Source organism: Panicum hallii, chromosome 6 (assembly GCF_002211085.1).
Source record: "Panicum hallii strain FIL2 chromosome 6, PHallii_v3.1, whole genome shotgun sequence".
Taxonomy (NCBI): domain Eukaryota; kingdom Viridiplantae; phylum Streptophyta; class Magnoliopsida; order Poales; family Poaceae; genus Panicum; species Panicum hallii.
In genome coordinates this window covers 7,685,105-7,757,193 of record NC_038047.1, presented here as the reverse complement: position 1 = coordinate 7,757,193, position 72,089 = coordinate 7,685,105, and the positions used below count along the sequence as shown (strand labels likewise).

At 46.2% G+C, this 72,089-nt stretch overlaps 1 protein-coding gene and 1 non-coding gene across 2 annotated transcripts; one reads left to right on the top strand and one right to left on the bottom strand.

Moving 5' to 3' along the window:
* The first annotated feature begins 16,181 nt into the window (after positions 1-16,181).
* LOC112898631 lies at positions 16,182-16,288 on the top strand. The gene has a single exon (XR_003229893.1). It is a non-coding gene; the product is annotated as a small nucleolar RNA R71 (small nucleolar RNA).
* Positions 16,289-32,027: 15,739 nt separating this feature from the next.
* On the bottom strand, positions 32,028-58,728 carry LOC112896381 (probable monogalactosyldiacylglycerol synthase 2, chloroplastic). Its single transcript, XM_025964325.1, has 8 exons — positions 58,278-58,728; positions 57,953-58,125; positions 57,583-57,744; positions 57,352-57,493; positions 57,040-57,264; positions 56,837-56,899; positions 56,675-56,749; positions 32,028-32,702 (listed from the first exon to the last, which is right to left on the bottom strand). Exons 1-8 carry the CDS (start codon positions 58,587-58,589, stop codon positions 32,442-32,444), a joined length of 1,413 nt encoding a protein of 470 aa, XP_025820110.1. The 5' UTR covers positions 58,590-58,728; the 3' UTR covers positions 32,028-32,441.
* Positions 58,729-72,089: the final 13,361 nt, after the last annotated feature.

Below are 72,089 nucleotides of genomic sequence, written 5' to 3'. Positions count from 1 at the left end.
CTGTTCCGTAATGGAAAGCGTGTGTTCTCGATGATCAAGGATGTGAAGGTAGTATTTGGAAAGGGTCCCGGTAGCCAACCTGTTCCGAAGGATGACCAAGGACATGTTCCAATGTGGAAGAAGAAGTCTATATTGTGGAACCTACCTTATTGGCAAGTCTTACAGGTTCGCAACGCAATTGATGTGATGCATCTGTCGAAGAATCTTTGCGTCAACCTACTAGGCTTTCTGGGAGTGTATGGTAAGTCAAAAGACACATTGGAAGCAAGGCGCGACATGTGGATGCTAGCTGGACGACAAAGCTTGCAACCCGAGAAGAGAGACAAAGAACGCCACTATTTAAAACCTGCCAGCTATAATCTGAGTAAAGAGGAGAAGGAATGCATGTTCGATTGCTTGAACAGTATCAAGGTCCCGTCTGGGTACTCCTCAAATATACAGGGCATAATAAATGTGAAAGAGAAGAAAATCCAAAACTTGAAGTCCCATGACTACCACGTTCTGATGACACAATTACTTCCGATTATACTGAGGGGTGTTCTACCAAAAAATATGAGATTGGCAGTTGTAAAGCTTTGTGCATTCATGAATGAAATTTCACAGAAAGCAATTAATCCAAATAATCTAATAAAGCTGCAGAAAGACATTGTCGAATGTCTTGTCAGCTTTGAGATGGTCTTCCCACCTTCCTTCTTCAATATTATGACACACCTTCTAATTCATATTGTGACAGAAATAACTATTCTGGGTCCTATTTTTCTACACAATATGTTCCCTTTCGAGAGGTTCATGGCAGTATTGAAGAAGTACGTGCGTAAACGTTCTCGCCCAGAAGGATGCATTGCTAAGGGCTATGAAACTGAGGAGGTCATTGAGTTTTGCGTTGACTATCTTCCTGATCTCAATCCGATTGGGCTCCCCGTGTCACACCATGAGGGGCGACTAAAGGGAAAAGGCACACTAGGAAAGAAATGTAATGTGCACATCCCTTGTAGTGAATTCAGCAAGTAAACTTCACGGTTCTTCAGAATTCATCCAAGGTGGCTCCATATATTGATGAGCACATGAATATTATACAGTCTGAAAATCCACAAAAGAATCTTTCTTGGATTACACGCCAACATATAAAAACTTTTGACGGCTGGTTCAGACGAAAATTATTGGGCAACAACACAGTTGATCAAGAAATTCAATGGCTGGCTAGGGGACCATCAATCACTGTCTAGCAATACCAAGGGTACGAAATCAATGGGTATACATTTTATGCGAGAGCTCAAGACAAAAAAAGCACAAACCAAAATAGTGGTGTCCGTATGTGTATAGTAAATAGTAATGGAGAAAAGAACAACTACTATGGTGTCATAGAGGAGATATGGGAACTTGAATATGGACCCATAGTTGTCCCTTTATTTCGTTGCGAATGGGTGGCTGGAGGAGGCGTAACGAAGGACCGGTATGGGATGACCATAGTTGACTTTAAAAAGATTGGATATAAAGATGAACCATTTGTTCTAGCCAAGGATGTGACACAAGTGTTCTATGTGAAGGACATGTCGAGCAAACTGAAGAAGAAGTCAGATAAGATGTCTGAAGCAGACAAGGCTGGAAATGAGCCGAAACGGCACATAGTTCTTCCAGGAAAAAGAAAAGTTGTTGGAGTTGAGGATATTTCGGACAATTCGGAAGATTATGACCAGATTGATGACCTTCCTCCATTCTCAGTTGACGTTGACCCTAGCATCCTCCTATCCAAAAAGGACACACCTTACTTACGCTGTGATCACGCTCAAGGCACTTTCGTCAAAAGGAAGATTATCAATTTTCTAGTACATAATGATAATGAGTAGTAGTTTTATATAAATTATGTATTGAATTCTCTCAATCAGTGATGTAATGTAACGCACCGCATCGTATTTATCTTAATTCTTGATACTATTTCTCCAATTATGACATAATATCATCTTCAGATAATATTATATTTTTGCATGGTATAAATATTATTTACATTCACTAATTTTGCATTACTAGAAGCATTGAAACATTAAATTACAAACAAATAATCAAGTAATATGCGAATTGATTACATCATTGTATAGGCTACTATTGAAAAGTTTTTTGAAGAATTTTGCATGGATCAAAATGAAATGTTTTCGATTTATTATCAATAACAGAAACATATACACATATAAACCCTTTACGCTATACATAATTGATAATGGTTGCATATTCGTTAATTTACTTCAATTACTATTATTATTGTGTACATATAATTACTATAATTATTGTGTAGCTAAAAATAAGATATAAATTTTTGTTATATTATTCTAATTATTAAGCCTATTATGAATAAATTTATGAATACTACAAATTTAGTGTAAATGGGAACTGGCGTGGCCAGTTCCCGCGCGCCAATTCACGCGCCCCTTGGTACACGTTAGTGCCGGCTGGTAACACCAGCCGGCACTAACTTGTCCATCTGACGTCACCTGGGCGTGTTAGTGCTGGCTGGTGTTACCAGCCGGCACTAACTTGAGCACGTTAGTGCCGGCTGGTGTTACCAGCCGGCACTAACTTGTCCATCTGACGTCACGTGGGCGCATTAGTACCGGCTGGTAATGTTAGCCGGCACTAACCGCGCCATCCCCCCAACAAATTAGCCCCTTCGCCCATTCAGATCGACGTCACCCCCAACTTACCCGCCGCCCCGACCCTCGCGCCATTGCTGCCGCTACCCGAAGCTCCGTCCGCCGCTCACCTCGTCGTCCTCGCGCCATTGCTGCCGCCGCCCGAAGCTCCGGCCGCCGCGCACCTCGTCGTCCTCGCGCCATTGCTGCCGCCACCCGAAGCTCCGGCCGCGGCGCACCTCGTCGTCCTCGCGCGCGGCCCGATCCGCGCAGCCCGGCCGCCCGGCTGCCCCTGCCGCCTCGAGGTCCTCGCGCCACTGCTCGGCGTCCTCGCGCCATTGCTGCGGCGCCCGAAGCTCCGGCCCCCACCGTCGACCCCTCCCTCCGGACCTCCTCCTCGCCCTCCGATCGAAGAATCTGCTGAATCCCTGGCTTTTTGAGAAGAAGGTTTATATCTGCATTTGCTTGATCTTCTCAACTTTGATCATTAGTAGATGAGTTATATTCTTCGGTAATTGGATCTTCTCAACTTTGATCATTAGTAGATGAGTTATATTCTTAGCGTCCCAGAGCTTCTGCATGTCTTTCTCCTGCCATGAAAAGGAAACAAATGAATATAAGAAACTGAAACAATAGGATACACTGATGGAGCTTATGGGATTTTAAAATGTTCCTCACGAAACAATTGGTCTCAACACAATTAAGAGCATGAAGCTGACAGTTAAGGTAGGATAACTAAACTAGTTTGGATTACATATAAAGGATGTTCCACCTTATGACAATTTATGTTTGCTTATCACTGAAATAAATCATTACAAAAGGAAGTATATAAAAATCCTTTGTACCTTGAACATTCCTGAAAGAACATCTAAAATATAAACAGGGCTAAAAAAAAATCCAAAGGCACACAGATCATATACCCCAGCTGGCGCATAAGCAAGTGATTGGTCATTTTTCATAGCACACTTTGTTTGATTTTGTTTGATTCGCTATTTGATTCTAAGATTTTGTTTGATTCGCTATTTGATTCTAACTGATACAATGTCAGAAGAATGATCTAGTTAATGCATAGGAGGAAAGTTAAGTCCCAGTTAACCAAGTGTAAAATGAGACACTAGATCAATAGAGTGTGTAAACTGGTTGCCAAGAGACACAACAGTGAAAAGATCAAAGGAAGATAAAATTAACTTTGCACAAGAACAAGCAGGGACATGACTAGGAAGCCGAAATAGTGCCATCTCTATTTACCAGCTTTATTTTTTCCGCAACCTTTTTATCTATCTGTTACATTTGAAGGGACTTTGTCAAGCACATAATAAAGATCAAGTTTTATAGAATCTAACATGCATAGTGAGTCAATTAAAACCACTGTAAACCTTAGTAAAATCTAAAGTTCTGCTGAAGCCATTAAGAATTAGCCACAGTAGTAACAAGTCAATAGCATTATGCCTCCTTCCCACGGGTATACACTTCTATTAAATCAAAGGAAGAAACTTTTATCAGTATGTTATATTGCACATGAATAGTCAAAATGAAAACTGAAAAGGTGTATAAACAACAGCTTTACTGTTTTGTAAGTATGTGATAGATGTTTACTTAGGTAGGGACATACAAGTGTGGAGCGCCCTAGCGATTACACATATATCAAACACAGTTGCATGTTGACCAGAAGTAGATACTCATCAGTATATCAAGATTAAATAATTTACACAAGAGCAGTGAATCCAATGAAGCATCGAAGTTTTTTAGCACACAGTTCAGACCGGTACAGTTATGTCCATTAGAATAGAAACCCATCAGTGCCCCTTCTGAACTAATACTAATAATGTGGCACGTAATCTTCATGCCTAAAGTAGCTCAATATAATTTTAGCTAATAAACAGCAGATGTGAATATATCATGACTAAATAACAGTTATCTACAGTTTACACACACTGAACTTAATCTAAACAACTTCATAGTTGGATAAGCATTTTCGAAATGTATATACCGATTTCATACTTCATAGTAATACCTTTCCAACAGCAACACAGATAATTTTTGTCAACGTGGGAGGGGAATTGATATTTTTGTCTCTAAGTCCTCTTTGATTTTTGTTAGTCTAAGTTTTTATATTATGTCTGATATCATATTCATAAGTCCACTTTGAATTATTGTCAAAGTTTTAGACAAGAGGCTAATATTTGAAACATTCTTCACAGATAATTTTGTTTAGATGAAACTGCTTGTAACTTGCACATTGTTGCTATCATGTGGCTAAAGAATTAACCTTGGAACTTGAAGGTAAACTATATATTTGAGGCTTTCAGTGGTAAGTAATTAACCTTGGAATTATTATGGAAGGAAAATGGAAGGTCAAGAATCTGCCAGGCGCCACGAGAAATTAAATATGGCTATGTGTTACCAATACTGCAATGAGCGTTGAAGTAATGCATTGCATTGCACCTTTTACATTTGTATTATAAAGTAATGTTCTGGTGTATGTACTTGTTCATCATGCTACTCAATAAACTGATTTATTATGGTAGCTCTTTATAATACTGCTTCTTAAATTGATGTACGTACTTGTTCATCTTGCTACTCAATAAACTGATTTATTATGGTAGCTCTTTATAATACTGCTGCTTCTTAAATTGATGTTTAAATAATATGTTATTTAAATGGTTTGGTTGAACCAGTTTGCTTGCTGAGGTTTCCATAAACCTCACACATGTTTTCTCCTCTTCAGGTTCTTGAGCTAGAGGGTGCTTCATTGGATGGTAATAACAGCACGTGTGCACACTTTTCGATATGCATACGTTCTGGATGGATGAGTTGTAATAAAAATGTTTGGATGTGAAGTCTTGCCTTTTGTTTTAACTAGATGGTTTATATGTTGCTTCCGCTTGCTCTTTTGTTTAGTTCCTTCTTGTTACTAGTGCCGCGTGAAGAATATCCTGATGAGTCAACATATCTATGTCATATTATATTAGTCAAATACAGTCATATCCACATAATCTATTCATTCGTCATCAAATTCCAGGGTATGTGCACATGAGCACTTCTGTGTAAGTGGCACATGTATATCTGCCCTATGTAGTCCAGTGTGTAAGGGCCCACGTAGTTTAGTCCAGAATTATTTGTGAAAGCTATTCAGTCTGAGACGCACTGGCCCCGATTCGCACACGGGAGGCCCGAGCATGGAGGCGGGGCAGGCCGGGGCGTCAACCTCGCGCGGAGAGGCGTCTGTTAATTGTTACTAAATAATTCTTTTCTGTATATATAAATTCAGGAATTTATTTTGTTCAGTTGTAAAAGATATTAACTTATTCTGGATCTAAATAACCATGTGAGCATTTATGAATATAAACGTGTGTACAATATTTTTGCAAATACATACATTTTATTAGTACTAGAAAATACTTAATGTTTTTTATTATTTCGGGTAGTGGAAATGGATCCTACGGACAACCAAGACGAGTTAATGCACGAGCTCATTTGTGGTAGTACTGGGCACATAGCTCCAGAGTTTCACGAGGACGAGAACGATGGCAGCCAATTTTTAAACTTGCATTATCATGGCGACGAGGAGCAAGATATTAGTGGGGAGGAAGAAGAAAATGTCAAGGAAGCCGAGGTATGAAATTTAGTGATTCTTTCAGGCATCAGGATAAACGTTTTGTCAATACCTGCCGCGACGTCCACTAGTTGCTAGCAACCCGCTTGATAAATTTGCGATTCTTTCAGGCATCAGGATCGACGAAGCCTAAACGGAAACGTGGCTCCAAGAGGAAGATGGTAGGATGTACGACCATCACGGAGATCAACGAAGCAACCGGCGAGCCACTAGCCCCTGGTCAAATTAAGACGACCTTTGTAAATCAATTGGGATATCTTGTTAGGGAGAACGTCCCCATAAATTACAAGCTTTGGAAGAGAAACAAAGTCTCTGATCGACCTGAAGATATCGTGCCAGATTCAGAGAAAGATTTGCTATGGAAAGAGGTGTCGTTGCACTTCAACTTTCCCCCAGGCAAAGCTGACAAAGTAAAGGGATGGGCATTTAAGAAGATGGCAATTCAGTTCGGCTCGTTCAAGAAAAAATTGGTGGCAAACTTTGTCAACAAGGGCCTCACACCAGATTTTGATAAAGTCTAGAAGAAGCAACGAGAGTGGTGGAATGAATTCGTGAATTACAAGCACAGTGCTGACAGCATGACAGCCTCGATTCAAGGCAAAATGAATGCTAGCAAAAAGAGAAACTTCCATAGACTTGGGCCTGGAGGTTATAAGCTTGCTGTTCCGAAATGGGAAAAGATGGAAAATAATTTAATTGCAAAAGGAATCGTACTGCAGACCTTGAGTTGGCCCAAACGAGCAAGGTATTACTTCTATGCTCATGGAGGCACACTAGACCCCGACACTGGAATGTTTGTGACTAGCGACGTACTAAGAGAGGCTGCCCAAAGGCTTGACGACACAATGAGGCGTACAAAAGAAGGAACCTTCCAGCCCAACAGAGAGAATGACGAGCTGACTTACGCTCTTGGGAATGCGGAACACACTTGACGGACCCGAGGCGTGGGCGTAGTTCCATGGAAATATGGCTTTTCCGGAGATCTCGAAACCTACCGAAGCCGATGCAGAAGCAAGGCAGTAGTGGCAGAGAAGATCTGTAGCCTAGAAAACCGGATAATGTCACTTGAGGCAGCAGTTGGGCAACGCTCGGACCAACCAGCTGCCAATGTGGAGTTCAGCACCCCTTCTCAGCATCGTAGCAGTGTTGCTTCCACAGAGCACCCTACTTTGGGTGCCGATAGGACGAGGGACCCCATCGACGACATCCCCGTTAGGACCCAATGTGAGCTTCTGGTTCTTTATGGGAAAAAGCTCAAAGTTTGTGCTGAGGGTTATGCGGAAGTCCAAGAAGAAGGCAGGACAATACATTGCCAGCCAATTCCTGAAGGATTCGCTAAAGTCTTTGTTGACCGAATTACTGAAGAACGCTGGGAAGACTTGGACCTCCCGATCCCTATAGGTCCTGAAGAAACAGAACTACAACATGCCGTACACACATGGATTGCGTGGCCAAAGCGCGACATAAGATTGGTGCAAGCAGCTACAGACTCCGCTCGGTGCTCAAGGCAAAGATCACCAACGCCAGCTGATGACAGGAATCCTAGTGTTGGCCCACCTTCTCCACCGCCTGCACGGGACCCCAGCATGGATCCGCCATCACCAGCCGCACAAAGCGAGCCAATTTCGGCATCATCACCAGCTGCACAACAGAATCAGAGTCAGCAACAGAAGGCATACACGGTACCTTCGGTCTAGCCATCTCATAAGTAGCAAAGAAAGAAGAAAGCGAAGGCTCCAGAAGAGAAAGAGGCAGAAGAATCGTTTGAAACCTTCTTGCTGAAGCGCAAGCTACTGAGGGAGGCTGCGAACAAGAAGCCAGAAATAGATCCAGTTGCGAAGGCACACTTCATTAAACACTTCATTAAAGATCCCACCAAGGAGAAAGAAAGGGAGTCGGATTATGATCGACAGATCAGAAAGTGCTACAACAACCCCAAGAATCGACGGATCAATGCAAAGACCGTTCCCCAGCTCGGAGAGCAGTCCAAACAATCGATCCCTCCGTTGATAGTGCTGCGTGAAGAATGTCCTGATGAATCAAGAGATCCGTTGACCATGGCTGGGATGATATTGCAAACTGATCTAACAAGGGCTCAATTGCTTGGGGAGGCCCTACAGAATGCCCGCAGCAGGAAAAAGTTTGTACTTGGTGAACCTTTGATATGGCCAGAGTTGCTACCATTCCTACCAACGAGAATGGCCGAGTTACACAAATGGTATGCCATGCAATCTAAAGCTACTGAATTAGAGATGTTCCCAGCCCGGATTAAAGATGAGCATTTCTGGCGGGGGGCAGGTGATGTATATATCGAGTTTGAAGCACTTTACGATTTATACCATCAAGATGCCCTTGACAAGTCCCTCGTGAGTATATGGTGCATGTGAGTATTGTTTCTCGTTTCATTATTTTTAGCCTTGTGTGTTGACTGATCCCCGTTTTTCTTGTGTCCCGTAGGTCAAAAATTCAAATTTGCCGAAAAAAGAACTTCCATAACGTCGGGTTCTTCGACCCCGATATTATACACGAGAAAACGGTAGAGCAAAAGCCTGAAGAAATAGTCAATATTATATACAGGGGGTTGCATATGAATAGCATGTGTCCCTTCATTCTCTTGCCATACAACCATCAGTGAGTCGTTCTTTGTTAGCCTCTTTTTTTCAACCCCTTTGTATTAATAATACTATTTAATAACTATTTTAATCAATATTAATTGGTTATGCGTATGTATATGCACAGCTTTCATTGGATATTGCTTTGTATTCGGATTGACGAGCACAAGGTCTTGGTGTACGACTCGTTAAGGCAAGATAAATCAAAGTACCAAGATCTCATTGAGGTGGTAAATACTGCATGGCGTCGCTACCTCCGCAAACACATAGGCTTGCCCATAGGTGAAATCGAGCCTCTTTGTTGGGTGACTGATTTTCCGGTATGAATATACTCTCGCTACTAATGTCGTTCACAATAAACATCAGAAAAATTCTATATCTTAACCCACATTTGTCCATAGTGTTGGAGACAGGAACAAGGAAATAACTTATGTGGATACTACGTATGCGAGTGGATCAACACTTTTGCAAGTGAAAAAGGGCAAATGACAGTGGAGGCATTCAATGTACGTGAGCACAATCACATCTGCTCATCATTTTAATTCATTATCTTTTATTCTCATGTTTTTATCGAAAAATGTGACAGCATTGGCGGATGAAAGAAGAACTCATTGAAATGGCTCGGATCAGGGCAATTCAAGAAGCTATATGCGGATTCCTGCTCGATGAAGTCATAAATCCTAAGGGCGAATTTTATGGCGATGTCCGTACAAGCGTCGCCGAAAAAGATCCGACGACGGGGAAGCTGATAAATTACTATAGTTGATGTTCTTAATAATTTGTAATATCTCAAGTACTTTTAAACTCCTAAGTGTTCCATACATGATGAATATATATATATATATATATAATATTAGTGTAATATGCTGTCCTAATATTACTGTGCAATGCAAAAAGTACGATTATGTAGTCGCATACGGTAGAAATACGCATAGCCATACGTATAAAAATGAAAAACAAAAGATAAATAAGAAAATAGATTTAGTGCCGGCTGGTATAACTGGCCGGCACTAACCTTGCTGCCAGGAGCCGGGCCGGGTCGGGCACGTTAGTGCCGGCTGGAATTACGGACCGGCACTAACACTCGACCTTTAGTGTCGGTCAATATAGCCGGCACTAACGACTGTCATGTTAGTGCCGGCCATTTAGTGCCGGTCACAGGGACCGGCACTAAAGCTCCCTGTGACCGGCACTGATGTGCCTTTCTCCGGCAGTGTGGACCGGATTAATTCTAAAGATGATGGTCAGTGCACTTAAACCGGTTTAATTTAGATTGTTCTGCCAGAGCTGGCATCAAAGCCGAAATGCACTGGGGATGATTGCTTGCATGCTTAATTAAGTTAAAACTAATAATTAACTTGCAAACTTATTATTTTGGAAAATTTGACGCTAGTGCGCTAAGGAGTAAGATAGATAGCTCGTTTGTCCTATCTATGTTATATGAGTTAGGTGGCTTTCATATATCTATTTTTTCTAGCACTTTCAGCATATATTTTATGTCATTTGCATTTCCATAACGATGCACCTACGCTCAGGTAACCAAGGTAAAGTATTCATCGTTCAATTGCATGAAACGATACTACACCAGGCGAGATCGGACTTGGCGTTTCCCTGTAAGGCGATGGTACGGGGAGTGAATATGTTGTCATGACGTATGAAAGCATTGTCGATGCATCGCTGAACGTATGAGCGTCATTCTTATGGAATGGTGATGTATGGTTAATATGTGTGCAACTGCATATGAGGTACACGTGTGTCATAGGACACATGGGGGCCATTTGTGTGTGCTGGCACGGATGGTCTAGAAGTGTATATATCTTGTGTTTTTTTGTTGGTACGCAAACCACCGTACCTGTTGTCCCCGATATGCCATGTTATTGGTAATTGTTTGCTTGAGGAATGATTAGAGAGTGCATGCATTATGCATTAATGGCATATCTTGGTTGGGTTGATCGCTTTGCTTGTTTTTTGTTTCTCTACTAAAATTCGTTGCTTTCACTTAAAATTGTGGACTCACATCATCATTACTTGTCACTACAGATGGCTAACTTCGAGCACGTTACTGTGGACGCTGAGGGTTGGGAACACTCCAATGCCCTCCACACTGGCTATTACCCTCGAATGCTGTGGGAAACACTCCGGATGTTTGACTACATTGAGCCTCCGCAGTACTCGGGACACGGGTATGCCATGTTCGGTACAGAGCGTTGTGAGATGAAGGTGAAGATTCCTGCATGCCCAACTCATCTGGATTGGGGCTCATGGGAGCTAACAGTTCATCTTGATCGCAACTCGAACTACATGCTGCCTGACTACAGCCTCAAGGTGGCAACATCGCTCCGCTACTCGTGAGCTATGCTAAAGATGTATGACCAGCTCCACCAGGAGAATGTGATCTGCAAGCATAAGGTCAGAGAGGCTCATATTCATGAGCATGAGTTAGCTAGAGCTCTGGGAAAGTTCAAGGCCTTGAAGGCCAAGGCAAGAGCTAGGAAGGAGCGGATCCAGAAGCTCAATGAGGAGTTGCACAACAAGACCATGTTGATTGAGGACCTCGAGGGAGAGCTTCAGGAGGCAAATGAGCTGATCCATAACCTGCAGATTGAGGTGCAGGAGAATGATGACATGGATGATGATAATGTGCCTGCAGAGGAGGACCCTGCGGAGATTCAGGGAGAGTCTGGAGGAGAGTCTGGACCTGGGACTCCGTGAGGACGCAGCAAGATGGCGTCGCTTTTCCCCTTGTAGTGTAGCTTAACTTTTGTGTTGTTGGGTAGTATGACCAACGTGATGTATTAGGCTAACCTTGGGTTGAGAATATCTTGTATAAATCAGTAGCTTTTGGGTCATAGTTTACCCCTTCGTAAACCTTAGCTTGTCATTCGCATCGAAACTATGATGATGTAACGAATTTGCTTCTAGCCTGAGCAGTGTTGCTGTTTGATGTCATTTTCCCATGTGAATGATTCTTATTGTGGATCTTGATATTATGAAAGTTATAGCAAACTCAGATATCTAGTTGCTGTCAAAAGTTGCTCATTTTTGGTGGTGTAGAACTTCAGTTATGTGCTGTGCATTGGACATATGTGAATCTGAAATTTTGCATGATCAGTGAGCAGTCCCACCCACTTTAGAGTATCTTATATACATAATTGGTGAAAATTTATAACTACAAAGTTGTAGCTAACTGCGTTACAAAGTTGCTGTTACAATTTGGGTATTTTTGGATGTGTATACCAGAATATGTGATCTTTCCATTGGCTGTTCAAATAAGGACAGATCCTGCACTTAACTGAAGATAGTTGAGTAACTCTTTTGATTGATAAGGTACAAGCTGGAGTTCCTCCCTGACTTTCCCTCACTCTCTCCCTATTTTCTAACACCGCCTAGGTAGCGTTGCACCTCTAGAGAGAAGTATGAATGGTGTGTCCTAATTCTACCCCCTCCTCTAGTATTTATATGCTTGGTTGAGGCGGTTTGCAGCAGGTTTGGCGGGTGAAGCATGCAGAACGGGCTTGGAGGAGAGCTGAGGCATCACCACGTGGAAGTTGGGGGCCAGTGGGCCCACCCCTGGTTTGGGGGCTGAACTAGGGGTTCGGCCGACCTACTAGCGCAACCTTTGGCAACTGCCTTTGGATGAGGCGCTGCCAGGTGGGTCCCACATGTAGGTATGTGTGCATTGCAAGTCTATATGGCAGTTTGGACTGGTTTGTGGGCCCCTTGATCCGTGTGCTTGTGCGTGATTAGCCGGATGTTTGTCACTTGGATTATGCTTACTCTTTTCATGCATTTTCAGCCCAAATACATCTGTACACATATTCAGACCCACACTTGTGGAATTCGTTAGATGAGCACCCTATTCTAGTGTTGGTCCATGCTCTTGTTCCATTTTTATGCAGGATTTGACTGTCGAATTTGGTCCGTAACAGGCGTCAGCACCCATACTCGAAGCATGCAAGTAATCAAAGAAGTGCACTCAAGAGGACCCATCATCTTGAAATTCATAAGCCATTGCTTAACCATAGCCTTCATGGGGGAGATTCTGATCTTGTTGATCATGGCGTATAAGATCATCAACACATCATTGAGCACGGTCCTAACATCATCTCTTGGGAAGAGAGTGATGGCCAACCACTTGTGCATCAAATGAGTATTTGTTTTGAATATCATGCACCTAGGTGCAAAATTGCCATGGACAACATGACCCAAAATCAAACCCCAAATATCATGGCCCACGGAAGGCTTGTTCAAGAGAAATCGGCAAGCGAGCGCTAAATCCGAGGTGGTGACTCAAAGTTTTCCAAGTAAGATAGTATTCGTGACCAAAAAGTTGAAAAGAAACACCGTCATCCACCTCCTGAAGAATTCAAAGAAGCTGGATGGTGAGGAGACGAGAATCATTCTCCTCAACGGGCACAAAACCATCCCATCCAACTGCATGCCAAATATGAGCAAAGTCTATGCCCATACCTATTTTCTTGAGAAGGTCCTGGTCGAAAGCTTTGGTGTGACCAAATTCCTGATGCTTGAGGATGACGTAGGCTTGCCTCTCGTCGATGTCTCGCAAGTTGAGGTAGGGTGTGTCATCATCGTCCATCTCCATGTCCTCGGCTTGCGGTTTGGCTTGCTCTTCGGTGTAGTCTTCTTGCTCTTCTTTGTAGTCCATCGTGCTTGGGCTGGCATAGATTTAGGAGTGTGGCGGGAGCTTGATCCTCATAATGAGATGAACTTGCACCCATCATCTTTCTCAACGCACTGGAAAGCTTCTGACCCATGCCTCTCATGGTTGAAACTCGAAGAACAAGAACGAACAAGAACAACTCGAATTGGGTTACGTTAGTGAAATCGAAATGAAACTCTTACCCGAAAGTTGCTCCACCAAAGTTATGGCCAAACTTGTAGCAAAGAAATGAGAGAGAGAGGTTTCTTGTATTCAAACTTCAGCAAAAATCTAATGAAATCCTGATAGCAGAGAGTGTGAGAGGGAGTGAATGAAAGAAATGAGTGTGAGAGCTCCACACTGCCCTCGGCCTCTATTTAAAGAGCTCGGGCAGCAAACATTCATGGGGTGCTAGGCAATAACGACTAGTAGCTGTTGGAGAAAAGTGTGGCCCAGAGGCCATTGGCCTGGGCTGGCTGATCCAGGGGTTAGGCCGACCCCTGGGTGGCCCTCCTAGTTGATTTTTGGGGCTCACCTGCTCCCGAACGGCTATATTCTCCCATACGTGGGTGCTCGGCCAAAACTTGCTTTGAAAAGATATTCAAATAATTTTCCAAAAGATTTTCATGCTCAGAAATATTTTTAGGATTTTTGTAATAACATAAAAAGGCAAGAAAAATTCTAGCATGCAAAAGAGTATTGAAAAATTCAAATATGCAATGGGAAAATTTCAAATGGTGTGAAAAAGAAAATTTTGAAAGATTTAAAATATGAGATATATCTCAATACCAATTACCTTCGGCAAGGGCTCATCATTTTCAGTCCGACGGGTAGGATTTCTGTCCAGCGTGATTACTTTGTTGATGGGGCATCCAATCCGGGAGAAGCAGACACGGATGGTTGTACGTCCTTCACCATCCACACCTTCTTGGTTTTCTTTGGTGTTGCTTGTGTGGCTAGGGTTCCTGTGTCTGTGTGGACTTCATGGTTTGTGGCTTCCTAGGCTTGAGCTTCTGGGTTTTCCATTCCTCGAGCCTCTTGTCCATTCTTTGTTTGAATTCCTTCATGAAGGTGACGAGGCTGTCCATCTTGTGTGGCATTACTTCGACCTCCTTGTCGCCTTGTGGGTTTGGCCCATATTTGATCTTGATCATGGAGCATTACTCCGTCCTGGGCTGAAAAGGGAACTTTTCTTCCCTTCCATTCATGTTGAAGCGGATCTCTCCAGCTCCAACATTGATCATTGCTCCAGCAGTGCTCAGCAATGGCCGCCCGAGGATGAGCAGGGTTTCTTTGGATATATCCATGTCGAGCACCACAAAGTCGACAAGGATGAAGTAGTCCCAAACCTTCACTGGAACATCGTGCTAATGCATTCTGGATGGCGAGATGCATTGCTGTCGGTGTGAGATGAGTGAAGTTCAGCTTGTCGAAGACGACCTTGGGCATCATGCTAACGCTAGCCCCAAGGTCGCACAAGGCATGGCTGAAGTGTTGTGCTCCAATCGAGCATGTGATTTTTGGGCAACCTGGAGCCTTCTTCTTTTCTAGAGGTTTGTTGAGTATAGCTGTGCTACACTCTTCTATGAGCTTGACAACTTTCATGGTCGGCAACAGCCACTTGTTGTTTATGATGTCCTTGATGTATCGAGTGTATGTTGGTACATGGATTATGTCCAACAAGGGCAAGATGACATATATTTTCTGGATCATCTCAACAAAATGAGCGAACTGCCCGTCCACCACCGTCTTTCAGTTGCGAGTAGGAAATGACAAGAAGCTCGTATCAACAAACTCTTGTGGAGCCGTTTCCTTCTTGGGTGCCCTGGTATCTTCATGGGCTAATGGCCCTACTGCTTCTTGTGGTTCTGTTGCCTTTCCTACACGGTTAGGATATGGCAAATCACGAGTGGACTTACCACCTCTCGTGGTTACCGCATTTACTTTTTCAGAAACAAGAACGACAGTTGCAACTTGAGCTAATTGAGTTTCTATCATTTTATTAAAGCTCATTTGGTTTTTAAAAGCAGATGATAAAGTTGGTTTTTAAGAGCAGACGATAAAGTTTAAATTTTTATATTGAGACTTTCTAGGGTTTTATCATTGGTAGCAAGATTTTTATTTAAAAGTTCATTTATTTTAGCTTGTCCAAGAAATTTTAAAGATCTTTAAGGGAAGGTTGATTCGGATTGAAATTTGAATTGAAGTTGTTACCTCCCTGATATGGTGGGCGTGACTGATTCCACCCTTGGGCTCCTTGTAGACAATACCTATTGTTGTTATTCATGAAGGCCACTTCTTCACGGGTCTCGAGGCTGTCGTTCGTCGAGTGTCCACCATTGCTGCAGACTTCGCAGGCGGAGGGTGAGTCTACGGCCTGGGCATAGTTGTTCATGTGCTCCTTGAATTTCGCCCTTTCGTCTAGGCATTTCAGAAGGAAGTCCATCTTCGTGGTGAGCCTGTCCATCTCCTTGATGGTATGAATACCCTTGGTTCAAGGTTGGAGACATTCCTCACACCACCTTTGGTTGGAGACCATCTTCTCAGCCAGTGTTGTAGCTTTGGCGATGGTGAAGTCGAGGAAGGCTCCTCCAGCATCAGCATCGATGTAGGCTCTTGATGTTGGCGTTAGCCCACTTTAGGAGCTTTGGAAGATGAGCTAGTCATCCATCCCATGATGAGGACACGAGAGGAGGTATTCCTGCAGTCTCTCCCAAGCTTCTGAGGTTGACTCCATCCCTGTCTGCTGGAAACTTGAAATCTTCCCGCGCAGGGCATTTGTTTTGCTCAGCGGGAGGAATTTCACGAGGAACGCTGTGGAACACATATCCCACGTACTGACAACTTTCTTGTCCTTGTAGAACCATTGTTTCACCTTCCCTAGGAGTGAGAAGGGAAACAAACAGAGCCTGATAACGTCAGCTGTGACTCCCCGTATCACTACGGTTTCGCATAGCTCAAGGAAGTTCTGGAGATGAGCATTAGTGTCCTCGTTCAGCTTGCCATGGAATGGGATAGCTTACACCATATTAATGAGACATGATTTGAGCTCAAAATTCATATCCCCCATAGTGAAGTTGGGCCTGGTGGCCACATTGGTGGAGGAGGGGATGGAAAAGTCACAGAGAGTCTTCTCGGCCAAAGGCTCAGGTGCAGATGGTGCTTGAACGACTGGTTTGGTTGCCAAGAGAACGACTTGAGGAGGGACAATGCAAGGTCGGACCCTTCTCACGAGCTTCTCTGCATTTTCTATGAAGTTTGTCAGCAAGGAGAAACCAGTCATACACTACTCTGCTTTTATCCATCAGGAGAAAACAAAAGCAACATTAGCCTATATAAGCAGTAGCTACCTCTTAAACACATAGCCAAGAATATGTGCTTGTAAATCTTTTAAACCAGTGCCATCCCTGACAATGGCTCCAGAAATGCTTGTTGGTATTTCTTAATGTTTACAGATAAATCCATAAGTGTCCGGATATACCATTGTAGCATTTCACCCACAGAGTATTATGGTATCATTATTTATATTGTCCCAAAAGATGGCATGGTGTAAAAGAGTTTGCTAGGCACATAATCAGTACAATATGATTAAGATATAGACTACATGTCATACAGGGGTAAGTCATGGTAAATGATAATTGGGGGTAATATGACACACAGAGGCCAATCTTAAGAATAAAGAAAAATGAATAAACCTAAGTTTAGTGGGAGCACAGGCATCTAATGGAATTTATCCAAGTATACAGAACCTGCTCTAGTCCCCATGGGTCTCCCACCCTTCAGATGGACAAGTAATGAACTAGAGAAAGCCCAAAGGGCACACCAAACCATTGCCTTAGCATGGATTTCTAGGCTAACATATGAATTGCATAACATAAGGAAGCACACAACATGGTATGACAATCTCCCAAGATAGTATAGCAACCATGATGATACTCTGAATTATAGATAAATTCATGACAAGTCAAATACAAAGCACTTGTTAGGATTACAAGTCACAACTAGAGAGAGGGAGAGAGGCTTCAAATGTGGTATGTGTTGTGAGGGCTTTCATCTCCTCCTTTTATAGCTTCCAAGAGTGGTTCCCGATGGATGTATATTTGGAAACATGGCAAACCAACTTCAAGATGATAAGAGTGAATCTGCCGCCAAGCTGCACCTGGATCGGAGCCGGGCCAGGTTCGGCCGACCCTCGGCTGACCATCTAGTGACCCCCTGGCCATCGCCTTTGGGTGACTGGCTGACTCGTGGGTCCTCTTCTAGATTTTTTGTTTTTACCGCCTTTGTAAGTCAGTTTACCCTGCCTTGTGGGCCCTGTTGGCATTTCTTAGCATTATCACCAGGATTGTTAGTCCCAGGCAATGATGCCAGAAATCCATGTTGGTATATCTTAACTTTTACAGAATAAATCCGCAAGCGCACGAATATATCGTCGTAGCATTTCATCTGGAGAGTATTCAGGTATCATTATATATATTTTCCCAAAGGATGGCATGGTGTAAAAGAGTTCACTACGTACATAATCCGGAGAAGATTCTTAAGCTATAGACTATATTTCATATAGGGGTAAGTTATGATAAATGATGTATAAGGGTAATGTGACACACACAAAAGCTAATCTCATGAATAAAGAATAACAAATAAACCAAAGGTTAGTTGGAGCATAGGCATACAAGGTTGTCCTAGTGATATCTACTCAAGTTAGCAAGGGTTATCCAACACATGGTTAGGATTAGATTTAAGCATTCAACATTATGGGGAGACTATCCAGTACTATTCTGCTAGCAACCTGGAATAGCACCTTAGACTCCTTCACCACATTCGAATGTGGGGGACTACAAGGGATGAACATGGCTGTCACCACCTGCCGCCTACCCCGATAGGTCGTGGGATGTAGTCATATTCGATGGATTCTACGTGCCTAGGGCACCACGCCCGTGCACATGATCACTACTCTAGCCCCCTCTAGAACCCCGACTATGATGATCGACTGGCATAGAACTAGAGCAAGCTCGAAAGCACACCAAAACGATGTTGAGACTTAAAGCTAAGCTAAACATGGTTATATAACTTGAAGAAGCATAAGACATGGTATAGCATACTATAAAGGTAGCTAGATAACCATGAATCAACTCTATATTATGAGTAGAATATCGACAAGTTGGATACAAAGCCATGCCAATGGCCGAAGGTTGCTCAATGACCTTGAGGACGAATTGGATTCACTAAGTGAGAAAACTAGAATAGCTCCACTAGCCTAAGGATTACAAGTCACAACTAGAGAGAGAGATGCTTCATGTGTGGTGTGTGGAATGAGGGGGTGCTCCTCCTCCTCTTACAATATTCCAAGGGCGGTTCCCGCTGAGGTAAGTAAGGAAACATTGGAAACCGACTTGAGGATGGCGATGGCTCCCTTCCCTCCAAAGTTGAGGGGGACAGGAAGCCGGCCAGGTTTGGCCAACCCCCTGGGTTTGCCGACCCCAGGTTGGCCCCCCTCAGCACCGCCTTTGCATGGCAGGTTGACAGGTGGGTCCTGGTCTTGAGTCTTGGTGTTTGCCGCCTTACTGCGTCGGTTTGACCTACTAGGTGGGCCCTTCCTTGTATGTGTGATGCAGGACAGGATCTTCTGTGTGCTTCTTCTGTGTCCTCTGCGTGTTTTCATCTTATTTTGGACTTGAATCCCTAAAATGGGTTGATAGACAATACATCTGTGGAACTAGGTTAGCGATACAAATATGCAAGTAAGGTAATTCCTCCTTACTCCTAAGTCTAGCTGGCGGTTGAACTTTTTAGTTAAGGACCGCCAACGGGCCCTCTTTATAAGTGTGACGCAGGGTGTGATCTTCTGTGTGTTTCTGCTGTGTCTTCTATGTGTTTTCCTCTTATTCCAGACTTGTGTACCTGAACTAGGTTATTGTAAACACAATAAGTGAGTAAGGTGTATGTTTTTCATTATTCGTGAGTATAGATGACGGTGGGATTTCTCAATTAAGGACCGTTAACAGTCCTCCACCTGGACAATCTCCTCCTCGGTCGGTGGGTCCTCCCAGCACACCTGGTAGACTGGCGCATGCCCGGTCCGGGGAGGGAGGCCAGTAGCCGGGATTGCTACGATGAACCACTCCTTGTTCCACTCCTTGTTGCTGTCCTGGAGGGTGGACTCCAGGTATTCCCGCCCCTGGTGGAGCGAGAAGGCGGCCCCGCCCACCATGTTCAGGCGGATCGTGGAACGGTTGCCCCTCAGGCGGTATAGAGCCCGCCACAGGTTGAAATGGGTAGTGATGCCTAGGTAGCTCTCACAGTTATGAATAAAAATCACAATCCGCACGATTGAGTTCGGCTTGACGTGGGTTACCTCGAGGCCGTAGAAATGAAGAAGCCCGCGGAAGAAGGCTCCCACGGACCATGGGCAGGCTGAAGCCCTTCTCGTAGAAGGACCGGAAGACCACTATCTCAGTCCAGTCCTCCGTGGGGAACTCCTGATTGTAGCATCATTTTCACCTGGAGATCGCCTTCTCGGGGAGGATGCCGCGCACCACCATGTCCGTTAGGTCCTCCTCCATCAGGATGTTGGGCACCCACAACTCGCTGGGTGGTGTTGGGAGGTCGTCGAAGTTACCGGCCGCCAGCAAGGCGAGTGTTGGCACTTCTTAAGCCTAACAGATTAACCTACAAGCATACGAATAATGTTGTAGCTTTCACCTGGGAGTACTCCAAAGTATCGATTTCCACAGGGAATGTGAATTATACTAATCCTAACTAATTCATCTGAGGGTAAGTTTGATGATGAAGGAAGAGAGTAAAGGACAGAGGGTAGAGAGGGTACTTGCTAGATAACTAAGTCTGACTGAGCAATTGAGGAAATCAGGAATTACCTACACTGTCTACTTCGGGCACCTAGACCGGACAAACTCTAGAAAGGGATGAGAAGGGGAGTTTGTGTAGTTGTTGACGGCTCTTAAGTACAAAATTTATGTCCTCAACTCCTGCATGAGCACATAAATCATGAACATCAACAGTAGTGGTAGGAGTTATTACTAACAAATTCCACAAGTGTTGGTGATCATTGATTTCAGGAAGTCATGTCTGCAATTGCAGCAAAACATGCATAGAACATAGAGGAAATACACAAAAGATCACATCCTGCATCACACAAGAATTTAGGGGCCCACATCCCAAGAGAAAACACACCCAAGAGGCGAAGAAACACACCTCCAACCAATAAGAGGCAGGCACATGGATTCATGGGCCCACAAACAAGTGGAAACCGCCTAAACTTATCGCCAACCACCCTATACCCAATTGGGGACCCACCTGGCACTGTCCCAGATGGAAGGCAGGCCCAAAGCGAGTCTTACCCGAGACATCGACGTTGAACTTATCTAAGTGCTATACCTAGGAATCCTCTCTACCCTTCGCCTACCTTATCTTGTTGGTTGTCTTGGATACTAGAGTCGTAGGTTTACACACACGTTCCATTGGATTGGATACCCTTGGAACATTCTTCTCTGAGGGGAAAGCTACAATAGTATCTGTGTGATTGCGGATTCACTTTCACAGTCGTTAAAATGCCCAATAGCAGTCTACTCCTAAGTCCTACAACACAAACTGCTCTCACATGGTGGAATACATAGGCTAGACAGGGCTGTCACCAGCTGCCGGCTACCACAACTATCCGTGGGGTTGGGTGCAAACCAAGGTAAACTAAAGTCTAGACACCACGTCTACACTAGTCGATTACTACTTCACTCCATGTTATCGAAGAGCACCCAAAGCTAGTAAGATAAAGTTACTAAACAATGAACGAGGAACCCGTAGACAACGGAAGTAATTACTAATGCTCAATTAACTAAAAAGACTAGAGTTACCAGAAAAGACCCGAATGTTACTCAAATTGAGCTGCATCTGACGAGGTACAAGGGGGAAGAAGTGCTGACACTCCAGCGCCTCTCCAGCACTCTCACCTCGCCTTTCTCCCTATTTTCTTTTTCTATGCTTGCAGGGCTTCGCCTTGGAGCTTATCTTCACTTGTGTCTTGATCTATGGTGCCAAAACACCTATTATAGTGCTTAGGTGGCTTGGGGTACTTGTAGGAGAAAGTTGAGGTCGGTTCGCTATGGGCTTGGTTCGGCCGGACACATGCACTTTGGCCGAACCACTTGATCAATCGACTTATGCGCTCTGGATTGCTTCCTGAGGTTGGTGTGACTCTGTTCAAGGCGATTATGCATACGTGGAGGACAAGGGGAGTTTGGCCGAACCCAAGGAGTTTGGTCGGACTCCACCCAGGGCCTCTGCACCCTCCGTTCCACCCACGTCTCCCTTGGACGGCGTGTGATGCATTCCAAGGAGTTCGGTTTGTTTTCTTTCTTTTGTGGGCCCATGGATCCAAGGCTCTTTCCTAGGAGCTCTCGGATCGAACTGATGTCAAACCAACGCATACGATGTGTTCCAAGTGTGTTTCCTTGCATGTGGACAAAGATAGGCTAAAATGGGCTTGGTCCATGTTCGGCCGAACTAAAGGAGTTCGGCCAAACCAGTACTTTGGCCAATTCAGCCCAAATTTGTCTGGCACAGTCCTGAATTCATGTAAACACCAAAACTTGTAGGACATTGGAGATTAAGCCCTATATATGGTGTTTCCATTCAAATGATCATATCATTAACTTGTTGGAGGTTGAAAATTCTGGGTTAACGATCTCCAACAGCGGGTGCAGAGGAATCGCTGGCCATCGCAAGACTCGACAGAGCTGGAACCTTGTGAAGAGGTGGTGGCTAAGGTGGGAGATTCGAGGTGAGAGCTTGAAGATCGTTGGCGAGATCTAGAATGGCTCGATGGTGGGGGAGAAGGAAGAGGAAAGCAGGAGCGAGTGGATAACGAAGCGTCGCATCGGTCCCTTTTATATCAACCGGAGACCTAACGGCCGGCTCTGTCCCTTATGTAGAATTCGAATCGCCCTTAATGGCAGGCGGGGATGGAGTGTGTGTTAGAAGGAGCAGCAGAATGGTAACTTCTTTAACGGGGTGGTGAGTCCCAATGGTAAAAAGCTTCATCGTCCAAAGAGGGCCAACGATAAAAAGAAAGACGACGTCAACTGGCCAACAGTGAAATTTTATGCGGTGCGTTGGAAGATCTATCCGTAGATAGATCGGGGCCGGATGGTGTTTGATTGTTTGGATTATTTTTATGGAATGAAATCTGAGTCGACTCGACGTGTCTCTGTGACTCCGCCAGTGACCCTGCTTAGGGGCTAGGCCCCGCAAATCAACTCTGCGTGTCTCTGTGACTCTGCCTGTGACCCTGCTTGGGGGCTGGGCACTGCTAATCAACTCGGCGTGTCTCTATGACTCTGCCAGTGACCCTACTCGGGGGCTGGGCGTAGCTAATCAATTCAGCATCTTTCCCTGACTCCGCCAGTGAACATGCTCGGGAGCTGGGCATCGTTAATAAACTCGGTGTGTCAGTGACCCTGATCGGGGGCTGGGTGCCACTAATCACCTCTGCACGTCTGTGAGACTCCACTAGTCACCCTGTTGGGGGGCTGGGCATCGCTAACTGACTCGGCGTGGCTCTATGACTCCGCTAGTGACCTTGCTTGGGGCTGGGCGCTGCTAATCAACTCAGTGTGTCTCCATAACTCTAGTAGCGACCTAGCTTGGGGGCTGGGTAACACTAAAAAGTCTGGGATGTCTCCGTGTGTTCCGACTATTGCAGAAACCGTAAAATCTAATTTATTGACCCTCGAAACGCTTCAATGAACCCTCCCGAGGCTCGGGGGCTTCACCCAACGGGTGCACCTAGGGGTGCATCACGTTGAAGATTGAATCTTGGGCAGGATCTTGCCGATGTCAAGACCATTGGGGAGGTTGGAGATCTAGGAAGAGTGCTTTAACCGTTATGAGCACCGGACGACTTCGTGGCTTCATCAGGAATCGACTCAGCAATCTGGTGGTTGGGGGCTTGATCGAGGTATACCTCAGTATGTCCCTGCTGAGTGGGGTTCGGATCTTCAAAAGACTACCCTGCGTAATGACTCGGTGGACAAGCACTCGGCTGAATGGTGGAAGGGTCCTTTTGGATCAGGATATGGATCATACCTTGATGACCCTGATATTGTGTATCTTAACCGACTCATTTCCTTGTACAGGAACCCGAGTAAATTCTTAACCTAACTTGTAACCCACGACAACTCGGATATATGAGGGGGTTGTGGGGGTACCCAACAACACAACGAGCCATCCCATCTAGAAACCCTAGCCATTCAATACAACATAGAACACAGCATGTAGGGTGTTATGCTCTCGGCGGTCCGAACTTGTCTAAAAGCCTTGTGTCTTGTGTTACCATCAAGTTCTTGTCCATGCGATCTCTTCAACCTCAAATCTACTAACTGAGGATACCTCGGGTGGACTTGCCAGAATACAAATTCGATAGGAGGATTGCATGCCCTTCCAGTAAACGAACCTACCTTGTGGAGTTGATGTGATGATCAGACCCCGTTGGGCGCTTGATAAAGCCGTCCCATCATCAGAGTACAAGTCGTAGTCGTGGGTTGAGAATTCTTGCTAACATGCGGTGGCGAACCCTTCCCTAGATCAGAGTAGTCGATCCGAGTTGTCTTCCAATATGGACTGGAGTCCAGATCGGGCTACCTCCTGAAAAACAGTGGCGAAATTGCGGAATCCGACCAGGAATCGGCTCGGGTGGGTGCTCGATGGAGTTGGATCTAACTTGAGCAACCCAGTATGTTTTGGTGTTTACCACAACGCCCACCAAGGGATACCCCCAAGGTGGTGAGGTTGTAGATAGGTGTCGTCGAGATCAGGAACTCGAAGGAGCAAGGAACACAAAGTTTAGACAGGTTTGAGCCACCGAGAGCGTAATACCCTACGTCCTATGTAGTTTTTATTGCCTTAGGTGGTGATCGGCTGATCTGATGTTTGGATGGGGTACCTATCCACCCTTATGGGAGGACAGGGTTACATGGAAGTCCTAGTCGGATAGGAGCCCAGAAGTCCTATCCAAGTACTTTTCGGATAGTTTCCTACTATATCCGACTAGTTTTACTACTGTATGAGTAGTTCTAGTGCGCTATGAGTAGTTACAACAGATGTAGGATGTGGGCCATGTCCCATCCCTTATCCTAGGATATGTATGCTATGTGCACAGTCCCGTGGGCCTGGGTCTGACAAGCCCCCGAGCTCTTCATAGTCGAGTACTACAGGCGTCCGAGTACTTCTGAAGGCATCTTCAAGTTCTCCCGAACTCCATCTTGAAGGTGTCTTCCAAGCACTTCCTTGGTTGCATCGAGGCTGTGAGGTGCTCATGCCCTGAGTAGTTGTCAAGTCTTCTTCTATATGGGGTGCGATTGTACTCACACTCCATATGGAGTAGCTCCCGAGCCTTAGGTTGACTCGTAGAATCAGGCGGAGGGTCAATTTAGTCTTGAGTATTCTGTCCTTATCTTTCAAAAGATTCGAAAAATAAGTCGCTGATGACACGTGTCATGCAGGCCTCGAGCCTTGAATCCAAATCCCCAAAGTTTGGAATAAAGGATCCAAAGAATCATGGCATGCAAAAACGTAAAGATTTGATGGTTAAGATTGGCAAGTTGGTTCAGAAATTTGAAAAATCGCTTTTTGGAATGAATTCCCTGAAAAAATAGTTAAGCAAATAACTTCACCAAAAAGCGCCCTAAATTACCACACAAATCAAACCTTGGTCGCTGAGAGCCGTGTCGTATCCAGCCCCCGAGCCTGGGAGCTAGATGAGTGGCACAAAATACACCTAGTAGTCGGTAGCGCCAGCCCCCAAGCCTAGGCATTGGCCAAGTTGCCGCTAGATCTTGAACTCTCAATGAAGCCGACTAGTCGGAATTGATTCCAACTAGTTTTGTAGGCGAGACGAGTAGTCGAAGTAGTCGACGACGCGTAAAACTAGTCGGGAACTAGTAAACGCAGTGTCCTGGGACCGAGGCCCCTTCAGTAACATAGAGTACTAGTTGGGAACTACTAATCTGACCGTTACTGAAAGCATGCGAGTGAAGCCCCTTTAGTAAACTCCACGTAGTACTAGTCGTGAACCAGTAAATGGAGTAGTACTGGCAGTATGGGAGCGATGCGCTTGCAGTAAACTTGACGTAGTATCAGTCGTGAACTAGTAAATGGAGTAGTAGTGGAACTATGGTAGCGAGGCCTTTGCAGCAAACTCGGTGTAGTACCAGTCGTGAACCAGTAGACGGAGTAGTACTGGAATTATGGGAGCGAGGCCTAAGCAGTAAACTCGACGTAGTACCAGCCATGAACCAGTAGACGGAGTAGTACTGGAAGTATGGGAGCGAGGTCCATGCAGTAAACTTGATGTAGTAACAATCATGAATCAGTAGATGGAGTAGTACTGGAAGTATGGGAGCAAAGCCCATGTAGTAAACTCGACGTAGTACTAGTCGTGAACCAGTATACGGAGTAGTACTAGGAGTTGGGAGCAAGGCCCATTTAGTAAACTCGACATAGTACCAATCGTGAACCAGTAGACGGAGTAGTACTGGAAGTATGGGAGCAAAGCCCATGCAGTAAACTCGACGTAGTACCAATCATGAACCAGTAGATGAAGCAGTACTGGGAGTATGGGAGCAAGGCCCATGCAGTAAACTCGACGTAGTACTAGTCGTGAACCAATAGACGGAGCAGTACTGGGAGTATGGGAGCAAGACCCATGCATTAAACTCGACATAGTACCAGTCATTAACTAGTAGATAGAGTAGTACTGGGAGTATGGGAGTGAGGCCCATGCAATAAACTCGACGTAGTACCATTCGTGAACTAGTAGATGGAGTAGTACTGGAAGTATGGGAGGGAGGCCCATGTAGTAAACTCGACGTAGTACAAGTTGTGAACCAGTAGGCGAAGTAGTACTGGGAGTATGGGAGCAAGGCCCATGCAGTAAACTCGAAGTAGTACTAGTCATGAACTAGTAGACGGAGTAGTACTGGAAGTATGGGAGCGAGGCCCCTTCAGCAAACTTGCACGTAATACCAGTCGTAAACCAGTAAAACAGAGTTGTACTGGAAGTATGGGATCGAGGCCCATTCAGTAACATAGAATACTAGTCAGAAACTAGTAATTTGAGCATTACTGGAAGCATGGGAGCGAGGCCCCTTCAGCAAACTTGCACGTAATACCAGTCGTAAACCAGTAGAACGGAGTTGTACTGGATGTATGGGAGCGAGGCCCATTCAGCAAACTTGCACATAATACCAGTCGTAAACCAGTAGAACGGAATTGTAAAGGAAGTATGGGAGCGATGCCCCTTCAGTAAACTCTATGTAGTACTAGTGTAAACTAGTAAACGGAATAGTACTGGAAATATTGGAAGGTGTCTGGAAGTCAATTAGTAAGGGAGAAATAAATCTTGCTGGTAGCTTCAGTTTATTTCATGGGCGGACCATGAGAATTCACACGCTGCCATGAAAAAACGTCACGGTCTGTCCAAAGGGATTGACGACGAGGTCCTTCACTTGATCTTGATTAGTTGCTTGGGCGGACCAAGACAAGTCGTATGTAGCCATGCGAAGATATCTCAGTTGGCCCGAAGGAAGTAACGATGAGGTCCTTCACTTGATCTTGATCAGTTGCTTGGGCCGACCAAGACAAGTCGTATGTAGCCATGCGAAGATATCTCGGTTGGCCCGAAGGAAGTGACGACGCAATCCTTCACATGCGTTGTTACGAAAGTAATCGTTGTGCGAACATGACTCGGCTAGCCCGAAGGAATTCCTTGGGCGGGCCAAGACAGTTCGTACGGAACTGAAATATGGATGAACGGACAAGCCCTATTTTGGGTAAATTCCTTGATTCCCTGACCGAGTGGTTGAACGAATTCTTTGGAAAAAACCCCTTGTTTCGAGATAAAACTCAAGACAATGGTTAAAGAAGTTCCCTAAAGATCTTCGTAAAACCTCCTTGAAACAGTTCTGAGTCTTCATTGGGGTAGCCGCCTTGTCGTGCCCAGCCCCCGGGCGTAGAAACCAAATGAGCATGGATAGTTGTTGATCTTGATTCGTGAGTGATTGCCGATGAAGCCGTATCGTTCGTTGATGGAGCCACAACGGTTTGTTGATGAGACCCGACTAGTCGGAATCAATTCCAACTAGTCACTGATGGAGTGAGTGCCGCTCCGGACTAGTTGTGTAGTCAAAATAGTCGTCGGCGGGTCGCTGAGTGCCCTTGCGAGGGCGAAGTAGTCGTCAAGGAATCAAGGGTCCTGCCTTCCTGTAACGGTTCTAGGCTCGATAGGTTGCCCGCCTGACCAAGTTGGAAGCTCCCGCAGGCCCTGGTGGCCGTTTGATAAGGGTAGTTCATCATTAGTGAAGTCCGAGTAGTTAGCGGAGATAGGAGCCCTTCGATGGATGGCGGCTAGTCCTCCTCTGACTAAGAGAAGAACTTGTGGTACAGGACCTCGGGCCGAGGCGGATTCGGTTCGAGGGGTTCCGAGATGTCGATCAAGCCATCGATTGCACGGTTGACATCTACTAAGGGTGCTACAGGCTGCTTGTAGTCAGAAAATGGAATTCAGCCGAGACCGTTGGCGAGGTCGTATGGGAGCAAGGCCCCTTCAGTAACATACAAAACTAGTCGGGAACTAGTAATCTCAGCGTTACAGGAAGTATTTGATAGATGATCGCGTAGTTGCTTTATTTGACTAATTATCGAGTTCCACTAGTCATTGCCAAACTAGGTGACCACTTTTGGCAGTCGCATGACTCGGCTGTGATAGGGTTCCCTGAGTTTAGCGAGGGAGTCATGATTAACCCGAATAATAAACATAAATGGCGACCCTAACTAAGTGCTAAAAAGGGGTGATTTTAGGTGTACAGAACCCCTTGTTTCGAGATATAATCCCAAAACAATGGTTTAAACAAATAAAACACCTAAAAGACTCTCAGAAAACCTCCTTGAATCGGTACTTAATTTATGAATAAATCATTATTCGGGTAGCCCATCGCCTTTCTTCGTAGACTTGGCGGAGCTCCTAAGGCCCTCCGAAGGGTTTGACATTCAAACACAGAATGCTTGCTCTTCGGGTGCCACGGGCATCGCCCGTGGAGGGTTTCCTCGAATCGTTCCTTCGAACTGAGAGTCTTTTTTCTACAGGTGGATTGTTCCCCAGCTTCTGGCTTGCACTTCCGAGTTGTCTCAAGATAGTCGAGAGGCAGTTGATAGTAGGTGGGGTTGTAGGCTTCCACTTCTTCATGCTCCTGCTGCCTGGTAATGATGACATTGCGGGCGTCCCGACCAGCGTTGATGATAGTGTGAAGGTCGCCCGTGGAGGAGACGTAGAGGTTGCTGCTCCCCTGCTGGTTCATCTCAATCACACGGTGCCTACGTTGGGCACGCTTCGCATTAATGAACCTACGATGTTCCTTCTCGATGTCATCTGCATTTTCTACCTTGATGTTATCTGGGAATTTAATACCCATTGTTGCGTCCACGTCTTCGTTGAGTGGATCAAGGAGGTAGTCATCGTAGTTGTCTAGCTGGACCCACACTAGGCCTTCACAGTCCTCATCGGCGTGAATCATGAACACTTCTCGATTGGGGGCGAAGCGTTTGGCACTCCATACCACCTGGCCCTTGTCTTCATCGTCGGAAGGGAGGAGGGGTCTGATGCTCAAATCTGGCCGACCAATCTAATTCCCTTACCAGAACCCGGGTTATGTGAGCAGCTGAATCCGAGTAATTGTCGGAAACGATAGCCCCCGATGCGCGGTGGCTTCTCCTTCTCCGAGTGGTAGTAGATGATCCAAATCCTCTTCCAATGCGGAGACGGTCCTGAGTTAAACCTCCTCAGACTAAACTGGACATGGCTTGGGGGTTTCAAGTTTGCGATGAAGAGAGTGTGCGTTGCGCAAAAAGTAGACGGCTTAGCATAGCTTTGATCTTTGGGTGATTTGTCGACGAAGCCGACTAGTCGGAGATGATTCCGACTAGTTGTTGACCTGCGGAGCTAGTTGCTGAGTAGTTTAAGACTCATTCCCGACTAGTTTCTAGTCGAGATGAGTAGTTGAAGTTGTTGTTGGCACTGCAGATTTGTCGAAGCATACGTAACTACAGCGCGAGTCGAGTAGTTGAGGTCGTCGCTGCAGCGAATCAATGTCGTGACGTGAGCTAAAGTTGAGCGGAGTAGTCAAAATCTTCCAGCTTCCTGGGGTTGATATGTTGAAGTGTGGAATCTGTCACAAGGCGGGAGTCGTATTTAAGTAACTCAGAGGGCTCTAGACCCTTCCAGTATACGAAACGGCCTTGCGGTGTAGACGTTATGGTTAAACCCAGGTTATTACCCGACATTGGGTTGCGAGTGGTTGTTGAGAACTGGGGCCTCCCGATGAGCAGTGGCTCCCTCATCCTCGAGTCCTCCTCGGCTCCAACTTGTAGTTAATGGTACTCTTCATTTGAGTCTAAGTAAATGTCGAAAACGGGGGCTCTCCGACAAGCGGTGGCTCCCTTGTCTCAAATATTGAGAAGATAATCCAAGTTCTCCTCCAAGTCGGAGAGGGACATGGATTGCGTAGCCTCCTCAGATTGGTTTGAATCCGATCCGAGTAGTCCTGGTGCAGCACGAGTTGAAGTCGCGTTGAAAACGGAGATCCTCTAGATCTCCCTAGCCAGATCAAGGAGCAGCAAGTTGTCGAGGTTGTCACTGAACTCGTCGAGGTCGCTCCTATGAGTTGGTGTAGAGGCCTCCGGCTTCCTGGAATTGACTAGGTGGCTGTTGAAGCCACCCAAGCCGTTGGCGATGCAGATCTAGGAGCCAAAGATGAAAGTTGCGCCCTCGTTCAGCACGGTGCTGGTGAAGTTGAGAGATGCCATCGAGTTCTCCGGTGGATGCTCGATGAACACCCCTACCTGGCGCGCCAGCTATCGGTGTTTTACCGCCATGCCCACCGAGGGATACCCCCGAGGTGGTGAGTTTGTAGGTACGGTGTCGTCGAGATCAGGAACTTGAAGGTGCAAGGAACATAAAGTTTAGACTAGTTCAGCCTGCTGAGAGCGTAATACCCTACATCCTGTATGGTTTGTACTGCCATAGGTGGTGATCGGGTGATCTGATTTTAGAGAGGGTCCCTGTCCGCCCTTATATAGTCTAGGGGAACAGGGTTACATGGAAGTCCTAGTCGGATAGGAGCCCAAGAGTCCTACCCGAGTACTTTTTGGGTAGTTTCCACTGTCTCCGACTATTTTTACTATTGTTTGAGTAGTTCTACTATGGTATGAGTAATTACAACAGATGTAGGGCGTTGGCTATGTCAGGCCCGGGCCCACCATCTTGAAATGCGATGGTGGACTTAAATGGTGGCATCGATTTTCCGGGGGATTTTTCATGAACACTCCTACCTCGCGCGCTAGCTGTCGTTATTTTATCCATCAACCTACTGAGGGATACCTAGAGGTAGTAGAGTTGTAGGCAGGAGGTCGCCAAGATCAGAAAGTCAAAGGTGCACGCAACACAAGGTTTAGATAAGTTTAGGCCGCTAAATAGCGTAATACCCTACTTCCTATTTGGTGAATTGTATTGTGAGATTGTAGATATTTTGGAGGGGTCGCTGTCCGGCCTTATATACTCTGCAGCGCAGGGTTACAAGTCATGTATTTTGGGATGTTCCTAGCCAGATACGACCTAAGAAGTTCTACTCTGGTTATACCGAGTAGTTTCCTTCTATACTTATCGGTACTACTCGTATTTCGAGTACTTTACAGCTGCCTCATGAGCAATGTACAGGAAGTATCCTATCCCTACTCCAAGGTAATCCATGCCACGTTGGTGGTCCCATGGATGCTGGTCTCACAAGGTCTTCATTGTAATCCATCGAATTCAGAAATAAAGATTTGCTCCTAATACTTGTGTTCTATTGTGTTATTGTGATTGTTGAGAGAGAGAGAGGCACGATCCAATGTTCACGATCTGTTTTACAGCCGTCTAGAGATGCGACATCTGATAGGCGATGTGCGGCAGCGGCGGGGCCGGAGCAGGACCAACGGAGCTCGCACCCGCCATCGATGCTGTGTACACACTTGCAACAATAATGGGTCTAGAGACACAGCGAGCGGTGAGATCTAGCCGTGAAATGATCGGCAATAGGATCCTTTTCCTCAGATCTAGCATTGCAATGGTTCGATTGTGAGTTCGGTGGCGTGAAAATGATCAATTTCTCACTTGTCCTAGATCTTAATAATGTGAGGATCCAAGTGACCGTGTTCTATGGTGGACATCTATCGAGTGTTTTTTTTCACAATCGGGGTCAACGCGTAGCCCAGAAACCAGCAGCGCATGACGGGCGAAAAGATACCAGATGACAGATTCGGTCGATAGGTAAAGATAATCAACATACTCTCTTGTCCATCTCGTTTACAAAAATTATATTACACTTCTTTGCGTTGCTGGAATGTCACTAAATAAGTATTTACAAGCTCATTCCTTGTTCCAAATGACCCTAGAATAAGAGAGAGAAAGGATGTTGCAATAACGTTGACAAGTGCATGCATTTTCTTTACTTGCATGGAAAGTAGAAATCAGCCTGATATCATGCTTGATGGATAGTACTATCACACTCTTACAACATATAACTTCTTTCGAAATAATAGTTACAGGATCAATTAGCTATATGCTCTTGCTGGCAGTTCTATGCTGGGCTTACACAAAGAACAAATGCCTTGTACTAAATTCTCTCCCAAGCTTTACCATTTAATCAGAAGATTACAAGCCTCTGGCAGCTCAAATTCCCTCTTAATTGACATATATGAACAAAAGATCTACTCCAAGGGAGGAATGTCCAACCCTATTTATACAGGTTCTTCTTCAGCAGGCAGATCGAAGTTGCAAGGTATATCCAGCATGGAGAATATATGTAACTGTAATAGTATTCTTGAATTCACATACGATATGAAAACGGTGAGGTCAAGAAGTAGGGGATCCGGGTAACTGCAGCGTATTGTTGCTGGAGCTTGTGGATGTCCTTGATAATGTCAAACACGGCTTCAGGTTGAGCTAGTTTCAGTGCATTACAGGAGTATCTCTTGAGCCCATCCATATCTACGCTGAACCATCGGGCAACCTGATTTGCAGCCTTCCTTGGGTCCTTGAAAAACACACCAGCACCATTGTCCACGACATAAGGCACATTTCCAACTTCCTGCACAAGAGCAAAAGTTACTGATCTATAGCATCTCCAGTAGTACACCAACAAACTATCCCTTATAATGCGGTATAAATGTTGTCGCAAAATTATTTTTCAGAATTATTTGGAGTAGCCTTTTTAGCTCCCCAATAAATTAAACTCAACCTAATATCTCATTCCACATGAAGGGAGCAGCTGGGCTAACAAGGTCGAGTCGGCGTTCGTCGACCCTAAGCGCACCCTGACGATTGCCCCCATTCTGATCCTCCCCTACTTCGACCTTCCCTTTGTGGATGACTATGATGCTTCGGGGTTGGGGTTTGGGACCGTAATCCATCAGGGCATTGGAGCGATTGCCAACTTCAGGCACGCCATCACTCTTCGCCATCGGGGACTCGCTGCCTACAAACACGACTTGATCGGCCTATTCGACGTTATCTGCCATTGGAGACCGTACCTGTGGGGTCGTCCATTCGTCATCAAGACGGACCACCATAGCCTGAAGTACTTGCTCGACCAGTTCCTTGCAACAATCCCTCAACATCACTGGGTAGGCAAGTTACTTGAGTTTGATTTCTCGGTGCAGTACAAGCCAGGCCATGCCAACATGGTGGCTGATGCCCTATCACATCGGGACACGGACATGATGAGCGTGCATGGGGTGTCTGGCCCCTTCTTTGACATCAGCAATGCCATCCGGGCCGCGAACGCACCCAAGCCGGCATTGAAGAGTCTACATGACCAGGTCACTGTTAGCACCCGGGGTAAGCCATGGGCGGTGGTCAATGGTGTGGTGACCTTCCAACGTCGTATATATGTGTCGGACGGGTCTCCCCTACTTGCGACCACACAGGCTGCCGCTAATGAGGAGGGCCACGGGGGAGTCAAAAACATGCTACACCACTTTCGAACACACGCACAGAGGTACAAGATTTCATCCGTGCTTGTGCCATATGCCAATAGAACAAAACAGAGCATTTGCACCCAGCGGGAGTACTCCTGCCGCTGCGAGTTCCCAGCACGGTATGGTCGAATGTGGCCATGGATTTCATGAAAGGCCTGCCCAAGGTAGGCGGTAAGTCCTTGATCCTCACCGTGGTGGAAAGTTCTCCAAGTACGTGCACTTCATCCCTCTAGCGCACCCCTACTCGGTGGAGACGGTCGCTCGCATGTTCTTCATGGAGGTGGTCTGCTTGGACAGGACGTCCATTGTGTCCGACCGTGACCTAGTGTTCTCCTCATCCTTCTAGAAGGCTCTCTTCGCTGCCATGGACACGAGCCCAAACAAGTCCACAGTGTTTCGTCCGCAGACGGATGGCCAGTCTGAAGCCGCCGACAAGGTGATCGCCATGTGCCTGGGCTGCGTGACGCGTGATCGCCATGTACAAGGTGATCGCCATGTGCCAGTGGATTTGGTGGCAACCATGGGCTTAGTTTGTCTAAAACACCTCATTCCGTACGGCCCTTGGCGACGCTCCATTCAAGGTGGTCTACGACAGGGACCCTTGTGATGTGGGCATTACACGCATGGATATGACCATTTAAGAAGAACATAACGTGAACTTGTTCCTAAGCACTTTTAGTAATTTTAGGAATGGGTTGCTAACTAATGAAATTATTATAACTAAGACTACTAAAGAAGCCAGGAAGTAATTGGAGAGAGGCATGGAGGAGAAAAGGAACAGCAAGGCCGTCCAAGTCAAGGCCGTCCAAGTCAAGTTAGAGGCCCACGTCATAACGAATTCGAGTCCAACTCGGAGTATTAGATCAGGCTGCCTTGAAATCTTCACCCAGGCCACATAGGGAGTCCGTTTTCAACATTCTACGTATGCATGTATGGAACTAAGGAGATAATATTTCCAATGCCACCGGTCCTACGTCAATCTCATGTCCGAGTCAATAGGAATCGTCAAAACAAGTGGACATACAGAATCTGTCAGGGTGCTGCGCCACCGTCATTTGGGCCGTTGGACAGTGTATCGTGTTGGACTCCATTAGGGACGTGTCTAGGATTTCATGGATGACTTAACCTTTATATCCAGTAGCCATCGCCTAGGTTAAGGTTGGGTTTTGCTTAGATTAATTCTATCCTGAACAGTTCGCCGTCATTGGTTTGTGAAACTCCACATTCGTGAGCTTAATCATTTGTCTGCAATCTTTTGTTGCATTCTTCCTTATTCTTGCTTGCGTTCTTCGATTCGTAAGCAAGGATTAGCCTTTGTGGCGAGCTCAACCGGGCAGCATATGGTTTACAACTAAGAGATGGTTTATAATCAAGAGATGACGTGGTGCTTCGATTGCGGTCTCAGGCCTTGTTGATCGGAAGCCGGATCACTTGTGTCGGGGTGTCGACAATCTATAGTTATCCCTCCTAACAGAACATCGGGCAACCTCATGTTCCCATCAACCCTCCGGACATCTGGAACTATGCGTCAGCCGAAGTGTGTGTGGCTGCGATCGCCAAGACCCTAACCGAACAGGAAGAGTTCCTCGCGGATGTTCGAAACCGCCTGGAGCAAGCCTATAGTAGAATGTGAAGCGCGTCTACGATTGCGGACACCGGATAGTCACGTTCGTAGTGGGCGGCTGGGAGTGGCTGCACATCCGTCATGGCGCGCCGGCCTGTATTGTAGTGGCTGGCTCTGGCAAGCTTCGTCGGCGCTACTATGGCCCGTACAAGATCGTGGGAGCAATCAACCCAATGGCTTTTCACTTGGCATTACCACCAGGCGCCTGCCTACACGACATCTTCCACGTCAACCTCTTGAAGAACTTTGTGGGCACATCAAAGGCAGCACCCCCCTGCTTTGCCTCCTCTTTACTTCGTCACCGTGGTGCCTACGCCACAGTATGTGCTCTGTGTCTGCCTGTGCCGTGGGTTGCGCCAAGTGCTGATTTAGTGGGCAAATGAACCAGAATCTGCAACATCCACTACAGGAAAATAGCAAACTTCCGACGGCCAAAATAAATTTTCGACCGCCCCGTCGGAATTTAAATAACTTCCGACGGCCAACGAGACAGCCGTCGGAAGCTACTTAACTTCCGACGGCCGGATAGCGAGCCGTCGGAAGTTAAGTGGCACGCCGTTACCCCCCCCCCCCCCCCCCGGCCGGGCTCGCGTTATCTCCAGCTATCCGTTTTCCCCCAAATCTATCGCGATCTCCCGCTGCCGCGCCGCTGCCGGCACCAGCTGCTCGCCCCGCCCGCCGCGCCACCGCCCGTCCCCGCCGCCGCCCGGTCGCACCGCCCATCCGCACTGCCGTACGCCCCGGGCCCCGTCCGCACCGCCGTCTGCCCCGGGCCCCGTCCGCGCCGCTACCTCCGCCCCGGGCCGCGCGGCCGCCCGGCCTACCGCCGCCGTCCGCGCCCGCGCGAGCGCCGCCTCGGGCCCCGTCCGCGCCGCCGCCTCCGTCCCCCGAGCCGCGCCAGCGCGAGCGCCGCCCCGGGCCCCGTCCGCGCCGCCGCCTCTGCCCCCGGGCCGCGCGGCCACCCGGCCTCCCTCGCCGCCGACCGACCCCGCCGCCGTCCGCCCCGGACCCCGTCCGCGCCGCCGCCCGTCCTCCGCCCCCGGCCCCGGCCGCACCGACACCCGTCCGCGCCGCCGTCCGTGCCGCGCTGCTGGCCGTCCCCGCCGCCATCCGTGCCGCGCTGCCGCCCATTCCCGCCACCCCCCGGGCCGCGCCGCCGCCCGTCCCCGCCGCCCCAGGGCTGCGCCGCCGCCCGTTCCCGCTGCCGCCCGTTCCCGTCGCCGCCCGGCCACGCCGCCGCCCGTCCCCGCCGCCCCCAGGCCGCGCCGCTGCCCGTTCCCGCGGCCGCCCATCCCCACCGCCGTTCGTGCCGCTCTGCCGCCCGCCCCCGCCGCCCCCCGGGCCCGCGCCGCCACCCGTTCCCGCCGCCGCTCGGCCGCGCCGCCGCCGCTGCACGGCCCGTCGCCGCCCGACCCCCCGCCGTCCAGGTTAGTGCAGCACCGTCGGAAGTTAAATAAAATATTGTATTTGATATGCATATAATAGTGATTAAACACTAATCACGTAAGTTTAGTAACTAAAGCTTAATAATTATGATATATCTAATTTAAAATTAATCGCTTAAGATAACTATATTCTAACTTTGCAATTATTTAACTTAAAGTATGGGTGAGGATCGACGATGGATGTACGAAGGTTGGCCTAATTTGTCAGATAAATGGATAGTTAATACGGAGGAATTTGTTAAGCGTGCTTTTGCTATGTCAAAGAATGGAAATGATGCGAGATGCCAATGTAGCCGTTGTCATATTTGCCATTGTCAGACTAGGAAAGTTTTATCCTCACATCTGATAAAGTATGGTTTCATGCCTAACTATGAGGTGTGGGTGTATCACGGTGAAGCTTTACCTCCTCAGAATGCACCAGAAGTCCCAATACCATTAGAAGTGGCGACATCACCACAAGTTCTAAGTAATGATAATGGAGAGTATGATAGAATGGATGAGATGCTTCGTGATTTAGGGGAAGATATGGAGCTCCCATCCGAGACTGAGGATCCACCCACGTCGGAGGCTAAAAAATTTTTCGAGCTCCTTAAAGCTTCAGAAGAGCCGTTGCACGAGCACACAAAAGTGACTGTCCTTGCTTTCATGACTCAACTCATGGCTATTAAGTCCAAATTCACATTATCTCACAATTATTACAATATGATCTTGAATTTGATTGGTGATATACTTCCGGCAAATCACAAGATGCCTAAAGATGTCTACCAGTCAAGGAAATTGTTGTCTAGGCTTGGTATGGACTACAAAAAGATTGATGTTTGTCCAAATAACTGTATGCTATTTTGGAAAAATGATATAGATTTGAAGAAGTGTCGAAAGTGTCAAGAATCGAGGTTCGTGGAGGTTGTAAATGAAGATTGTGAAAAGGTGACTACAGAGATAGCACAAAAGCAACTTCGCTACGTGCCTCTTATGCCTCGGTTGAAGCGGTTATTTTTATCAAAGAATACTGCTAAGCACATGAGATGGCACAAAGAGAGGGTGCGTGCAAACCCAGAGTTGATGGTGCACCCGTCTGATACTGATGCATGGAAAGCTTTAGATGATTTTGATCCAAATTTTGCTAGTGATGCGAGAAATGTTCGGCTTGGTTTGGCGACAGATGGTTTCTCACCTTTTAATATGACTGTATCATCATATTCTTGTTGGCTGGTATTTGCTATTCCGTACAACCTTCCACCACATCTTTGCATGAAATATGATTATATGTTCTTGTGTCTTGTAATTCCTGGTCCGGAACATCCTGGAACACGACTTCATGTGATGATGCAACCTTTAATCGATGATCTAGATAAGTTGTGGCAAGGTGTTGAGGCATATGACTGTTACAAGAAACAAAGATTTACCCTTCGAGCTGCATTTCTATGATCGATCCATGATTTCCCGGCATATGGTATATTTGCTGGCTGGAGCTGTCATGGACTTTTAAACTGTCCGATCTGTGGTAAAGATACAGACTGTTTCCGCCTTGAGTTCGGTGGTAAGATATGTTACTTTGATTGCCACAGACGCTTTTTGCCAGAGAATCATCCATTCAGATTTCAGAGGAACGCTTTCAAGAAGGATACTATTGTCATGAAGGGGCCACCGAAGCGTATGAGTGGAACAGAAATTCTAGCTATGTTGAAAGATTTAAAGATGAATACAGATGGAAATGGATATGTTGGTTTTGGAACTGAGCACAACTGGACTCATATATGTGGATTATGGGACCTTCCTTATGTCAAATCGCTGATTCTAATGCACAATATCGATTTGATGCACCAGGAATGTAATGTTGGTGAAAGCATTATAAGTACGTGCATGGAATTCACAGATAGAACGAAAGACAATGTAAATCGACCATCCCTAGAGTTGACTGAAAGTGGTGGTAAGCCACGGGCTGCTTTTTGTCTGAAATCCAAACAAAAAAAATAGGTAATGAAGTGGTTGAAGAATTTGAAGTTCCCCGATGGTTATGCGGCAAGTTTTAGGAGGGCTGTGAATTTGAAGACCGGAAAAATAAATGGGTTGAAGAGTCATGATTACCATATAATTATGGAGAGACTTCTTCCTGTTATGTTTCGCGGATTTGTACATGATGATGTGTGGAAAGTGTTGGCTGAGTTAAGCTACTTCTATCGGCAACTTTGTGCTAAAGAAATCAAGAAAGAGATGATGGAGAAGTTGCAGAAAGAGATACCAATACTTTTATGCAAGTTGGAAAAAGTTTTTCCTCCAGGCTTTTTCAATCCAATGCAACATCTACTTGTCCACCTTCCATATGAAGCTAAGATAGCTGGTCCGGTCCAGTATAGGTGGATGTATCATATTGAAAGAGCGTTAAAAAAGCTTAGTGCAATGGTTGGCAATAAAGGAAGAGTTGAAGGATGCATTGTGGAAGAATTTAAGTACAAAAAGATATCATCCTTCACAAGTGTATACTTTGCAGAGGAACACAATGTGAATGCATCTAAGTTGCGTTACCATGTAGATGAAGAAGTTCGATGCAGTGATCTGTCAATTTTCGAGTGCAAGGGAAAGACCGTTGGAGCCTCTACAAGATGCGACCCTGATTGTGAGCAAAATTTGTCTGCTTTGCTCTACATGTATGCTAATATTGATGAGATGGCTCCATATTTCAAGTAAGATTAATTTTTTACTTAATTTATGTTGTTAGTTATGGTGGCTGATATCTCATCCGTTTACTTCACAAACAGGGAATTTGAATTGCAAACTTGGTCATCTAGGCGTAAATTTTCTTCGAAGCAATATGAAAACATGCTTCGATATGGTAGAGATGGGAAGCCAAATTTTCTTAATTGGTTCTGGGATTATGTAAGAATTTATAATTTTCTGTGATATTTTCTTACTATGTTTCAAATATCTAATTGAGTCATATAATTGACAGTGTGACAGAATACCCCACATACACAAGGATTTATGTCAGATGTCGCTTGGTATAGTAACTGTTAGAAGCTATGTTCGGTATGATATTAATGGGTTTCAGTTTCGTTCGACAAAATTTGAATCTACTCATCCTTTAGTAGCCACAACAAATACTGGAGTTGTTTGTACGACAAAGGATGATCGAGAAAGGAGGATTAATTATTATGGAATTGTTAAGGACATACTTGTTTACGACTTCACGGGACCGAACAATCTTCAAGTAGTGTTCTTCCAATGTGATTGGTTTGATCCCTATTACGGCACTCGAGAAAATCAATTCGGTATGGTAGAAGTACGACATGAGAACAGAACACGTGCATGCAACGAATTTGTGCTCGCCCACCAAGTCGATCAGGTATATTATATGTCGTACCCATGCAGGGATCTAAAAGACTGGTGGGTAGTGTACAAGGTCAATCCTCGTGAACGGATACACATCGCTGACGATCAGGTGTATTATCAAAGAAATTTGCAAGAAGGGTTTGAAGAAATTTATCAAGAAGATGAACTCCCGAGCTCTTTCAACATAGATACAGAGTTGTTGTCAGATGCATTAGTGGGAGATCAAAATGATGTAGTAGTTCCTCCAAAAAGAAAACGAGTGCCAAGGAAGAAAAAAGTTACTTGGGGTCCTTCGAAGCGTACAAAACAACTTGATCCTAATTTTGAATATGATTGATAAGTAAATACCTTATGTTTCCTTTATTTTATATGTACTATTAATTATACTTGTATTGATGTACTAACTTCTTTTTTTAACAGGATGTCAAAAAGGATAAAAAAACCTAGCAAAGAGTTTCGTGAAAAACACTAAGCTATCAAAGAGACAAGATGACGATCTGTTTGCGGGCACTTCTGCGAGCTTCAAGGCGTAGACAATTGCTGGAACACTTACCTCCAGAGATGCAGGGGCCGATTGCGTTCCAGAGAGATGAGGTATATATGTAATATTTATATGTTTATTCTAATTTTGAGATTCAATATAATTACTGCAATATGTTATGTATTTTGTAGAGTGAAGAGGAGACGGACGAGGAGACAAGTAGCAAGGAGTCGGACGAGGCGGGCTGGGAGAATGACTTAGGTGGTTGGGATAGATGGTCTGAAGGATCTGCAGGTGTTGGGTCGGCAGGTCAAGGGTCAAGAGTTGGTGGGTCAAGAGCTGGAGAGACTAGTGCTGGTGATGCGGGGACAGTAGCTGGTGATGAAGGGGCAGGAGCTGGAGAGGCTGGGGCTGGGGCTGGAGGAGCTGGAGAGGCTGGAGAGGCTGGTGATGAAGAGGCTGAGTGCCTCATCGATAGTAATATCTTGTATGCTATGGCCTTAATTACTATGTGTGCATATCTAATTAATTGTCATACATTTAATTCTACAGGACGCAAACAAATGATGCCATTGTTTTAGGTAAAAGGTGTAGATATCTTGATCCTACAGCTATTTGCGAGACCAGGCACGCCGAGCCAAGTAATTAGGCGGATAATTATGACTTATTAGCTAGGTGTAAAACACCCAAGGATAAGAACGAGAAACGAATGTCATATCACGAAGATGCCATGAAGAGGGTTGCAGTCTACATCGGGGTTATGATGGTAAATAGGCAAGACTTGGCTCGAGTAAGTCTAATTTCAATGTTTTGTTACAATATATATTTGGTCCGATCCATGGCTAAAAATCATATATAATATTTTTGCAGGGGTCACTAGATTGCTTTTCTAATACAACCAAAGCTTGGAAGAGTCCTCGTATTGGAATCCTTAGGTTGGCCAAAGACTAGATACAATGAGTTCTTATTCGTCCTCAAAATGTTAGCAAATTTCTTATCTTCCATAAGTACATCATGCTAATTTTTCCATAAAAGTAAATATTTATAATCTAACTTCTTATTTCTTTATTTTTTAAACAGGACTTACAGGCACTACATTAAAAAAGGAGGTGTTCATCCCACCGATAAAGGTTCAGCAATGATTCTACGCATAAACTTCCCGTGCCACAAGCAACCTGCAAATTCTGTGTACCGCGGGTATTACATGTGCGAGCATATGAGGGTGCAGGACAGATACACAACAGATCCTGAACGTGTAATGGACTACTCTTTATTAGGGATAGATGTATATGTGTACATTATTTTTGCATCTATCTAACATTTGCTTAATCTTTCCGTGGATTCATTCATTGTAGATTTATCCAACAAATAACATGGGGCACTGTTATCACCGTATTTTGGCCAGGTCAGAAGTGGGCCACGGAGCAAGATGGGCTTGGAAGGCGGTCGTGACAAAGCTTGCGAATTGGGCCCGTGTGGAAGATGGAGGCCATAAGGCCGTGTAAATTAGGAGTAAACAGTTAAGATTCGTGTTGCGTTAGGTTAGGGTTAGTTAAAGAGAACAAGTCTACGGACTATAAATATGTACCGTGAATAAACGGAAAAAAGAGATCAATCATCATCAACTCTCGGCGTATCGCCTCCCCTGTTTAGGGTTCTTTATCGGGTAAGCGCCACGCGACCCCGATCACGTCTTGCGTGATCGGGGTAGCGTGATACCTTGCTCGTTCGTTTATACGTTACTCGTGCTGAAGCCTTGTAGATGGCGAGTAGTGTTATTTATCCTGGCATGCGTTGAGCAATCTTTCCTTTTGGTGCTTTCATTGGGCTTTATGCGTTACTCTCGCATGTTTGATCATCGTACCTGTTCGTGGGTGTGATGGTTTTATCTTGTTTCGTAGTTGTCAGTAGATCCAATCTGTCATGGCTGGCTTCTATGTATTCAGAAGCTTGGTTCAATATATGCACGATTAGGCCTTGCAAACGAATTGAATGATCCGATAGTATGCTCTGTATCGGCTTGTGTTTGAATAGAGGTTGTTTGGGAATCGGCTTTCCGTTATTCTCTTGCTTTCTGTTTGGATCGCTTTGTCGATGCTCTTGTGTATCTGTTAGGCTCAATTACGTGTAGGATGTTCCGATCGTGTAGTGAGGGCTTAGTTGTTGCAGATTGGATTAGGTTGTATTTATGAAGCAAGTTTTATTTAATATATATACACGTACCAGTTTCCATATTGCCTGTTCTAAAGATCCGATCCGGTATTGATGCAATCGGCTCTTTATAGCCGATGCCGGGGAGGGGGTAATGAGCCGATCACGGCTCGGATTGACCTATGCACATGTCTGTGTATGCAGGAGTTTGACACGTCACACCTTCCTGATCGGGTATAGGATCAGGTGGCACGCCTAGCGACTCTCAGCCAGGGCGCGCGCCAGATCACTGGGCCGTTGACCGAGGGACCGGGGCCCACCAGCCGTCCCGGAAGCCTCCCGGCTCCTCGTGTTGCCTGTCGCTGCCCGCCGGCGGGTTTTGACCGACAACACATTCTGGCACGCCCAGTGGGACCGTCTTCATCGACTTCGTCATCATCATCGGGATCTTCTTCATCGACTTCGTCATCATCATCGGGATCTTCTTCATCGACTTCGTCATCATCATCGGGATCTTCTTCATCGACTTCATCATCTTCATTGACTCCGTCAGTGGTAGTCAACGAGATGGCAAGGGAGGATCCGATCTCTTATGAGGAGCTTTCTGCTGAGCACAAGCAAAGGTACGACGAAATCAAGGCTCAGTTTGAAGCCGATCTCATCGGCTCTTTCGAGAGAACTCGCAACCATGGTATCAGGTGGAGAGGTTTTTCACCTGAGGGTGCTCTTGATGGAGTGGATCTGTCTATCCCGTCCGAAGATCGTACCAGAGCTTTGCGGCAGGAGGTGAATTATGCAGTGGCTCATTCGTTGCACCGGCATTCCGAAAGTCTGGTTAATGCTTTTGAGCGTGTGGCTTTACGGGTGGTCCAAGAAATAATGAAGCATCAACATTCTCCGACTGGACCCGCTCTGGGAAGCCATAAGGGAGAATTGCCGTTCCAGACTAGGCCTCCTTTGCCTTACGCGCTCGCAGCAGTGGAATCACATGGCGCTCCAGCTTACGTGGTTTACAAAGTGGGAGGTGATCCTACAGACCACCAGTTTTTCAGCGAACCGCCCAAAGAAATCCCACATGGTTACATGTGCGCTTACATCCCGGATAGCAATAACCCAATGCATCTCTCACAGAAAATAGCCGGAGGAGTTCCTGGAGCTGACGCGGATAAGCAAGCTTGGTTAGCAGCCTATGCTACAGGGCCGAGTCATGATAGTGTGCACTCGGCCCCCGGATTACAAACAGCGGAGCAGATTGGTGCTATCCTGAGGGATCAGTTTGGTATTTTGCCAAAAAGGAGAGCGATCGGCTATACAAAGCCGTATCCGAGTGATTATGACCTAATTCCATTGCCACCCAAATATCGGCTCCCCGAGTTTACCAAATTCAGTGGGGCAGAAGGTGCTAGTTCTATCGAACACGTAAGCCGATATTTGGCACAATTAGGTATGATTTCTGTGTCGGATCCGCTACGAGTAAGGTTCTTCTCACAATCGCTTACGGGATCGGCCTTCGGGTGGTACACGTCATTGGGTCCTGACTCCATCCGTACGTGGAAACAGTTGGAAGAACAATTTCATATTCAGTATCACTCAGAAGCTGCAGATGCAGGGATCGCCGATTTGGCCCAAATGCGACAGAAGCGTGGAGAAACTGTGGCGGAATTCATTCGACGCTTCAGGGAGATGAAAAATAGGTGTTATTCAACACGGATCCCAGAAAAGGAAGCTGTGGAACTGGCATCTCTAGGGTTGTTGAAGCCGATTCGAGATCTGGCTTTTCAATCAGAATTTACTTCGCTGGCACATCTGGTCCAGAAGTTGACGATGTACGAGCAGCGTCACCCTGAGCTGTACCAGGAAAAGTTCAAGCGTCAAGTAGCGTTAGCTGACACTGAAGAAGCCGATGACTCCGAGGAAGAAGCGGAAATATCGGTTGCGGAATGGGCTCGTGGTGCGAATCCCGTATCGTGCAAGTGGGTAAAGCAAACGGGACCGGCAAAGGGGTTTGATTTCGATGTAAGTAAAGCGGAACAAATTTTTGATTTATTGCTGAAAGAAAAACAGTTGAAATTCCCAGAAGGTTACAAACCCCCTACGGCTCCAAAATAAAAAGAGTGAATATGTTACAGAAAGGCAAGTAAGGTACGTGAGGAACCAACGGCCAACTTCTTCTGATCTTCTCAGGAAGTACGAATATCAGTACCAGCAGCGCCTCCATCGGGAGTCTGAGGAAGAGGAGTATGAGCGCCGAACTGGGAAGCGCTTGAGGAAGCACGAAGAGGCCCGCGATCATTGGCACTGCCCGTTCTTCAGGTACTGTTGGGATTCAGGTATGAGCCGATTACCTACAATCAAGGATTGCCCAGAGTGTGGACCAAGGAAACCAGAAGCAAGGGATTCGGTTTTTCAGCGGATAGGACCTGCCCCACTCCAGCAAGCGCGGGTTTGGTCATCACAAAAGGAAGATGAAGAAGAGGACAAGTATCATCGTCCTCGTTGGTGTCCCGATGGACTTAGTCGTTCCCAGAAACGCAGGGTTCAACGGCTGCGTAGCTTGGAGGAGGCCGAAGCTAAGTACATCGAGACTTTAAGGAAGGCACGACCAGATTTGGCAGAACAAGTTCACTATGTGCAGGAAAAGGAGTCGCGCCCGCCCAAGAAGGAATGGCGACCCAAGTCAGCAAAAGCCGACAAGAAGGTATCGGCTGATGCACACATGGTTTTTGTGCTTCCTGCAGAGTTTCATGCGAGACCCCAGGAGGAGCTGTCGGTGGCCCAACTTGATTTGGGACCCCGGCCAGTGATATTCGAGAAGCCGCAAGCTAAGAATTACAAACACCTGAAAGCTTTGTATCTTAAGGGGTTTATTAACGGACAGCCCGTGAATAAGATGTTGGTGGATACGGGAGCAGCGGTCAACATTATGCCATACTCAGTCCTGCGCCGTTTGGGGCGGTCCACCGCAGATTTGATCAAGACCAATGTCACCCTAAGTGATTTTAACGGCCAGACTTCAGAAGCCCAAGGTGTCCTTAGTGTGGATCTCACCGTTGGAAACAAAACTGTCCCGACCTCGTTCTTCGTCGTCAACAGCAAGAGTACCTACAATGTTTTACTTGGCAGGGATTGGATCCACACCAACTGTTGCATCCCTTCCACGATGCATCAATGTTTGATCCAATGGGACGGAGACGAGGTGGAAGTAGTCCAGGCAGACGACTCGATCGAAATTTCACATGCGGCCATGAGCATTTGGGATGCGGAAGATCAAGAGCCGATTTCAGGAATGAGCCTGGAAGGATGTGATCGCATCGAAGCTACAAAAAACGGAGTAAGGCTGGTCTTATCCACCGGCCTCACAGAGTAAAAGAAAAGGAGATAACACGAGGTAGTGGAGTTATGAAGGCCGTTTCTTGCAATCGGCCCCAAAGGGTCGAAGTTGTAAATACAAATGTGTTTCGTAGGCGTTATAAAATGGCCAGCATTAATAGCCGGCCCTGTTCTTCGTACAAAAACTTGGAAAATAAAGGGATGTATGGAACGGCCGATCTTAACGATCGGCCGAATTTTTTTATACTGTGTCCTTTTTCCATTTGCGATGTCGATTTAATGGAAGAAGAGGGAAAGTTAGGATATGGTTTCACATCGGCTGATGAACTTGAGGAGGTAGACATCGGCCCGGGGGATAAGCCACGACCAACATTCATAAGTAGGAAGTTACACCCAGCACTACGAGAGCCGATGATAGCATTGCTAAAGGGATATGCTGATTGCTTCGCATGGGATTACACAGAGATGCCTGGACTAGATAGGAAAATAGTAGAGCATCGGCTTCCCCTCAAGAGTGGGTTTCGACCGTTCCAGCAACGAGCACGACAGATGAAAGCAGAAGTTCTGGTCGAGGTGAAGAAAGAAATAGAAAAAATGCTGGAAGCCGGATTTATTAGGACTTGCAGGTACGCCGAATGGATTTCGAGCGTCGTGCCCGTACAGAAGAAAGATGGCAGATGGAGGGTGTGCGTGGACTTCAGGGATCTTAATAGGGCCACTCCAAAAGATGAATACCCGATGCCCATTGCAGAGACACTGATCAACGCTGCCGCCGGCCACAAGATTTTGAGTTTTATGGATGGTAATGCAGGATATAATCAAATCTTCATGGCCCCGAAGATATACACAAGACTGCGTTCAGAGTGCCTGGAGCCGTGGGTTTGTTCGAGTACGTGGTTATGACTTTCGGCTTGAAGAATGCTGGTGCTACATATCAGCGGGCTATGAACCATATCTTCCATGATTTGATCGGTAATCTAGTAGAAATTTATATCGACGACGTTGTGGTAAAGTCAGCATCGGTCGAGGGACATTTAGACGACCTACGGCGGGTTCTGGAACGAACTAGAAAGTTCGGGCTCCGAATGAACCCAAAGAAGTGTGCTTTTGGTGTGTCGGCTGGGCAGTTCCTGGGATTTCTGGTTCATGAAAGAGGGATAGAGATTGGCCTAAAAAGTCAGGAAGCCATACGCACCATGGTGCCGCCCACCACCAAGAAAGAGCTCCAGCAGCTCATTGGTAAGATTAACTTTGTCAGGAGATTTATTTCTAATTTGTCTGGACGGATCGAGCCTTTTATGGAGTTAGTCAAGACTAGAACGACCGACGAGTTCCGCTGGGGGGCAGACCAACAGCAGGCATTTGAGGACATCAAAGAATATTTGTCGAAGCCGCCTGTGCTGGTGCCACCGCAACAGGATAGACCGTTTCATATATATCTATCAGTGAGCAACACTTCTATTGCTTCAGTGGTGGTACAATTGTATGATGGCAAAGAAAAGGTGGTTTTTTATCTCAGCAGAAGATTATTGGACGCGGAAACAAGGTACCCCGACATGGAAAAACTTTGTTTATGTTTATTCTTTACGTGCACCAAGCTTCGCCATATCCTGCTATCGGCCGAAGTGGTCGTCATCTGCAAATCGGATGTCATAAAACATATGTTATCGGCTCCTGTTTTGAAAGGCCGATTGGGGAAGTGGATGTTCGCGTTATCAGAATTCGATATCCGATATCAACCTGCGAAAGCAGTTAAAGGGCAGGCGTTAGCGGATCTTATTGCTGAGAGGGTTAACACCAATATCGCAGCACTTTCTGTACGAGCCTGGGCCATGTACTTCGACGGATCAGTTTGTGGGGATGGATGCGGCATCGGCATCTTACTGGTATCGCCTCGGGGGGCAACGTATTCTTTTTCGATCAGATTACCTGTCGCCTGTACCAACAATCTTGCAGAATATGAGGCGGTACGGAAAGGTTTGGAATTGCTTTTGGAGGCTGGAGCTGAAGCAGTGGAAGTTTTTGGGGATTCAAAATTGGTAGTTTCCCAGCTTACAGAAGAATACAGGTGCGAAAGCGAGCTGCTGTTCCCAATGTGGGTCCAATGCCAGGAACTAATAGCCCAGTTCAGATACATTAACTTTTACTGGATACCCAGGGCTCGGAATGCCGAAGCCAATGACCTAGCACAATTGGCTTCAGGGTACAAAGCCGATGGGTCAGTTCATCAGGTATACTTCCTGGACCAGGGAGATTGGAGAGCCGATATCTTCAATTACTTGAAGGATTCGGCTCGGGGGGCACCCAAGAGGATACGATACAAAGCTATGAAGTATGTTCTCATAGGGGATGATATGTTCTACAGGACCTTGGAGGGGTTACTGCTTAAGTGTTTGGGGCCAGTGGAGTCCAATCGGCTCCTACGTGAAGTTCATGAAGGAACGTGTGGGACCCATCAATCGGCACACAAAATGAAATGGCTGATTAGGCGATCAGGATATTACTGGCCCACCATGCTTGAAGATTGTTTTAAATACTATAAAGGGTGTCAGGCATGTCAGAAGTTTGGAAAAATCCAGATGGTACCAGCGTCCGTTATGAACCCCATCATTAAACCATGGCCGTTCAGAGGCTGGGGTATGGACATGATCGGCAAAATTAGTCCCCCATCTAGCAAGGGTCATCAGTTCATCCTAGCTATCACAGATTATTTTACCAAATGGGTGGAAGCGGTTCCGATGAAGTCAGTGACGTCCAGGGACGTCATTCAGTTTGTCAAAGAGCACGTCATTCACAGATTCGGAATTCCACAGACTATTACAACGGACGGTGGCTCGGTTTTCATTTCAGAAGAATTCAAGAAGTTTGCTGCTGATATGGGAATCAAGCTGATTAGATCGTCTCCATATTATGCTCAGGCAAATGGACAGGCCGAAGCGTCCAACCAGAGTCTTATCAAGTTGATCAAAAGGAAGATTGATGAATACCCTAGACGTTGGCACGAGGTCCTATCAGAAGCGCTTTGGGCGTACCGCATATCATGTCACGGAGCGATAAAAACTTCTCCTTATCACTTGGTCTACGGGCAGGAGGCCGTGTTGCCGTGGGAGGTTACGGCCGGATCAAGGCGTGTAGAATTCCAGAATGATTTGTCCGCTGAAGAGTATGCTACCCTGATGAGCGACAATGTGGAAGATCTCACGGAGCTCAGGCTATGGTCACTAGAGAAGATCAAGGAAAATAAGGCTAAGGTGGCCCGCGCATATAATAAAAAGGTTAAGCCGAAGGAGTTTCAGGTGGGAGATTTGGTTTGGGAAGCAGTATTGCCATTGGGAACTAAAGACGCGGCTTATGGCAAATGGTCTCCAAATTGGCATGGGCCGTACAGGGTCGATCAGGTCCTACCAGGGAATGCGTACATGCTTGAGGAACTGGACGGCGTTAAATTCCCAGTAGCAGTCAATGGCCAACACCTTAAGAGGTACTTCCCAAGTATGTGGGCTGATGAACGATGAAGCCAATGCGACCAGCAAGCTAAGTAGGGGGGCAAAGGCCGAGTCGACTGGGATCAATGTCGGCATTATAGGAGGTGAAGAAAGAACAACAAATATCGATCGACCCGATCAGATTAGAACAGCCGATGCGGTGCCACCGGCTCTAGAATTGTGCTTGTGGTAATCAGAAGTCACAGGTTACCAAACAGCCGATGTGCCACCATCGACTTTAGATTCGCTACATAAAAAACACCATAGGTTTACCACACAAACACAAGGTTTATCTCGGACAAGGCTGCAGAAGGAAGGCGTCGATAGCGGCGATAGCATCAAGACGGATGCGGTCAACCTCATCAAGTACTGCTTCGTCCTCTTCGTCCGCCCCCGGCACCACCTGTTTGTTTAAGCTGTTCAGCTGGGCCAAGTCCGTCTTCAGTTCAGTGGTTAGGATTTCTGCCTCCTGCTTGGAACCCGCGATGAGATTCTTCTCCTCTTGGATGCGCTGTTTGGTGGCCTGGACCCTAGCTTCAAGGTCTTCCAATTCTTTCTCCAAGAGGTGGAGCCGATGGGCGGAAGCAGATGTATCGATCTTGGCGTCGAGTGCGGCTTTCTTCTTGTTGATCGACTGACACATTTCGGCGATAATGGTCCTCAGGAGCGATTGGGAGCGCCGGGTCTCGATCCTGCGGCGAGCCTCCGCTACTTTCGCTTGAAAGGAAGAAAGGTACCCTGCTGGCAAAAGTTTGACCTGGAGGCTGACAGGGAGCTGGGAGCTAACCTCGTCAAGGATCTGCTTGATTGCACTAGAATCCTGGATCAAAGCAGAGATAGGGCCCGATAGAAGGTCCTTCACACGGAGAAGTTGATCGGCAGCGCTGGTTGGGCCTGAGGAAGAATCATCGGCCTCCAGTATGGTGGACCCAATCGTGGCAGGGTCAAACGCAAGGAGCTCTGAAAGATCCAGGTTCTGAAGGAGAAGAGAGTGAGATAGGCGTTACAGAAAAGACCAAAATAGTTACAGAGAGAAAATGTACCTGTCTCGAGGAGGAAGCAGCGATGGCCAACGAAGGGGTGATCGGCTCCCGGGAGGATGTCCCTCCTGAGGAATGAGCGGTGGTAGCAGAAGCCGCATGGATTGCACCTCCAGAGGGAGGAGCGACAGCCGATGGAGCAGCAGTCGGCTTTACAGAAGCAACAGCCGATGAAACGGCGATCGGCTCCGTTGGGCGTACCTCCCGTGCAGGGGAATCAGCGATAGCCGAGGCGGGGAAGGGCCCTTCCAGACAGGAGTCAATGACTTGCAGACCTAGCGAAGCAGTTGGGGTAGCAGCCGATGCAGAAGGGCCTTCCGAGGCTGTCACATCAGGATTGCAAAGGGTGATCAGGGCCCTGATGGGTACGTCCACGTCCTCTGGCGTCTCCACAGATGAACCTTTCTGACATGGAGGCTCCTCCCCGCTGGAGACTTCTACAACAGCAGGCTGCAGGAAAAAAAAAAAAAAAAAAAAAAAAGAGTGTCACTAAAAGAGGGATGAATAAAACCCGATTGCGAAGCGGAAAGAGGGGCCGAACCTGGTCGACGACTGGAGGTGGTGGATTGGGAGAAGACGGCGCGGTTCCCTTCCGGACCTTTTTGACAAGGATCTTCCTCGTTTTAGCACAGACCCGGGGGGCAGCAGCTTCAGAAAGCCGTTTCCGCTTGGGGGTCAACTTGGCGGTGCCCGGCTGGATCTGCATTATACTCTTCGAGGGTGGGGGTGCGTTCCTGCCGAAAAGAACTACGGGAGCGACCGCCCGGAAGCAGAAAAGCGATCCATCCTCGTTCATTGGCTCTGGGCCATCTTCTTGCTGCAGCAGTAAGGTGGATTCAGGAGGGATCCAACGCAATTTAAAGAAAGAGTGCTAGTCCAGAAAGGGGGTACCTCTCCATCGGGGACGTCATATTCAGGGTCGATCTGTTGAAGCATCGGGCCCAGAGCCCCTCGGAAAACATGAGTTTTCCACATCGTCCACCATCCATCAAAGTCAACAGCCGAGAAGGTGAAGGCAAGGTTAGCAGGAACGGACAGGGGAAGGTCTGTGAACAGACTGTAGCACCTCTGAGCGGTTAGAGCATCGGGAAGGTCCACCCTGCTGGATGTTAGCAGGTGGAGAAGGAAGTGGGGAGGCACCTGCGCAAGGCCAAATTGCCGGGCTGCTACGACCGGCTGGTAAAACTCATAACCGGGTTTAAGAATCCGGTTAGAGGTGCTCATGCCAACTGGGAGAAGGCAAGGCCGAACCATGATGGAATAAAGACGTCTGGTGTCAGCATCATCGGCAATATCAGCCAAACGGAAGGTAGCTGGGTTCTCAAAGAGCTCAGAGTCGGCATAAGGAAGGAAGTCTGGGTCATCAAGGCCTCGGTAGAAAATCTTGAACCAACGGGAAGCATCCGGGGGATTCAGTTTGCCACCAGGGAGACTGTAGAGGGCCTGCCCAAAGCTAGTACATCTAATGTGTCTCCCACTCAGATCAGGGAAGGAATTACCGACCAAGGAAGGGAAATCAGGATCAGAATTGTGGAAGTAAAGACGAGCCCACAACTGAATGAACCACCATGGACCACCGGTTCTAATCTTTTTCTGGGTAAGGAGGCTGGAAGTCATCAGGTGAAGATAACGGTAGAGTTCCCCCAGAAATAATTTGCCGAGGCCAATGGGTTGACCCCTGGCCAATCCATAAGCCAAAGAAAGATAGTTCTTAGTCGGGGCAAGGGAAGGGCCACAGAAGAGGAAGTGTTCAAGCCACAAGTTCAGGAAGGCTGTATGCTCCTTTTCCGACACAGGGCCTTTGCTCTTCTGGTGTTGGCTCAGGTATGTGCTCCAGTTGGTGCATTCAGTTTTCGAGGATAATTTGTAAGGAACCACATGGAGGCTGTAAGCAGAAGGGTAGGCTGAAGATATGTTTAGGCCAGTAATCATCATAACATCTAGCAGTGTTGGCGTTAATGGGCTATGCCCAAAGAGGAAACAATTCAAGGCATCAGACCAGAAATAGCCGATGGTCTTCAGAAGGTTTTCATCTTTCTCAAGAGGGGAGAGTGACAAAGACAAGGCATCGGCTATTCCAATTGATTCCCATAAAGGTTGGTAGGTGTTCGCTACCCTATTATACCAAGCCATCCAACCTTCAGGAGGGTTCGGCCAGGCGCGGAGGCTATCCGACCAAGATTCTAGGTCTACATCCTGACTCACAAAGGGGATCCGGTTGGCCTCACATGAGATCAGATCTACGGGTTTCTCATAGGAGCGAGGTCCAAGGCAAAAGGAATCGGGAGAAGAAGGATGTGGCAGGAAGATATCGGAAGCCTGAAAAAACTCCAAAAAATCAAGATCACCGGGGGGAAGAGTCATTTAACTGCGCAGTAAGAAATGTGCGGACGCGGTTTTAGATCAATGGGGGTCGGAGTTTACCTTCAGACCAAAGGCGGCGGCGGCGGAACGCGAAGATTCTGCCATCGGAAAATTTGGATCGAAGCCTTGGAGAATGAATCTAGGGTTGGTGGCGCAAGATCGAGTGTGTGTTTCAAGGACCAGGGGAGATCTTGCGGCTAGGGTTTGCGAGCGAAAAAGGGGATCGGAATCGATCTACAGGGGTTTGCGCTGGATTGATTGGCAGAAGGTAAAGTAAATTGAAGAACGGTTTCAGATCCGGGGTGGTATACTCTAAAGCCGATGCGAGGCCATCGGCTCTTGAATAAATTGTTGTGCATAATAATAGGGATTAATACAAAAGCAGAGTGTATTCATAGCAAGGCAGCAGGAACAAAAGAGGAACTAGCTACTCCTGGAACCAACCTAACAGGGGTACTACAATCTACCACCAGTGCACATCAGAGGCTTTGCGGCGCTTGGACGGTGGAGCGATGCTGGCGCCGCTGCTGCTGCTACCGTCGTCGCCATCATTGTCAGCGTCGTTCCCACCGCTGCCACTGGTGAAGGCGTCGTCATCGTCGGTTCCTCCGCGGCTGTCGGAAGTGTCGTCCGATGACCTGTCAAGGAGAAAGTTACCTGCCATCGGATCTTCTTCGGAGGAGAGAGGATCGGATTCTTCTTCTGAGAAAGAAAGGTCTTCTCCCCAGAGGGCATCATCTTCCTCTTCCTCCAGCTCGGCTCCGAGGAGGAGAGCGAGATCCTCGCCGTCAGTCAGAGAGCCGTCATCTTCGGACTGATAATCAAAGTCCCACTCCACTGTGTCCCAATGCAGGGGAGCACGGACCTCATAAGCGGCGATTGGGTCATATTCTGGAGTGGGTTCTCGTGTTGTTCCGGATTCGTAGGAGATGACAGAGGAAGCAGAGGAAGAAGAGGCCATGGTGAAGGAAGGAGAGGGAGTCGGCGATGGTTGTGAGGGAAAGTGGGTAAAGAAGGTGCTGGAAACAAGTTTATAAAGCTAACGAGTGGATGAAATGAATCGGCACCGTAACGGTTCCCCAGGAGGCCGATGCAGAGCAGTCACGTCCATCGGGAGCCGAAAGGGCATGGTCGTACGGATCGGAAGACGAAGGGTCAAGGTAGTGATGATTTCGGAATTTCCATTACCGAAACCAGGGGGGCATGTGTTATCACCGTATTTTGGCCAGGTCAGAAGTGGGCCACGGAGCAAGATGGGCTTGGAAGGCGGTCGTGACAAAGCTTGCGAATTGGGCCCGTGTGGAAGATGGAGGCCATAAGGCCGTGTAAATTAGGAGTAAACAGTTAAGATTCGTGTTGCGTTAGGTTAGGGTTAGTTAAAGAGAACAAGTCTACGGACTATAAATATGTACCGTGAATAAACGGAAAAAAGAGATCAATCATCATCAACTCTCGGCGTATCGCCTCCCCTGTTTAGGGTTCTTTATCGGGTAAGCGCCACGCGACCCCGATCACGTCTTGCGTGATCGGGGTAGCGTGATACCTTGCTCGTTCGTTTATACGTTACTCGTGCTGAAGCCTTGTAGATGGCGAGTAGTGTTATTTATCCTGGCATGCGTTGAGCAATCTTTCCTTTTGGTGCTTTCATTGGGCTTTATGCGTTACTCTCGCATGTTTGATCATCGTACCTGTTCGTGGGTGTGATGGTTTTATCTTGTTTCGTAGTTGTCAGTAGATCCAATCTGTCATGGCTGGCTTCTATGTATTCAGAAGCTTGGTTCAATATATGCACGATTAGGCCTTGCAAACGAATTGAATGATCCGATAGTATGCTCTGTATCGGCTTGTGTTTGAATAGAGGTTGTTTGGGAATCGGCTTTCCGTTATTCTCTTGCTTTCTGTTTGGATCGCTTTGTCGATGCTCTTGTGTATCTGTTAGGCTCAATTACGTGTAGGATGTTCCGATCGTGTAGTGAGGGCTTAGTTGTTGCAGATTGGATTAGGTTGTATTTATGAAGCAAGTTTTATTTAATATATATACACGTACCAGTTTCCATATTGCCTGTTCTAAAGATCCGATCCGGTATTGATGCAATCGGCTCTTTATAGCCGATGCCGGGGAGGGGGTAATGAGCCGATCACGGCTCGGATTGACCTATGCACATGTCTGTGTATGCAGGAGTTTGACACGTCACACCTTCCTGATCGGGTATAGGATCAGGTGGCACGCCTAGCGACTCTCAGCCAGGGCGCGCGCCAGATCACTGGGCCGTTGACCGAGGGACCGGGGCCCACCAGCCGTCCCGGAAGCCTCCCGGCTCCTCGTGTTGCCTGTCGCTGCCCGCCGGCGGGTTTTGACCGACAACAGGCACTCCATGAGAAATAACTCCTAGAAGTAGTACCCGATTTATGCCGTTTCATTATGCATGAAGTGATCCACACAGAAGGCACATTTTTTCAAAAGAACACTGAATTAGCAACGGACCCCAAATACGTTAGTCTTCGTGACTGGGCAAACCAGCAGCACCGTGTCACCTCAAGTAGCATTGGAAAATAGAAGAAAAATATGTATTCAAGCAGCACTTTTAATGATGTACTATAATGATACACTATAATTATATATATATGCTTTATTACTTTGCTTTTTAAATTTGTATGTGCAATTATTTATATTCATAAAATATATTCCATGTTGATCACTATGACATTCGATCACTCACTAGCTTGATAGGACAAAATTGGTGCGAAATAAAATTTTAAAAGGCAGCAGGAAACAGATTTGGAAAATTTAAATTCAAATCAGTGAAATTTTAGGTGGGAAACCGATTTCCAAGGGCGGGTCATGCCTAATTATTTATATTCATGAAACATATTCCATGTTGATGACTATGATATTCGATTGCTCACTAACTTGATAGGTCAAAAATTGGTGGAAACAAAATTTTAAAAGGTAGCGGAAAAAAGATTTGGAAAATTTAAATTCAAATGAGTGAAATTTCAGGCAGAAAACCGATTTCTAAGGGCGGGTCATGCCCTAACCCGCCCTTGGAAATCAATTTTCACGAGCGGGTCATGCCCAAACCCACCTCCGAAAGTACGATTTCTAAGGGAGGTTCATGGTGACCCATTTGATTTCTCGGGAAGGGTTAGAGCATGACTCGGCCCTAGAAATCGGTTTTTAAAGGTGGGTATATTTACCCACCCCTGCAAACAGCTATTTTTATCTGCGAAAAATAGAGGCGGGTACCGCACCCACCCCCTACAAATGCTATTTTACCCGCCTCTAGAAACCTTTTCTGTAGTAGTGGATCTTGAACTTAATAATCCTTCAACCCTCGCATTCTCTACGGAATTATAAATACGACACCCTGAATACTCACAGGTAAAATGGTACAACGGTATTTCATACGCTTGCGGATTTATCATTACCGCCGGAGGTGAGGCTAGACCTCGCGATCCCATCAAGCACGTGCCTACCATACGTCATCGGCAAGCCCATCGTCCCACAATAGAACAGCTAGCAATTTTTTTCCCAAATAATGGTAGTTTATTAGGGAAAGCAGCTGGAGATGCTTTTACGTACTTACTAATAAAAATCGTTATAATGCACTGTACCGACTTGTAATATTTACTAGGACAAGGTAAAAGTATTAGCCAATGAAAAACAGAAACAATGACTGTGAGGTGGACTATAAACCGTACATGTAATTAGTAGGATCATCTAATTTTAGGAATACCTTTGCTTGGCCTCACTAAACCAAATTAGTGGATACTTAATGAAAGTAGAGTAGGTCTGAAAATTTCACGATAGTGAAACAACGACAAGCACCGACCTGTCCAGGGATGAAATCGTTCAGGATAATTGGAAGTCCCCTTATCAACGCTTCTGCGATTGTGCCAGGACCAGCCTGCAAAGGCCAGGAATAAATCCATCGGTAGTAAGTACTGCCTGAAACAATCAGTCAAGTAGCTTAGCATGAATGGCGCCAACAAACCTTTGTGATGATGCAATCGCAGGCTCCCATCCACTTTTCCATCTGTTTTTCGAACCCCCTTATCTGGGAAGGAAAAAGATGTTAGAGACGTCAGCCACAAGGCCGCAACCAAGACCAAACCGTAACAGCAAAAGGTATCCATCTAAAAAATGCGCATCAAACTAGGCATTATCCTGTAGACTCGGAATATTCTTGGGTGGTACCTTGACAGGGACCTTCCATCTCATGGACTCCAGGGCGGACCGCAGAACCTGATTCCTGCCGCATATGACCACAATCTGCCCAATTGGGCGCCGTCTCTCGTAATCGTAAAGCTCCTCCCCAAGGGCCCTTGCTGTCTCCTCCACCGGACCCATACCCTCGCCGCCTCCCATCAGTAGAACGGCAGGCAGTTTAGGATCTAACTCAAGTTCTTTCCTGATCTCATCCTGTGAACCTAACAGAGTTAAGCCAGCATCACAGGTAATGCAACGACGTGCAGCTCAGAAAGTTAAATGAATTCGCTGCACGGAGACCTTCTCGAGCTCGGCACGGCAAAAGGAGGGCCTGATCGGCAGCCCGAAGACGCGAACTTGGGAGGTTTGGAGGCCCCGGAGCAGGGCCCTGTTTGCAACCTCAGCGGAGGGGCAGTAACACCTTGTCACACCGTGGTGGAACCTGAATCAACCCAGCATTTCACGTTAAGACAACGAACTCGACATTGGCGAATTCGGACTCCGGATATGAGAAGCGCACACAGTTGTTACCATGTCGGGTGGCAGGTGTTGAGGTCGGTGACGACGGTGATGAAGGGTACCCTGCGCTGCAGGCTCTGCCACTTGAGAACACACAGCGGTATATGCTGCATCAGCGGGTGAACGCTGATGATAATGTCCGGCTTGTACTTCATGATCCCAGCCACCACCTTGCTGAAAACCAACAATTTGAATCAATCAGAATTGGAGAACATAACTCACCAGCACGGATTCAGTGATCAAGCACAAGAAGATCATCAACAAAAATAAATGTTCAATATATACTGATCACACAGTGTTGATGCTAAGGAACTGACATTGATACCGATCAATCTAGTAGCCTAGTAGGCGGTGATCAATTCAAGTTGAAGCGCGTGCGTACTTTGCGTAGAAGTAGGCGAGCACGGTGAGGTAAATGCCGTGCACCCATGGCGGGGAGGTGCCGTGGAAGGCCACCTTCCAGAGGCGCACGTGGCGAATCATGAACTTGTACGATCGCTCCATATCGTTCAGCGGCCAGCCCCCGTACTCCTTCCCCAAATCCCTCACGAACACCTGTGCCACTTGTGAAAATGAATTCAGCCTAAAAAGACATGGAAAATACTGAAAAAGCGGTTTGGTGCTCGTTCGGTTTCTTCGCGTCAAAGAAATGATTCCGAAGGGGACGACACACTAGGACTAGGAGCAACGGCCATTGGGTAGCACACCTGGTAGGCGTCGCCGAACTCAATGCGGAAGGCGTCCCGGAGGGCCTCTGCGGAGGCGCGGTGGCCGCCGCCGGTGTCGCTCATCAGGATGAGCACGTTCTTCGCCGCCACCTCAGTGGAGACGCGGACGACATCGCCGGCATCCACTGAGAGAGCAGCAGCGAGGCCATGCACGGATTGGCCGCCGCCCCTGGCCGAACCATCGTAGAGGGCACAGTGGAGCGGCTGGTAAAGCTGGCGACCGGCACCTCCCAGCACACCGCCTAGAATTGCGTCGCGGGAGCGCCGGGGAGTGGAGACGGAGATTACCATGACTTCACGGGTTGCGAGGGCCTATGTCTATGATTATCGTGGATGAAGCCTGGCAGTTGCGGAGACAAGGCAGGAGGGAGGAGAGAAGGCGGCGAGGCGAGGGAGGCAGGGAGCTTCGTTGTCTGTGTCCAAGGATGAGTTGTTTTGTTTCACTTCACTAGTTCACCGTACCTCATCGTCTTCCTATTTATTTCTGATTTTCTGCATAACCGTCCGGGAATCAACCGTGTAATATTCCCTCCTTGGTACCGGCATCATCGCTCCAAGACTATTGTTTGACTTGAGAGAAATATTTGGTACTTTCATTTCATGAGCATAAAAATTATTATTCTGTAACGATACATGAATTTTGAGTTTGTTTCTGTTTTCTAATGAGAAATCCCCTTTTGTTAATATGATTAAAATTTATTCTACCCGTTGAAACTTTTTTTAATTAAGGTGTTGCCGCAAAAGTCAGACGGTGAGTCCTACGGAGCACGACACGTTAAGGCCTAAGAGCTCTGCTTATCTCCAGTGCATGTCCTGCAAATCGGGTTCAGAGCGTGCCAGTTAATTTGATTTAGAATTGATAAGGGAAAAAATTTAATCTTTAAAATAATAAGGAACACATCGGCTCAGATTCCGAAGGGTTCCAGGAAACGAATCGGCCAAGACATTCGATGAATATATCTATGCATCGGCAGCAAAGCCGATTCAATGACGAAGCAGGATTAAGAATAAGAATCTCATAATTAAATATATGGGTTTAATCAAACTAAATCCATTATCACCATTAGTCGGATCGGACTTAACCGAGACAGCGCTAAGATTAGGGTGACAAACTAAGTATAACTAATCGATGCATTGAATTATATTGGAATCTATTCTTAGCATTAAGCTCATAATCGGCTGTGAGGCCGATTGAAACCATCAAGCCATCTTAATCATACCATCATTGACCGATCTATAGATCTTACCAATAAGACTTGACCCAACATCATTACTCAAGGATCGGACTTAATAGAGACCGCCTGAGATAACAATGATAGATCAAGCGAATCAGCCGATTTGACCGTCACAACAAAGTCTAAGATCGTGGATAACTTGACGGTGGTAGTTACAATCAAAGGATAGATCGACTATAGGATTTCTGCAGGAAAATATTAGGTAGAGCCGACAACCCGATGATTTGTCACTGGGTAAATTGTGAAATCTATTAAGAACTAGCAGGAGATCAAACGATGCAGTCTTACAAGAACTTGATAGAAATCGATAACTTGATACATTGAAGTAGACAAAACTACAGCGATACGCCGGTAATTAAAGTCTAGAGAATGTGATAAACGCGAACTTACCAACAAGCCGGAGGTTGATCCGATGCAGCCCTACTTGCTGAATTATTCGACAAGAAAGTCTAGGCTCCCAAGCACTACCGAGAGAACCACACATGACTAGTCGAGGAGCCGCCAGCCAGCTTGGCTACTTTATGGACCTCCTACCGCCACTACCCGAACAGGGAGGATCACGCTGGACGGACACAGCTATCACCACCTGCCGCATACCTCATCTAACCATGGGATAGGACCGCATACAAATATAACCGCTAATCTAGACACCACGTCTTTATTAAGGATTGCCACTCTAGCCTCATGCAAAGACATACGTCTCTATTAGGAGCCTTAGTTCTAGAGCACCTGGTTAAGGGGGATGAAAGCATTGCCGTGGCCTAGATGTGTTACCCGACTAAGCATGCAAGGCATATGATTCAAGTATGAATTATAAAAGTATCACATACTGACTATAAGCATATGAACCAAAGACAAGCTAAAATAAGGAAATAAACTTTATTACTAAACTCAAGTCATTACATTGTCATTACGTAAAAGAGAAGATATAAGACCATACCAAACTCTTCATGAAGACTAGAAGACCTTGAAGAACTACTCTCCACCTACACTCCACTAGCCTATAGAGCTTTACAAGAGGGAATGAGGATACATCTTGGTGTGTTCTATTTGGAGCCCCTCCCCTCATATTTATAGGTTGGTCACAACAGTTCTCGACCGGCGAAATAGCTCAAGTCACCTGGAACTGATATTGAGAGGAGCTGTGGGGGCGCCACGTGGAAAGGGAAGGTCGGTGGAGCATGGGCTGGTTCGGCCAAACCATGAGTTCGGCCGACCTGGCCTTGGCTCCAACCGACTTCATCTTCGGTTGAGTCTTTGATAGGTGGACCCTTGTGCCTGTGGTTGATGCCCCCGAGCTAAGTCGGTTTACTTCGGTTGTGGGCCCTCCAATCCATGTGATGCTTGCATGACGGCATGTGATTGGTCGGCATCTTTCCCCTTAGGTCAAAGGATGTGTTTCTTCTTTATTTTCAGCCAAATTCCTGCAAGCATAGCTTTCTCCAAGGATATGTGAAATGTGGTGTTTTTATTAGCATGATGTGTGTAAGAAATGCAAGTTCCTCCTTATTTATGATCAAGTTGACGCGCATTTTTTGTCCATAACAAGCATTAACAAGATCTTCCAAGCTGGCCTTTGCTCGTCGCGAGCAAAGTTGGGCTTAAGTTGTTGATCAGGAGTTGCTACAATATCTCATCTCTTCATTATACCAAACTTACAACAAAATATTCTGCCTTGCTTTGAATAAGTTGGTTATGATTTGCTCACCCATTTTACCTTAATCTCCATGGGCATTCGGCTTTCTCCTTGTCTTGGGCTGTGGAGAGGTAGAACAATTCATAAAGCACCACTTACTCATTCCTTGCTCAACCTTTTATCCGAAAGTTTTTCAAAAGATTTTGCAAGAAAACATAGTTCCTCAAATGATGCTCCCCAATCACTCAATGTGTATAAATCCTCACCAAGGTTTTGTGTTGCCTCTTTTCTCCCTACTTCCATAAAGGTTTATGTGGAGCTCACGGTAGGGGAAAATGAGAAGGCATACTTGCATCAAATATTTTGCAAAGTAAAAAACCGAATCTCAAAGAGTAACAAGTCATACAACCTTGATCAAGAAGTGCATGTGTGTGTGGTAAATGGATGGTATGTGAAATGAACAACATTTTTCTTGTATGCTCTCTTTTCTTTATTTTGTTTTAGATATGGCTATTATTCTTTCTCTACTTGGACCTTCATGTGTCCATAATTTTTTCTTTTTGCATAATCCATGTCTTTCTTGCAGGAGCACTAAGAGAGAGAGGTCACACATTTTGTGGAATATTTATTTGTAGTGGATGGATGGATGGATGGCATGTTTGCTAACTTCGGGTGTAGAATTTTAGCATATGGAGGTGGCTTATACGTGTTCTTGATCATGAAAGTATGAAAAAAACTCACAAGGTCACAACAATTTGACCAAGCTCAAAATGACAAGAAGCAGCATGTGTATATGTTAAATATGGATAACATGCATATGGCCTTGGTAGGAATTTTTCATCATCGAGGAACTTTTTATTTGTCATTTTGCAGTACAAAATTCGGACGTAAATTTTTGCTTGGAACAAGTTTGTAGCGGTTCTAATTCCTCGTATCGTGCCTCACAGCAGCTTAGACTCAGAACATGCACTTGCAACCCACAACTTGGAGGATATAAAACTGTAAATTAGGCATAAAGAGAGGATAAAATAGAGCAACTATTCATCATTTCAACATGGAAGAACTAAAATATTCTTAACGCACATGGAAAGCAAAGGGAATTTAAACAAATCTTTTTATTCTTTTTATCGTATTCAGATTTTTTTTATATGTGAATGGAAAATGCAGTAACATATATGTTATCATCCGGAGGCTCCTCCCCCAAGCTGGCTTTCTACCTAGGGTCGGGGTCGTGTCCCTTGAGAACGGAGGTATGCCAGTCGCTCCGCTTGATCTCGCTTCACCATGTTGATGATATTGGGCCTAGTTTGTCCTTGAGGGGTGATCGCCCCAATCGGCGCTGCCCGCGCTTTGCCATGATGATCTGTTGGCTTCTTGCTGTGGGTGCGGGTTGCTCCTAGCTGGGCTGGTACCTGGAAGAGGACCCGGATGCACCCCCAGCTGGAGCCCATCCTCCTGCGTACTCATGATACGCATATGGTGGTGGTGGTGGCATGTCCATCGCCGCATTCCGTGACATGCTTCTGGTCATCCTCCCTAACACCCTGCTTCTGTGTGCGGCTTCCATTGGCTGCAACTCAAAACTCAAGCTCTTACACTTATATAAATGATACCCTAGGTTTAAAAGCGGGATTTCATTTACATAGCTGGGGAAAAAGAACACGAGAGAGCCATCTAGAGCATGTTTGAGCATATCTCCATACACCAAATAATTTTCATCGATCATTAGATGTGGGGAATTGATATAAGAAATAGGTGCCCAACTCAAAACATCTAAACCTGCAGCAATTGAGTGATTAGAGATGTGCATTCAATAGGCCCAACCATCTTAAAATTTTCTAGCCACCGTCGGATCATAAATTTTACGGGAGAAATTTTTATCTTATTGACTATGCAAAAAAGAATTCAAAGTTTATCCACTCGAATGGTTCTAACATCCTCCCTTGGAAAACACATAGTGGCCACCCATTTATGCATTAACCGCAAGGTCGGGTTTTGGATGTCGTTACAACGTGGTTTTCCAAGGGTGGTTTCACCAGAAATGGATTGCCAAAAACTTTGCTTCTCAAAAGCGCGAGTCACTTTTTCAACATTGAGGGTGCAGCGATGATGAAAACCCAAAAGCATGGTAAGATCTTTCCACGAGATAGAAAACCCATGACCGAAAAGCTAGAAAGAAATTCCGTTTTCTTCCTCAACAATGGTGCAAAGAAATTGAATGGTTAAGTCGCGGGAACCCAACTCAGAAGTATTCGTGAAATAAATCCATCCCATGGCTTTCCAAATGTTGGCAAAGTCAATATCCATACCTATTTTCTGGAGGAGCTCAGGGTCGAAGATTCATGTGTGACAGAACCTATGGCTCCTCAGCAAGTTGTACCCCTGGAACTCGCGATCACCTCGGATGTCAAGGTGGGTGTTGTCGTTTTCTTCTTCCTCCTCGGGCTGCTGCTCCTGGACTGGAGGCTTGGGCTGCTGGGATGAAGTTTCTTTAGGCTCTCTCATGGGGCTCGGCACATAGCCGGTGGAGTGGTATGAGCCAGAGCCACCATGAGAGCGACTCGATCTCGAGCCTATCGCCTTCTTGAATGTGCTCACGACCTTCCTTCCGACATTCTTCATACCTGCAATAGGGAAACAGGAACACACAAAAGCAAGACTCGAAACGGTTACGTGAGAGTTAGCAAATCGAAGTTAGCCGTCCAAGTGTTAGTAGTCCTTGCGAAGCATGGTTGCCTCCACCATAAATCATCCTTGTGGGTGATGACACTCTACAAAATCGATCTTGTGGGTGATACCGCACCACAAAATCATTTTTGCAGGGTAGTAGTACCACCACAAACACATTCTTGTAGCAGAAATGGAAAGAAATACGAAATGCAATTGAAGCAAAGAATGAGGGAAATATTTTTCTCTTTTTTTGTTGGATTTAGAGCAAGAACGCAAGGAACCAGAGCAAAGGGAGATGAAACTTTAGTGCTAGCAGGCGCAATTCAGTTTGGGGAAGCAAGAGCGGGTGTTGTGCATCGGCTTTTATAGAGGGGAGCACCCCTGGATCGGCCGAACGACACCCCCCCCCCCCCGCGCCCAAACCTATCAAGCTTTTACTCAGTGCTTTGATGCCTACCACAAGTGCCAAGAGCGATTGGATGGGTGCAGTTCTAGGCCGGTGCAGGCCTAGGAGTTGCCCCAAATGAACTTGGACATGAAAATCATCCACATTCATGCATGCACTACTTCCAAATGCTCATGGCTGAAATTTTGTACCCAAAATGCCCTTTCTATGCTGGCCCAAATCCAAATTTTATGAGGGTACAGATGCAAAAGTTGATGGAATCAAATATGCAAGGGTTTAAATGAAAAATTGATGCAAATGCACATGCAAAATTCGAATCGAAAATCTAAAAACTCAAACATGCAATTGAGGAAATCAAGTATGAGATAACTACCGATTCACCTTCAGCAATGGTTCAATATTTTAAGTCTTTTGAACGAGACATTTTTATCTGTCAGTTGCATATTGATTGATGGAAAATTTTAATTTACCTTTGGCAGAAATTTCTTTACTCACCAATCATTTTGATCATTGATGAATTTTATCTCGAGTGGTGTTTTCGGATCTTTAGGGACATCTTCTTGCTCTCCTTGATTGGATTCAAGAATTATTTTTGATGTTGATCATCCCGTATTAGTGCCCCTAAGAAATGAATTAACTTCCATTTCTAGAATTTATTGAACGATGGTGATGTGGCTCGATCATTCAGTTGATATAATCTCCTGCTACTGTCGGTGATCACGCGATTGTGACAGTTCAAGTACCTGTAAGCTAGGCACATAATTTGTTAGTGTGAAGTATGTGCTTGTTAGTGCAAAGCTTGTGTATGTTTATGTGAAGCTTTTGAAAATTTAAAGTGCAAGTAAAAAGGGTATTTTTGTAATTATGGAAAAACTAGGGTTGTTTTTGCGAAATGTATTTGGATAAGGGGTAACTTCAAAATAAGTGAAGGGTGGTTTTGCAAATATGTTTTTCTTACTTTATTCCCTGTAAAAAAATATATATTTATCCAAAAGTTTCATTTGAAATGTATGTGTTGAAGTGTGTAAAAATTTTGGGTAAAGTTGTGAAAATAAGGGTATTTATGTAATTTTATAAAAGTACAAGTCCTTTTATGCAAGTAGTTGAATTACAAAAGTAATTTTCAAAGTTACTTAGGACTAAAGTGTAAAAGGTGCAAGTCATTATGACATGTCTATCCAATCATTATGACGTGTCTATCCCGTCATCATGACGTGTCATAAATTCTTGCATTTAGGTCCTAAATGTTATAAAGTTATACTCTTTAGGACAAAAGTAATTCAAATCCAACCTTTATTCAAAATTTAATGTGTAAAGACATAATCTTTGAGTTTTTGAACTTGAGCCCTAAAGCAATGTTGTAGAGTTTGAAAAACTCTCCAACTTTCGTTTTGGGCATTTCTTCATTAGGGTTTTAGATTAATGAGAAATTTATGCTTTACAGAAAGGTCCCTGCAATTTTCTAAATTTGCGCATAAGTCCTTGGGAAATCCTATTTCCCCTTCTTCTCTCTCTGTTCTTCCTCTGTTTGGCTTCCTCCTTCTTCCACTGGCGGCGGCGCCCAAGGGGATCTCCTGCCCCGTGTCCTCCTGCGCAGCGCGGTGCGAGCAAATCCACGGCGCAGAGGCTCCAGGCGGGCGCTAGCGGCGCAGGAGCGGGCGCGGTGCTGGCGGCCCCGAGCGAGCGGCGCAGGCGGGCGCGCGCGGCTCGGGCGGCGCCGAGCTGGGGCTCGCGGCACGCGGCGCAGGCGCTGGGCGGCGCGGCTCCAGGCGCGCGTGAGCGGAGCTGGCGGCTCGGGGTTGGCGTAGGCGCGCAGTGCGGGCGCGGCGGAGCAGAGCGGCTCGGCTGGCGGTGCAGGTGCGGGCGGCTGCGGCGAGCGGGCGCGGCAGGCACGCGGATGCGGGGCGCGCTGGCGCAGGCGCTGGAGCAGAGCGCGCGCAGGCGCGTGTGCGGGCACCCCGAGTCAACGGCGGCGATGTCCTGGGTCTATTCCCCGCGACCTCCTGTGTAGGCGAGCAGCTGCAGCACACGCGTGACGCGGGCCAAGGAACGCGTGCGGCTCGGGCGTGCGCGAATGGAGCTGAGGTGCGGCAGCTCAGGGCAGACCCGCACGGAGGGTAGCGAGGCCGCGCATGGCGGTAGCTTGGCGCGGGCGGCTGCGGAGGGACCTGCGACGTAGCAAGGTCGGGATGAGCGCGGGTCCGGCATCAGAAGGAGGAGGAGTAGCTGCGCGGGCGTGCGTGCCGCAGAAGCACGCGCAAGGGAGCAGAAGAGCAGCAGAGGCGGTTTTGGCGGCAAGCAAATGGCGTCGCAGCAAGTGGAATGGACGGTGGAGTTGCAGGAATCGGAGGTCCGGGCAGAGCTGGACTGGCGCGTCCGCGGATGTGAGCGAGAGTGTTCTGCCGGTGGCCGGCTCAGCTCGATTCCGCAGGCGATGCGTGTGCAAGACAACAGGCCACGCGCGAGCAGGTTAAGGGCCAGCGGTGTGAGAGCAGAACGGGAACAGCGCGCAGGAGATGTGACCAGGCACGGCGATCCTGCAGGAGGCTATGCGGGTGTGCCGGCCGTGTTTCAACGGCACATGCGCGTGAGCAGTGGAGGCTTAGCCCGTGAATAGGAGAACCCTAAAGTTCACGAAGGAATCAGCATAGCGAACCAATCCGGCCCTATCGGTTCTCCCATAAGTCCACGACGTCCAGCAGTTCCTAACCCTCGTTGATCGCTCAACCGACTACCGCCACCACGGGTCACCGTGAGGAATACCCCCCGGCCATTCTCCACCCACTACAATCCCCTGGCAAGCTTCTTCGTCTTTCCCGTACCGGGACCTCGTCACCGTCAAGCTCTTCCCATCGCCGATCCTGTTCACCATGGGAAATTCACTTTCCACCCATTCTCCTCCACAACCAAGGTTACCCCAAGGTTTGCCCTGATCCACTGAATCTTCCTAATGCCGGCGACTCCTTTGCCGGAACATCGTCATTATCTTCCTGTTCTTTGTTTTCCCCGACCAGGGACTTAATTGCTTCGATTTAGAAGGTTCTAGGGTGTTCTCTGTAAAATTTCCAAAGCCTTCTTTATTTCAAATCAGTGAACTTTTACATTTCATGGAAATTCGTAAGAAATTCATAAAAGTACAAAATCAGTTTTGTTTGAATCCTTAGGTAAAAATCTACAAGTTTTATGTTGTGATCTTGTGTTGAAAGTCTTTGATTTGTGATCTAGGTTAAATATTATGAAATGAATGCTTTATTTGTAACTTATGTTATATGCATGTGTTGTAGCTGAAAGGTAAATCATAGGATGTATGTCTCAAGTGGAGATGTGTGATATTTAGTTAATCCTATCACACGAGTGCTCATATCCCTGCCATCAAGATTTTGTCCTTGTTTTGATTGCTGTTTCCTTAAGGTCCTCTTCGTATAAGGATCCTTGTCAATTCATGTATATTTGCTGCTTATCCAATACATCTCTGCAGCTATGCTTCAGCATCGGCTATCAGCTCAGCAGCTAGGCATCCGTTTCCTTGGAGCCTATGATGTTTCTGTATAACAGCTGTCAGCCGATATATTTCTTTTGATATGCTTCTACCATCGGCTGGTTAGCTAATACGGTTGTTATCTTTCTAATATCGGCTACTGCCGATACCATTCTTTTTGTTCTATCCTACATCGGCTACACATAGTCGATGTATCAAAGGTGTACACACAATCTTAGGATTCTTGCTATCGGCCGATCCAAGCCGATTCTAGTTGTTTTCCATATCGGTCAAATATGGCCGATAAATCCTTAGTTTTCCCACCCTTATCCACACACTTCTATCAGCCGATTTATCAGCTAGGAAATCGGCTATATATCTATCGGTCACATACCCTCAACCACACTCCAATCAGCTGCACATCTGTAGAACATATCCTCCTCGGCACAAGCTCATCAGCCACATCCTCTTCAGTTTAGTTCCGCACTTGTGGTCTCATCAGCCTAGTCTGATGTTAGTGTTCTGTTACACCTAGTTCTTGTAACAGGTTTAACTTAGATAACCCCATCGACTGTACGTCACTCAATTGTTGTGCTGACGTAATCAAGCCGATACAACCACACCTAGTTACCTAGGATAACACTTAAGCACATCTCAGTTAAGACACAGCTGCTTTAGGAAACACCCCTCTGCTAAAGTAATCGATGCTTTCATCGATCAGCTAGGAATCCGATACACCTATCAATCGGCTACCCAGACCAAAGTACACAACCCTAGATCAGTAAGCTAACACAGTAGACACGCCTCTGTTAGGCACAACCAAAGCACATCAATCAGCTAAACCTGATGCATCCTCGTCGAATGAGGCAAGCCGATACACCAACCATTAGTTAGGTAAAAATATGCTGATAATCCAATCAGCAAGATCCTTCCTTTTCTGTACTTGAAGTACTGTACCTTCAACGTTCCTCTCCATATCAGCCGATTTGACCTCAGATGAACCCAAGTCGACTAATCTTTTCTACTCATATATAGAGATTGCTCCTGCCGATTTCTCTTCCAAACAGAAATCAGCAGATTTCCTAAAACTGTATAGACAGCTCCCCTCTTTATCAATTCTATCAGTTAAAACCCTTTTGTTTCCAATCGGCTCTGTGATAATTCTCAACATATAGCCCTTTTTAATCAGTTGTCCAACTAAAGCTCTACCCAAGTTAGTTTCTGATCCTTTTTTATTGTTATGTGAGTAGTATGTTAAATGAGTGTTGGATTGCAACCTTATCGTGAATTAAGATAGTTTCATATGCACACTTTAAATGTACTATTGCATTGCATGTAGGTACGACTACTTCTGCAAACAGTACCTACAAGATCTCCTAGGAGTCTGCAGAGGATATTCCTGAAGACCAAGCAAATGTCACCAAGGGATTATCTGAAGCCCCGAACCAAAGTTCGGAAGATAACCATACTAACATCCCTGACTCCAGTCCCACCAGTAAAGGTAAGCCCCGATGCATACCCCAATAATTCAATGTATTACAATTCCATTATTATATTATATATCTTGCATTACATCTAGGAGTTGAAATGAAGCCCTAGTTGCATAAGATCTTAGGAATCCAATGTATTGTACCCGAGTCCTTATCGCTTAGATGCTCTGCTAAATAGGACCGGTAAAAGTCAGGTGATTTCCTGTCACTCGCGCGATATAGGAGTTGCTTGTTTACAATTCTGCAACCACTATAAGGATGACGGACAGGGTCATGTGCTGTATCATGACCTGAAGTTTTACCCTGTCTGTTTTGTTAAAAGTTGATAAGGTCGATATGTGTGGTAGTGGTGGCTAAGCGTTTGAAAGTACTAGCCACATGCCGCGAAATATGGTAAGCGGTAAGCCTAGTAACCAATCGGCCCGGCAAGTGGACATACCTCCCACCAATCGTAATTTGGTTTTTCTCATGCACCGACGTGCGGGAGTACGTTCTGCAAGGCAGACAGGAATACGGGATCATGTAGTCGCGCTACAGATGTATGTCCTGCACAATTGGTGTGCGTACGGTCCTACATTCGCTTGTGGTGGCCCTGATCCACGACCCGGAATGAGAGGCACACGGTTGCTTCGGAACGATCTTTGGATGTTCCAAGCATGTGAGTTAGGTATACCTTGCAAGGTTAAATTCGATTCAGAATCGTCCGCTTCTCACGAGGATTGAGACTGCTTATCCCTTCTGCCACATCGAGTAAAAAGTGTAATTATTGATGGAATAATCCTGATGGATGATAATCTCTATCTTGCTTGTTTAGTATAGGTGCTTACATAAAATGGCTAATCAAGCTAGAATCTAAAAGCGAAAACTTGAAAGTAGGTTATACTCTTGTTGCCTTTCAGCTGAAAATAAACCCACAACCTTTACAATGCCTTCATGAGTCTAGTTACGGGCTAAAGTATACCCAATTCCGGGTAAGCCTTGCTGAGTATTAGTATACTCAGTCTTGCTAGTTATATGTTTTTCAGGTAAAGTCCTTGAAGACCCTACTCTTCCCCTGTCTTGACCCTGTGCTCTTCCAGATGGTTGGTCCGCGGAATGGGATCTGTCCCCGGCCAATACTGATGATACCGAGTGATGTCGTGCCCGGGCTTCGCATGACATCCGTCTTGACGACGTGCTGTATATCGTCACGTATGTTTTCCGCTGCCACAAACCATAACTTTAACAGTTTGTAATAGTTTTCTCTAAATTTGAAACTTCGTACTATTGTTGGAAACTCTTGTAATGTAATTCCCTGTGATGTAAAGTATGATGGTGACTGTATCTCTGGACTCACCTTCATGTGAGGTAACCTTATTTGATCCTGTATCGGTGGTTTATCGGGACGCTACCCGACAGGCCAAGGATTATACCGTTTGAAGCACGTTGGAGCCCTCTGGAGTGGACTCGCGTACTTGAGCCGGTATAATTCAGGTTGGTACTGCCACAGCTGGTATCAGAGCTATAAGGTTACTCTGGAGATACATTTTACCTTAAAAATGCTTTTAGTATAAAATTTTGACCAACAAAACGTTTGGCAAAGCCGCGTTGGATTTGTTAAGGATTGTGCTCAGTACGTAAAGCCCTAGGGTAATGTTTATGAGGGAAATAGAGGTGGCTATAGTATATATGTATATAACCCTAACTACCAGCATTACTTTTCTATCAAAACTTAAATTCATGCACAACCCAACCTTATATTCTGTAACGACACCTTTGATAATGAGGTAAGAAGGTAAGGATCCTCAGCTAACTGGGGAGTTAGCCTTCCCGTCGGTGATGCGAACCGAACGCTGTTTCTCAAGCAGTGGCCTACTTGAGATGCTGCCAATGTACCAACTTCGGTTGACTACATTGGGAGTATATGGTTAGGTACAGGGTATGAACAGCAATACCCCCATATTTTGCGGTACCCCCGTGAATACGTTATCTCGATAACGTATGTTAACGTCGTCTGTACGGCGGTAATTGTACAGATACTATTTCTATAGTGAACAGTAATGATTGGGAACGCTTTTATGACATGCTGGCATGAAAGGTTTGGTATATATATATATATATATATATATATATATATATATATATATCTTGTGATAGGTTCTGAACGGTAGGATTATCGACTAGATATTACAGGGAGAGACGTATTTATATGATGCCACCGTACTTAACCATGTAAGACCAAGATTACTTCGCAGTTAATTTTTGTTTGTGAGGACGTGTAGAACGTGCATGCATCATGTCATCTTGGATGGATTTGATTACCTTATTTGTTATGTTGTTGTACTAAAATATGTTGCTTGTATCTGAATGCCTGCCTAGACTTTGTGTTGTAGGGGTCAACGTAATCTGCCAAGCTAACCTGGAGTGAGAAGGTCTTTTGTGAATCAAGTGGGTTGGGTCATGTTTGAACCTTATCGCCGATCTTAGTTTGACAGCCAAATCAAACCCTTAATCTTGCTTTGAATCTGTTTCGGCAGAAGCATTGAGCTTGTCCTTTGATGGTTAAACCTTGATAATTATCATCAAACTCTTCAATCCATCATTCAGTGATTCATCTATCCTCTCTCGACGTTGTATCTTATATTGTTGGCTATTCTGGTTACAACATCTGAAAGTTGCACCTTCAATTTTTGCTCAGATGATTTTGATAAATTAAAAAGATGTATGACAATAATTACTTTTTGAATACAATTCTCCCGGCAAAAGTCATGCATCATAACATATACCATCTTTAGTCAGTGCATGGTGTCGCATCGTCATCGAAAATCCGTAGACTGACTAACGGGTATGCCTCCAGTACAACTTTGGGTTGTCTTCGGTTTCCTAAATCTATATTG

Excerpts from the sequence above, each read along its gene's own strand:
- LOC112896381 (XM_025964325.1), bottom strand. The coding sequence starts at position 58,589 with ATGGTAATCTCCGTCTCCACTCCCCGGCGCTCCCGCGACGCAATTCTA. Across the intron at positions 57,494-57,582 it reads AACACCTGCCACCCGACATG|GTTCCACCACGGTGTGACAA; the intron begins GTAACAACTGTG and ends GGGTTGATTCAG. Across the intron at positions 57,265-57,351 it reads GCCGTGCCGAGCTCGAGAAG|GATGAGATCAGGAAAGAACT; the intron begins GTCTCCGTGCAG and ends TTAGGTTCACAG.